Source organism: Carya illinoinensis, chromosome 14 (genome assembly GCF_018687715.1).
Source record: "Carya illinoinensis cultivar Pawnee chromosome 14, C.illinoinensisPawnee_v1, whole genome shotgun sequence".
Classification (NCBI taxonomy): Eukaryota; Viridiplantae; Streptophyta; class Magnoliopsida; order Fagales; family Juglandaceae; genus Carya; species Carya illinoinensis.
Window position 1 is genome coordinate 29,868,503 of NC_056765.1, and position 71,350 is coordinate 29,939,852.

General features: G+C 33.7%; 7 protein-coding genes and 1 long non-coding RNA gene across 12 annotated transcripts; 1 reads left to right on the forward strand and 7 right to left on the reverse strand.

Moving 5' to 3' along the window:
• Window positions 1-251: 251 nt before the first annotated feature.
• On the reverse strand, window positions 252-6,050 carry LOC122295087 (calcium-dependent protein kinase 8-like). The gene is made up of 9 exons (XM_043104122.1): window positions 5,652-6,050; window positions 4,782-5,330; window positions 3,654-3,777; window positions 3,385-3,528; window positions 2,821-2,973; window positions 2,614-2,729; window positions 1,912-2,079; window positions 1,131-1,361; window positions 252-846 (listed from the first exon to the last, which is right to left on the reverse strand). Exons 2-9 carry the CDS (start codon window positions 5,289-5,291, stop codon window positions 691-693), a joined length of 1,602 nt encoding a protein of 533 aa, XP_042960056.1. The 5' UTR covers window positions 5,292-5,330; window positions 5,652-6,050; the 3' UTR covers window positions 252-690.
• A 15,001-nt stretch (window positions 6,051-21,051) lies between these two features.
• Window positions 21,052-25,548, forward strand: LOC122294858. Its single transcript, XM_043103844.1, has 5 exons — window positions 21,052-21,214; window positions 21,891-22,205; window positions 23,190-23,391; window positions 24,772-25,000; window positions 25,103-25,548. Exons 1-5 carry the CDS (start codon window positions 21,116-21,118, stop codon window positions 25,362-25,364), a joined length of 1,107 nt encoding a protein of 368 aa, XP_042959778.1. The 5' UTR covers window positions 21,052-21,115; the 3' UTR covers window positions 25,365-25,548.
• A 1,421-nt stretch (window positions 25,549-26,969) lies between these two features.
• LOC122295012 (E3 ubiquitin-protein ligase BIG BROTHER-like) lies at window positions 26,970-29,702 on the reverse strand. 2 transcript variants are annotated; one of them, XM_043104019.1, is made up of 7 exons: window positions 29,561-29,702; window positions 29,142-29,335; window positions 28,682-28,716; window positions 28,527-28,571; window positions 28,085-28,233; window positions 27,648-27,756; window positions 26,970-27,541 (listed from the first exon to the last, which is right to left on the reverse strand). In XM_043104019.1, the coding sequence occupies exons 3-7, from the start codon at window positions 28,703-28,705 to the stop codon at window positions 27,485-27,487; spliced, it is 384 nt and encodes a 127-aa protein (XP_042959953.1). In that variant the 5' UTR covers window positions 28,706-28,716; window positions 29,142-29,335; window positions 29,561-29,702; the 3' UTR covers window positions 26,970-27,484. The 2 variants fall into 2 exon arrangements, with proteins under 2 accessions (XP_042959953.1, XP_042959952.1); XM_043104018.1 differs by lacking the exons at window positions 28,682-28,716; window positions 29,142-29,335; window positions 29,561-29,702 and having other exon boundaries at window positions 28,527-28,671.
• A 2,501-nt stretch (window positions 29,703-32,203) lies between these two features.
• On the reverse strand, window positions 32,204-37,562 carry LOC122294339 (nuclear transcription factor Y subunit A-1-like). 3 transcript variants are annotated; one of them, XM_043102978.1, is made up of 6 exons: window positions 37,249-37,558; window positions 36,314-36,635; window positions 36,003-36,118; window positions 35,787-35,858; window positions 33,579-33,743; window positions 32,204-33,060 (listed from the first exon to the last, which is right to left on the reverse strand). In XM_043102978.1, the coding sequence occupies exons 2-6, from the start codon at window positions 36,585-36,587 to the stop codon at window positions 32,647-32,649; spliced, it is 1,041 nt and encodes a 346-aa protein (XP_042958912.1). In that variant the 5' UTR covers window positions 36,588-36,635; window positions 37,249-37,558; the 3' UTR covers window positions 32,204-32,646. The 3 variants fall into 3 exon arrangements, with proteins under 3 accessions (XP_042958912.1, XP_042958913.1, XP_042958914.1); XM_043102979.1 differs by lacking the exon at window positions 37,249-37,558 and adding an exon at window positions 36,886-37,156; XM_043102980.1 differs by lacking the exon at window positions 33,579-33,743 and having other exon boundaries at window positions 37,249-37,562.
• A 13,881-nt stretch (window positions 37,563-51,443) lies between these two features.
• Window positions 51,444-52,918, reverse strand: LOC122293336. The gene is made up of 2 exons (XR_006237242.1): window positions 51,914-52,918; window positions 51,444-51,807 (listed from the first exon to the last, which is right to left on the reverse strand). It is a non-coding gene; the product is annotated as an uncharacterized LOC122293336 (long non-coding RNA).
• A 9-nt stretch (window positions 52,919-52,927) lies between these two features.
• On the reverse strand, window positions 52,928-53,302 carry LOC122293800 (cyclin-dependent protein kinase inhibitor SMR13-like). Its single transcript, XM_043102266.1, has one exon. It carries the CDS (start codon window positions 53,300-53,302, stop codon window positions 52,928-52,930), a length of 375 nt encoding a protein of 124 aa, XP_042958200.1.
• A 4,809-nt stretch (window positions 53,303-58,111) lies between these two features.
• LOC122294592 (heterogeneous nuclear ribonucleoprotein H3) lies at window positions 58,112-62,173 on the reverse strand. The gene is made up of 2 exons (XM_043103475.1): window positions 61,979-62,173; window positions 58,112-59,098 (listed from the first exon to the last, which is right to left on the reverse strand). The coding sequence occupies exons 1-2, from the start codon at window positions 61,990-61,992 to the stop codon at window positions 58,339-58,341; spliced, it is 774 nt and encodes a 257-aa protein (XP_042959409.1). The 5' UTR covers window positions 61,993-62,173; the 3' UTR covers window positions 58,112-58,338.
• Window positions 62,174-66,207: 4,034 nt separating this feature from the next.
• LOC122294836 (zinc finger CCCH domain-containing protein 56-like) lies at window positions 66,208-70,210 on the reverse strand. 2 transcript variants are annotated; one of them, XM_043103823.1, is made up of 2 exons: window positions 69,959-70,210; window positions 66,208-69,045 (listed from the first exon to the last, which is right to left on the reverse strand). In XM_043103823.1, exon 2 carries the CDS (start codon window positions 69,003-69,005, stop codon window positions 66,813-66,815), a length of 2,193 nt encoding a protein of 730 aa, XP_042959757.1. In that variant the 5' UTR covers window positions 69,006-69,045; window positions 69,959-70,210; the 3' UTR covers window positions 66,208-66,812. The 2 variants fall into 2 exon arrangements, with proteins under 2 accessions (XP_042959757.1, XP_042959758.1); XM_043103824.1 differs by lacking the exon at window positions 69,959-70,210 and adding an exon at window positions 69,300-69,949.
• Between the last annotated feature and the right edge of the window lie 1,140 nt (window positions 70,211-71,350).

Consider the following 71,350-nt stretch of genomic DNA (forward strand, 5'->3'; position numbering starts at 1 on the left):
AAAAATAAAATTAGATTAAAGTAATGCTACATACAATTATATAATATGTAAATGTTGTACAGTTATTTTGAAAAAGAATTGAATCTATTATTAAAAAATCAATTTTTTTTTTAATATAAATCTCATATTTATTATTATTTTTAAAGTGATTAATTGGCACTCTCAAAAGAAAAGGGAAAAAAAAAAAAAAAAAAAGGATACAATGATTTTCCCAAGGTAAAAGGAAAAATAATAGGATAATGCACTTCAACTGAAAACTGCAAATGGCAGTTTCTGCAATCTACAGCACATGTTAACATATAAACAACAAGAAGAGAGTACATACCTAATGAGGAGGGCCAGTGGGCCTATAATTCACATATTTACAACCACATATTTCAGGATAACATTTCATGAAACTACATCTCCCTGACTCTAATTCTCTCTCTCTCTCCTGCAACTAACTCAAAAGTCAAAGCAAACACAACCTAAACATGGCTATTTGAGAAGACATCAACCTATTTGAAGGGAAATCAAATGAAAAAATTAACAAGGATTGCATAAAACCCAACACAACAAAAGAATCTTCATTCCCAAACATCAGTTTTTCCCCCAATAACTGATGATAATCATCGGTTCATCTAACCTCAAAGAATATCTTCATTCCCAAACACCAGTTTTTATCCCCATTAATTGATGATAATAGTTGATTCATCTACCCTCATTGGCTAGCTGTAAGGACCCATCCCTCATCAATTTCAAGCTGAGGTTATTAAATCTTTCTCGTGAATATTGCCTGGACGCTTTTCTCCAATCTGTACCAGCTTTCATCATGGTAGAAAACTCCTCATAACTTATGCGCCCATCCTTCAAAATTAAATAAGAACAAGGTTGGACTCTCAATACAGCAAATTATCAATGAACACTACCAAACAAAGGCCATATAAAGTTTAAAGCATTAATATATACTTGGGATTAATGGCGAGATGAAGCACAGAACCAATGGCAAAACATTGCACAGTGTACTTAAGAGAGACAATAAAAATAAAATAAAAACCATTCTTGCAGCAAAGCTTTCAGGAGTATAATTGCTTCAGCACTGCACAGTGTTTGTTAAGGAATTCAAATACACTTCAATACTCAATACTAACCTTGTCTGTGTCCACGTCTTGCATAATAGCATTGATAACTTCCTCACTGTTATCATCCATCTCATCACTCAAAGCATCCCGCAGCTCTTCAATCTCTATGTAACCACTCTGGTTTTGATCAAAGAATGCAAAAGCTTTGTGTAAATGCTCATCATTGCCCATCTTTTTAAGGTGAACTGAAACTGCAACAAATTCTCCATAATTGAGAGTTCCATCCCCGTCAACATCAGCCTGCAGAAACCAAAGTTCAATTATTTTACAAAAACATAATTTGATCATATTTGCGACTGAATGGTGAACAGGAAGGTTTGCAGCATTGGTTTTGCACAACTTTCCATTTTTGAATAAATATGTTGAATGAAACGTGATGTAATAGAGAAACTCCTACTCCAATGGCAAACATTGATAGTAAAAACACTTACCAGAATTTTTATTTTTATTTTTTTTATAGGTACTTACCTGATTTTTTATTCACTGAAGCAAAACCCTTATAAAGAAAATATAATTGAACAACTTCTAAATTACATCAATCTCTAAAGTTCTACCAGGAGAGCCAATCCCAACTCCAACCAAATTAGCAACTCCTAAACTAAAATGGTTATCTTCTAAAGGCTAAGCATTTTTTTCTTTTTTAAAGGCTAAGGTTTATTTGCAACATAAAAAATAACTCCAAAGGAAATAAAAGGACGACTAGACTCCTTCAGCCTCAAAGAACTCCTTATGAGGAACGTAACAGATTATCAAAGGGATTAAGGAGGATAAATAGTTGTGCAAGGCTTACAGCTTCCATTAATATTTGAAGATCTGCATCAGGAATCTGTTGGCCAAGCTTTCGCAACCCGACTCGAAATTCCTCAAGGTTTATCTTGCCTCTTTTGCCAACATCCATAGTATCAAACGCCTCCTTTATGCCAGCCACTTCCTCCACTGACAAATGCTCAGCCACCACCTAAAATGAAAATGTCAAAAAGGTTCAGACTATTGTTTTTTATATGAGCAATATTGCATTAAATCAGAAAGAGAAATATAAAAGGAGTGAGATGGGGGTACCTACAAATACCCGGTACAATAAATACATCTCATAGAAATACAAAGAAAAAAGGGAAAAACTATGGGCCCCATATAATATATTCTAAGTTCAGATTACAGAATACTATATTCTATGTTCAGATTATAGAATAATATATTTGAAGTTCAGATCATAGAATAAGGGAATCGTAATATTAGATTGTCAATTTTCTGAAAAGAAAACTATTAGACCAATATTAGATTGTCAATTTTCTGAAAAGAAAACTATTAGACCTTTAAAATTATCTTACATCTGAAAGTTGCATAACAGGTGAACAAATTTTTGGAAAAGACGGAGTTAAAAGCCAAACTGAGCATCGTGAAAGAGCTAAGAACATAAGATTATTTTTACTTTTACACTGCAATATATATTAAACATTTGTATCTTCCTATATCAGTCAATCAAGATCGTTACCCGTAGAGCTCTTTTTTTAAGCTTGTTCATTACTGAAAATTGCTTGAGCCTGGCTTTCACAGTCTCGCCCAGGGGAACGTTTGGAGCCTTCTTGGCATTTTGTATCCAAGGATGATCTGCTTGTGATATCATGGGATAGCCATTTAATATTGAGCAATAAATTTCAGCACATGTGAAACAAATAAAGTTTATGAAGCAGAACAGTACCGAGCACTTGCTGAGCTGTAAGCCGCTGCTTAGGATCTGGATCAAGCATTTTCTTCACAAGGTCCTTTGCGTTACCTGAGACTTTAGGCCAAGGGTCCCTCTTAAAATCAATGACCGAACGGATGATGGCCTGTGCTACCCCTTGTTCAGTTTCTGCATGCAAAGCACAAGGGATTTCATGAGAATGTAAATCCAAAATGTAAAATACAAGAAACTACATTCTTGAGAACATGTTTGTCAAATGACCTCATTCAAATATAGAAATTATAAACTAACACAAATCCTTATTTTTTTAAAAAGGAAGCCAAACAAAACAGGTATATAAAGCCCTTTTAAACCTTTTTTTTAATGGCATGGAGCCTCACCAAGGTAGGGCCCTTAGGACCCACCCCTTGGGAGTATCCCAAATATACAACCCGCCTGTCAGAACCGTGTATTAGGTAATCCAAAGAAATTTCTAATGCAGAATCGAACCTGGGACGTCTAACCCTTCTATACAGGCAAATTAATTTATAAGAAAAAGAAAAGAAAAAGTCATTAAAATTATTGATATACAAGACTAACCTGCCCAGAATGGTGGAACACCACATAGTAAAATATACAAAATAACTCCAGCACTCCAGACATCAATCTCTGGGCCATAATTGCGCTTCAAAACTTCTGGAGCCATGTAATAGGGACTACCCACAATCTCATTGAATCTCTCACCTGTATAAAATGAAACGCTTTGTTTAGAGCAATTCTTCCATAAAAGGACATGAAAAAGATAACATGAAAAGCCACTAGGGAGGAAAAAAAGGAATAAGACAGCTAGAATGGATGTGGTGAAATACCAGGTCTGAAGAATACTGACAATCCAAAATCAATTGTCTTCAAGGGAGATGCTTCCTTCTTGTTTGCAAACAGAAAGTTCTCTGGTTTGAGATCACGATGCATCACTCCTTGCTTATGACACATCTGCAATGAAAATGCGTAGAAACATATTAGTTTGTTTCAAATGAATATTTTGAGCTGAAGCAGGAGCATACCTATTCGAAAACAGCAAGTTCATTTAAATCATTAAGCAAGAGTATGTCAGAGCCAGCAAATAACTCGATCCAACATATTTAAAAGGCAGACAGAGTAAAAGACATGGAGATATATACAGAAACAGAAAACCTGAGCTACAGCCAAATTGCTAGTATAGAAAACCAATCAGGATGCATCTATGACAGATCTCACAATAGGTCGGTAATGACATGCAACCAATCATACGGAAGTCATCAGACAAAAACAACACCATCTTAGTGAGAACCTACTTGGGAATTGTTTGGAGGAGAGGGAGGAGGGGGGGGGGGGGGGGGGGGGGGGGACCTGGGGGGTAGAGGGGTTACATATATAAAGAATACTATCGTACGAACAAATTGGATGACAATATATCTCACTCGACAATTACTTCATTAGCAAATCAACAAAGCGCCATGCAGCAGTGCCTAGAGAGAACAGCCAGCCATGAACGTGAAAACATGGATTTGAAACCAAGGATAAACAAGGGGAAGCAATTAACCACTCAAATGACCCACAATACAGACCCACAGAGACATAAAATTCAAAACAAATTGCAAGATGTAAACCACAAGTGTTTTTTTTATTGGCACCGGGTGTCCAGGAACAGCATCCCGACTAATCCCGGCTAATCCCGGCAATGCACAAGCTCTCGACAAGGAGTTTAAACCACAAACCTTGTAACAATATGGTACCAAATTTCCTTAAACAAAGTTACCAGCATCTAATAAACCTATAAAAACAATAGTTTAAATCTTATTTAGCCAACATCATACAAGCAAAACACAAATCCTAGCATGCTGATTCAGGGGAAAAAATTTAACTTGCTACATAGAAATCAACGGCCAGAACAATAAGTATAAATCAGAAACAATATCATTCCCAACCAATAACTTAAAAAGTGATCCAAATTCAACCTGAACAACTTCAACAATGGTCCTCATAACACCTGCTGCAGCCCGTTCCGTGTAATGCCCCCTTGCCACAATCCGATCAAACAGCTCACCTCCCTCGCACAATTCCATCACAATGTGAACTGCCTGGTCATCCTCAAAAGTATCCTTCAAGGTCACGATATTCGGGTGCTTAGGCAAATGCTTCATAATCTCCACCTCCCTCCTCACATCCTCAATATCCACCGCAGTCCTAAGCTTCTTCTTGGATATCGATTTGCAGGCAAACTTATCGCCTGTGGACACATCGGTAGACAAGTATGTGACCCCGAATTCTCCCCGCCCGAGCTCACGGCCGAGCTCATAATGGGCCGAGATGTCACGGCCCGTCGGATTTTTCAAGACCCAAAACTTGTTCCCACCTCCATTACCATTGATCGCAGCGTAATCAGCAGAAAAGGGATTGGGTTTTTGCTTGCGCCTCCCGTTTTGCTTCTGAGAAGACGTAACGGGGCTTGCACAGCAATTTCCCATGGATCAGAGCCTCAAAATCTCAATTTCTCCAAGCTTTTTCTGAGATTTCAAGAAGACCCAATAAATTATAACGGCAAATAAATCAGAATCTGAGCACGAAAGTACGAGAGAATAAGAACATCATATAAATCATGTGGATAATTCATAATTTCAGCCCCATTTTCCCATTTTCTCCCAAAAGTAGACTTTCCAAAGACTTGGGAAATTCTCTTCAAATTTACGAGAAAACCCATGAATCTCTGATCTTCAAGACACCCAAACAATTAAAAGAAACGATTTGTTGAAAAAAAAAACCCCGAAATCTATGGGAGATACAACAGATAGCCAAAAATAGTGGTAAATAATTGTTCTTTAAAGTACCTATAAACAAAAGGGGCAAGAGGATATTTTTGGTTCCAAGAGTCTGACAAGGCCAAGGAGAGAATAGGCCAAAATGTCAGAGAAGCAAAACCCAGCAGGGAATCTTAGGGAATTTAGGTGACTGAGCAGAAATTGTTGAGGAAGAAGTCCAAGATGTGTTTTGAGATGCGAAGAAGGGGATAACCCGATTTTTAATTATAGTAATATTAATAGGAGGCGCAGAAACGAAGGTCTGGGGAAAGTGCAGATTGTGAAAGGATCAGTTTCAAAGTGTCAATGAATCTCAGGAGGAACAGTCAAAGAAAGCTCGTTTTGTTTTGGGCTCAGACTTTTTCTTTTTCGATTAGAGGATTCAACAGTGAGAAGGAGAGAACCCTTTTCACATTTCTGCTGCTTGCTTTAGTTCTGGGGCTAAGTTTTTGGAGAAATTTGTGAATAATAATTAGATAATTTTAAATAATAAAAAAATAATTTAAATTATTATTTTTATAAAATTTTTAAAAATAAAAAAATAAAAAATTATAAATTTAAAATATGGTTAGAATATAAATTTTTAATATAATTTTTATTTTGATATTTGAAAAAGTTGAATTATTTTTTATGTTTTGTTTGAGAAGTTTGGAAAAATTATAATGATTAAATAATAATTAAATTAAAATTAAAAATTAAAAAATATTTATGTTTATGGCTCATTTGGATAATGAAATGAGATGAGATAATTTCAGATGAAAATTAAAAATTTAATAAAATATTGTTAAAATATTATTTTTTTAATATTATTATTATTTCGAGATTTAAAAATATTGAATTGGGATTTGAAAAAGTTGAATTATTTATTATATTTTATGCGAAAACTTAAAAAAGTTGTAATAATAAAATGAGATGAAACACACTCTAAATCTAAATGTCATTTGAATGTTGAGATAAGATGAGATGGTTTGAAAACTTTTTAGATCAAACTAGCTCTTAGTGCATTTACAAGTAATTTTTAAAAAATCGTCAGATCTATTTTAAAATATAAAAAAAATATTTTATAATTTAATATATCATAGAAATCACTATCAATTTATAAAAACTATCTAAATGTTTTATGGATTAAACACTTATCTTATTATTATTATTACTATTATTTTAATTGTTATTTAAGTAACTAATTAAGATATATACAGATCTACATTCAGAATTTGTAGTAAAAAAAATACAAAAAATAGAGATTTCTTATAGATGTTGATTAAATTCTAAGATTTAGAGTGAGAGAAATATAGACTTATGAACTTTATATAATTTTTGTGCATTTAACATTACTAGATAAATTCATCCACATGGTTATAAATATCTTGTGATCCATTTCGTGTCTATATTTTTTCTACTCTAAACTTTAAAATTCAATCAAAATTTCTAGAAGATTCAGATTCATGGACCCATAAATAGAGGGACCTCTTACTTCCAACCCATCACCAACCCTAATAAATTGGGTGGTTCGGGAGGTGATTAAATTCCAAGATAATCAATCTTTTGACCCCTAAGATCTAAGTACAATGACAGTTGAATTCTATGATTTTTTTTGTCTTTTATACGAGGAGAACGGTTACAGACACAAACTTTATGTAGAAAGATGTTATATAAAGTAAATTTATAAATTGAGGTGTGTTTATTAAATCTATTAGATCTATTTTATAATAAAAATAACTTTACAATTTAACATATTATATTAAATCACATCAATTTATGAGTTTATTTTTATAAAATCTTTTTATGGATAAAGTATTTTCTTTTTTTTGTTTTATATAGTATCATTTTCTTTCATGTCGAAAGTTTTCTTACTTTTTTATTTTTGAGCAGATTTTCTAGCTTTGGTGATTTGGGTATATAATTCATTCATTTGTAACTGATTTTCTTTTTCTTTTTCCTAAAAAAGGACCAAAGGGTTGCACACAAATATTGCCTTAATAGTACAAGAAAGAGGCCAATACCATTAACTAGAACTAAGAAAATATCTTTCTCATCTAATTCTTCACAGATCAAGAATTAGGTTAAGACCTCATCAAGACCATAACCATAGTTTCCATTTGGATCATTCCTCCTTTAATATCAAAATTTATATGAAGAAGTTTTGTTAAATTCATGGTCTTTGTTATCGATAAAAATAAAAAGCATTCCAGATATCTGTTTTGATTAAATATGCGATCTTATAATTGTTTAAGATGCTTATTGAGATTGTGTCACATATGATATGTCAGTCCATCTATCTATATTTGTAAGGGTAGGAGTATTTCCATTTTACAAATCCATTTAAAATAAGAGAAATGATGCTCATTTTTATTTTATTTTATTATCTTTAAACCTCATATTTTAAATGATTTTTATTGATGTAATTATCATAAAATCTGCTTAATTTTTATATAATAACTAACATAATTAGAGATGACGAATTTCGAATGGATAAAAATATTATAATTAAACAAACCCAAAAAATAGAAAATAAATAAAATTTAAAATTTACATAAAAAAACTTTTTCCTTTAATAATAGCCCTTTACTGTTGTTTCGAGGAAAATAACTGAGAAATGCGTGTAACATTACCCAAAAGAGAATACAGTGAAGTACATGACACGCAGGATCTTGTGCGCGTTGCCACGCAGCCAGAGGATCAATGCACTTTGTTCAGTGTTGACTTCCGTTCCCATGAAAATGGCATAAAACTGGTTCTTGTCCCTTTTTTTTTTATCATTAAAATTAAAATTAAATAAATAAATTTTATAAAATAAATCTATAAACTAATATAATTTAATATGATATATTAAATTATAAAATTATTTTTATTATATAATAAATTTAATAAATTATATAAAATCACATCAATTTATTAATTTATTTTTACAAAATTTATTTATGATTAGAAAATTTCTCACAAAGAAATACTGTGGTCCTTGCTCAAATACTGGTCGTATCTCTAAATTTTTAATTAAAAAAAAAAAGAAGAAAAAAAAAGGAATTTAGCTTATTCCAAGATGCAAAAAGGCCAAAAAAATAAAAAAACATAAAAAAGGCATATTCGTAGAAACATCCTAAGGAGGGTCGGTCGGATCAGCAATTTGAAGCCTCGTTGACAAAGACTAAGCCTGCAGAGAAGAATCCCCGTTCAAATTGTGATGCAGATTTAAGACCAAGAAGAAACACTATTGACCATTGACTCATTCCACGCGTTATGAGATTCAGTCTTCAATATAAAGTTTAGATCACGTATCTTATATGATATGAGATTATTGATTTGCAAGGAAACTTTAGAGAAAATTCTCTTTAAATAGAATTGCTAGGTCTATAAAGAGATCGTACTAAAAAAAATTTGCAACTGGTATGATTTAGACCTCGTTTGTTTTCAGAGATAAAATGAGATAAATTGAATAAAATATTATTAGAATATATTATTTTTGTATTGAAATTTGAAAAGTTATATTAAGATTTAAAAAAGTTGAATTATTTATTTTATTTTATATGGAGATTTTAAAAAATTATAATGATTGAGATGGGATGAGATAAGAGTTTTGTGAGAGTTTTGAATTCTAATATAATATATTAGAACTCACACATATGAAGTAAGTTTTTAATGTTAAAGAAATTTGAGCGAATACAGTAATCTAAAAAAATAAATGAGACTTTGAGGTATGTATAACACTATTTTTAAGGTGATAATTACCTCCAATTGAAAGAGTTTATTATAAGGTTACAAGCAAATTATCTCTAAGATACAATAAAATCACCAACTGCATATAGTAATTCTAAAGTTTTCTTTCAGAATTTCTTTATAAAATTGTGTAAATAATTAAAAAAAATGAAAGAATTGAATAAATGAGTATAGTACATTTCATCCTCAATTTATAGAGAATAAAGTGATACCATGAGAAAGATTACAATCTTTAACTTGTAACTTTTCAACGAGTAGTTGTTAGTTTCATGTAAAGACCAAAAGGCATGCCTAGCCAAGTGGTCAGGCGCCTCCCTTGGAGAAAGGAGGGCATCAGTTTGAGTTCCTTAATGGCATTTTCTTGTCTTTTGATTTTGAAGCATTGCGCCTATTTAAGTACTTATTCGACCCAGGCGTTGTATCTATCTAGTCCAGGCATAAGGCTGTAGTCCGCCCAAGTATCATGTCTCTTGCATAAGCATTGGTTTGCCCAAGAATTATAACTATTGGGACGAGACATGCATATAGGCCTCGCGGCTGTGCGCCCCTTGTGCCTCTAAGCCTATCACATGCTTGTTAAAATTAAGGCTCCATTTCGTTTCATAGATCATGTCAGTCCATCTCATCTCAAAATCTAAACAGCATTCAAATATAAACATTTTTTTAACTTCATAATAGTTTTTTTTAAAAACTTTTTCTCTCTTATTTCTTAAAATTCTATAAAATATCTTAACTCAAACCATTTTACTACTATTTATATATTTTTCATCTCATCTCAACTCATATGTATAATCAAATGAGGCCATAATCTTCAAAGTGAAGTCATGAAATTTAGAACTCATCCTCTTTCCATTGAAACAACACACCCTTACCACAGGTAGCTATTAACTTAAAAATAGAGCTACTTATAAGAAAATAACTTTAATGAACAAAAAAAAATCTATAGGATCTTTTACCTCCAGTCATTTATGCTTGATAACTGGAAAGTTTCAAATCTACAAAAGTGAATAGAGATTTTGTAGGGAATGGACTTCTAGCCTTTTGCCTTAGAACTTTATGGGTGGTTCTAATGGAAAACACAAGCCCCTTTATATAGGCAAGACTAGGAACCCTCATTTATTACTCCTACAACCTTTAGGCTACCTTCATTATTTCATCCATAAAAAAATAGCAAGAGTCACCACTTTATTTATGAAAGGCAATTACCTATACTTGATAAGTGAAGTGTATCATTTTAGATTAAGTGAACGACTTTAGGGAAGACAAAGGTTTTCCAGGAAAACCAAAGATCTAACATTCTCCCACTTTGTTCACTTAATAGGTAAAATCGAAATGGTCAAAATAATGTCATTAATTCTGTTAAGGTATCTTATATACAAACCATGGTGGTACTGCTCTTTATAGTGAACATTTCCCTTCTATGTGTCACAATACATAGTATCGCTTAAAAAATACTTTATGAACAACTATTAAAAGTCATCCGGGTCCAACTTAATCACCCAATGGATATGACGAATTCGTTACTTTATGCGCAAAACTGAAACTGAATTCAACTTTATTTTTTGTGAAATATACAGTAACATGAGAGATTACACTTTAGTTAGGCCCATATGATTCACATGACCCTGAAACTATTTTACCGGTAAATCTTTGGTCATTGGATTAGCTAACATTAAATCTGTACTGGTGTGCTCAATATACACCACATTATATTTGATACTCTCTCTCACACTTAAATACTTTGTGTCGATATGCTTGCTTTTGCTTCCGCTCTTATTGTTTTTTGAGAAGAACACTGCAGCGGTATTATCACAAAGAATCTTTATTGGTCTTTTAATGGAATCGACAATTTTAAGACCAGAAATAAAATTCTTCAACCATATGGTTTGTGTCGTTGCGTTATAGCACACAATAAATTCTGCCTCCATATTAGACGTAGCAACTATAAATTGCTTCGTACTCTTCTAAGATATAGCTCATTCAACAAGAAGAAAGATATATCCAAAAGTAGACTTTCTGGTGTCTACACAACTGAAAAAATCCGAATCTGAATAGCCAACCACTTGCAAAGTTTATGTATGCCTGTAGGTTAGCATGTAATTCTTGGTTTCTTGCAAATACCGCATCACCTTCTTTGCAACTATCCAATGTTGAAGTCCTGGGTTACTTTGATAGCGAACTATAATAATCCAACTACTAGACATATGTCTAGACAGGTACAAACTTGAGCATTCATCAAGCTACCCACTATAGATGCATAAGGCACACTTTTCATCTGCTCTTGTTCCAATACATTTTCAGGTAATTGTCCTTTATGAAATTTATCACATTTGATTATGGGAGCTACAGAGGCTTTACAATCTTTCATACCAAATCTCTGTAAAACTTTTTCAATGTAGGCCTTTTGAGACAATCCTAAGACTATTTGTTTCCTGTCTCTGTGAATCTCTATGCCAATGACATAAGAGGCTTCACCCACATCCTTTGTTTCAAAGTTTTGGGAGAGAAATTATTTAGTCTCATGTAACAATCCCAAATCACTGCTTGCAAGAAGAATATCGTCTACATATAGGACTAAGAAAATGTATTTGCTCCCACTGACTTTAAGGTATATACATTGATCAACAAAATTCTCAATAAAACCGTATGAGATAATAATCTTGTGAAACTTTAAATATCATTGACGGGAAGTTTGTTTTAGTCCATAAAGAGATTTCTTCAATTCACATACTTTCTGACTGTCGTCACTGAACCCCTCAGGTTGTTTCATGTATACCACTTCATCAAGATCCCCATTAAGAAAAGCCATTTTCACATCCATTTGATGTAACTCTAAATCAAAATGAGCTACTAAAGCCATGATTATCCTCAACAAATCCTTCTTAGAGACCAGAGAGAAGGTTTCATGATAATCAATGTCTTCCTTCTGAGTGAATCCTTTAGCAACAAGTCTAGCCTTATATCGTTTGATATTACCAGAAGAATCTAGTTTGGTTTTATAAACCCATTTGCAGCCAACTGTTGCCACCCCTTCTGGTAATTCGACGAGATCCCAGACTTAGTTCTTATAAATGGATTCTAACTCATTTTTCATGACATCCAACTAAAATGTAGATTTATTTCCACTCATGGCTTGTGAAAATGTAATTGGGTCTTCCAGAAGTCCAATGTCAAAATCAGACTCAGTTAAGTATACAATGTAATCATTTGGAATAGTAGGCCTACGTATTCTTGAGGATCTTCTTAGAGCCATTACTTCATCATTTGGAGATGACTTAATTGGCTCAGACTGTAAATGCGTAATAACTTCAGATTGAACCTCATTTACAGGAACATGCTGTATTTGAATTGGTATCATTACATGATCTTGTGATCTATTTTGCCTTAAGACAACCATTCTTTCTCCAAAAGAAGTCAAAGTAGCATGTTCAGGTGTTTCCTCAAAAGTGACCTCTTGAGGATTCACCCTCCCACTAGGTTCAACATCCTCAAGAAATTTTACATTTTTAGATTTGACAATTCGAGGGTTATTATTGGGATAATAAAATCTATATCCTTTGGAGTTATTTGAATATCCAATAAAGAAACCGCTAGTTGTCCTTGGATCTAACTTCTTTATGTTAGAATTATAAATTCTAACTTCAGCAAGACAACCCTATATGTGTATATGATTTAAGCTAGGTTTCCACCCTTTCCACAACTCGAAAGGTGTCTTAGAGACAAATTTGGATGGAACCCTATTTAATATATACCTGCAGTTTTAAGAGCTTCACTCCACAAAGAAAGTTGCATATTAGATTTACTAATCATGCTCCTTACCATATCCATTAGCGTACGATTCCTTTTTTCTGCAACACCATTTTGTGATGGTGTGCCAGGTATTGAATATTGGGTAACAATGCCTTCTTCTTGAAGGAAATTTGCAAATGGACCTTTAATTTGTCTATGTTCTGTGTACCTACCATAATATTCCTCTCCTCTATCAGATCTTACGATCTTGATTTTCTTTTCACTTTGATTCTCTACTTCTACTTTATAGGCTTTGAAAACATCTAGTGCTTGAGCCTTCTCATTCAGAAGATAAAGATACATATATCTAGAATAGTCATCAATAAATGAGATAAAATATCTCTAACCATTCAGGCAAGGGGTAGAAAATGGTCCACAGATATCTGCGTGTATAATCTCAAGAACACTTGAGCTCCTTCTTGAACCTTTAAAATTATTGATGGTTTGCTTACCCTTTATGCAGTCCACACAATTCTTGAAGTTAGTAAAATCAAGATCCTGTAGGACCCCTTCTTTTACTAATTGTCTTATCCTCTCTATAGAGATGTGTCCCAATCTCTTATGCCATAATAGATAAGATTTTTCGTTCAAAAAGTTTCTCTTAATACCAACTAAATGCAGGGAGAGATAATTCTCTTCAAAATCGGGATTAATATATAATTTAAATAAGTTATCAACTAAAGTTCCAGAACTAACAGGAATTTTATTCTTAAAAACAGTCATAACATTCTCAAAAAGGAAACTAACAAGTTTGGTAACAGAAATTAAATTTCTATAAAATTCTGGAATATAAAAAACATTATTTAAATCTAAAACATGTCCCGATTTGAGAATCACTCTAAAAATTCCAACTGCAACAACTTGTGAACGCCTTTTTATTTCCGGTGAAAACCCAAAGTTCACTCGTTGTCGGTTTCCTTCTGGTGAGAAAATCCTGTAATGTATTCACAATATGAATTGAAGAACCGGAGTCAATCCACCATGAATTTTTAGGAGCATCAATGAAAAAAGATTCATGACACACAAGAGATATAGAGCTATTTTTCTTTTCAAGCCATTCTTTATACTTGATGCAGCTCTTCTTTACATGTCCATTTTTCTTACAAAAGACGCAGGTCACCTTTTTGCCATTAGATCCATTGGATTTTGATGGCACATTATGTCTCCTTTTCTTTTGAGGTCCACTTTGACCCTTCTCGGTCTTAACTTTATCATTCACAACCATATTTGCACTTTTAGGACGATCATGCTTCATCATTTCCTCTTCTTGCACACACATGGTCAGAAGATCCGTAACTGACCAGTTTTCCTTATGTGTGTTATAAGAGATCTTGAAAGGTTCATACTTAGATGGCAATGAGTCAAGGATGAAATAGACCAAGAATGACTTAGATATCTCTATCTTTAAGCCCTTAAGTTGAGAAACAATGTCTCTCATTTCTGTAATGTATTCACGCATACCCTTAGAACTGTCAAAGGCTTTAGTAATGAATTGCCTGATAAGAGTGCTAGCTAAAGCCTTGTCAGAGCGAATAAACTGTTCCTCAATTGCCTGTATTAATTTCTTAATTGTAGCGCAATCACCAATAGAACCTTTAATGCTCTTACTCATGCGAGACTTTATGAGCATTAGACTTAGGCGATTAGATCGCTCCCACCATTGGCGATTTTCAATAGCTTCCTGTGCATCCGTATCCATGGCAGCAGGTGGTTGCTCCACACGAAGTGCATAGTTAAGGTCCATATACCCAAGATAAATTGAACCGAATCTTTCCAGTCAGAAAAATTAGTGTCATTAAGCATTGGAATAAAATAAACACCATCAGCTAAAGATTGTGGTACAACAGCTTCAAAACCAAGAAAAACTTTAATATTATGAATTCAAGTAAATTTTAACCTTCCTATGGGAAAAATGTTGCATAACAGCATAAATTTACTTATCTTTATTTATAAGACAAATAATTCCAAATATTAACAAATAAAACTATCCACACCTGTAGGCAAAAGATATATTTAACCGTCAATATCGAAAATCATTTTCCTATACTAATTAAATCACAAAAATTAAATATTTCCCTGTAGGGATAAATCCTTAAAACCTATGATTTAATTACAATGAGATTCCATTTTTTTTATGTATTCTTTTAAATAATAAGGATGCCGTGACATTACTTTCATTATTAAAAGAAATACAACTGGACATCTCCTTAAAAATATTAACTATAAATTAGCCCAAAGGCCCAACAATATGAATAAAACTTGAAATTGAGCCCACAAATGTTTGAAATCATGACCCGGCTTTTCTCTCACGACATAGATTATGACAAAATTCATTGATCATGCCAAGAGAATAAAACAAAGAACAAAACTAGATTTCAAAAGTCCATTATATGAACAAAATGAAATACTAATAATTCAAATACAAAGTTGAAAGGCAACTGCTCTGATACCAAATGTAAGAAAATAACTTTAATGAATAAAAAAAATCTATATGATCTTTTACCTCCAGCCATTTGTGCTTGGTAACTGGAAAATTTCAAATTTACAAAAGAGAGTAGAGATTTTGTAGGGAAGGGACTTCTAGCCTTTTGCCTTAGAACTTTATGAGTAGTTCTAATGAAAAATACAAGCCCCTTTATATAGGTAAGAGTAGAGACCCTCATTTATTACTCCTACAACCTTTAGGCTACCCTCATTATTTCATCCATAAAAAAATAGAAAAGATCACCACTTTATTTATGAAGGGTAATTACCTATGCTTGATAGATGAAATGTATCATCTTAGATGAAATAAACCATTTTAGGGAAGACAAATGTTTTTTAAGAAAACCAAAAGGTCTAACACTACTCACATTGCTGTTAATCTGAGTTAACTTTGCCCCCATTGGAAAACTTTATTATCCTCATTCATATAGACTTGGCTAACATTTGCGCACACATATGAATTTTCCAATTTATTTACCAGGCTGAAATCTTGTTATAACAAAACATCTATTTAGAAGTCTTATTTTTAATACACACGGCATACTGTTGATGTGGAAGCTTTTCATATCAATTATGCTAATGATTGGTTTTTTGATTTTTTCTTATAGTTATAATAAGTCTCGCTATAAGTAATGTGCTAATATACCGACTTTTGTGTAACAAAATTTCTTATTTATAAACGTTCTATTTCATTCAAATAAAATTTAATTTTAGAAAGGTATCCTTAATTTAATATAAAGTTGTATGACAATGGTAAGTTATATATTTTTCATAATTTATATTTAGTTGGGAGTTCACAACACCCGTTGATTGTAGAATAATCTAAAATGAGAAAAAAAAAATTTAAATGATTCATACTTTAAAAAGTTAAAATTTATTTAATATTTGCTAAGGACTGGTGTGGTTGTTAGAGTGAATTGAGTTTATCTCAATTCAGTCTAATTTTAAATTGAGTCTAATATTTAAATACCTAACTTTAAAAATTATTAAATTCATCTCAACTAAAAATCTCTTTATATGTAAAACACACAATACTTTTCAACTTAACATCTCTTTATATGTGAGACCCATAACTTTTTTCAATTTTTTTTATAAATATCTTTAAACTCATCTTAATATCAAAACATATCTAAATTCATCCCACAAAACTTACTTTACTATCTCAACTCACTACTATTCATAAAGAACTTAACTCAGCTCAACATCCAAACGTAACCTAAGAGTTATTCTATTATCAAGTCGGTGTATAGTATACACTATATTTATAATTTAAATGATAAAATTTGATTCGTAAGATTCAAGTTTTAAACTGTTAGTGACATGTTTCATGCACATTTAGGCCGGATCCTTAGTGATTCGGGCCTTCAATTTTTACTTACACACATGAAACAATTCTCGAGTCTAGCAACCATGTGGGTGGCTAGACGGAGCCTCCAATATTTAAGTTAGCTAATGGTCAACGAAGAGAGGAAGTTGTTTGAGAGTTCAAGATAACTCGAACCAGTCGCTTGTTGCCTAAAGGGCTGCCTTTATACCTGTGTTCAAGGTCAGCGACCCATACCCTACGATTGAGTAGAGGTATACCCCTTGGTAGAACTCATTTAACGTGATGTGACATTCTAGAACTTCTTGGGTGGACCGTCAAGAGGTCAAACGGGCTTCAGCCTTGTTCCGGACAATGTGTTACTACATTTGGGTTGGGCTTGTGCCTTTGGAAAAAATCCCGGCAACATAAAACTTTATCTTTTAAATCAAATAATATCATGTAAGTATTTTATTATTTATGTTATTCACACTAATTTATAAATAGAATTTTCATTTATTAATACATGGTTTAAACTATTTTAAGTTTCAAATGCTTAAATTATCTCGAGAATTATATATCTTGTGTGACGCCCCCAAATCCCCACGCCCGAACACGGGGAAATTGAGGCGTCCGGATGGTGACAACCCGGGTCACCATCCCATCGACGGGTGCCAAGTGTGTGCAAGGCAACAGATGTGTACAGAGAAACACGCAGCGGATAACGAAAGTCATAACTAAGTACCAGAATTTTTCTTAACGTAATACAAGCTGTTTAAAACATACATAAATAAAATATTACAAAAAACCCAAATACAGTTTTAAACAAATATAAAAGATAGCATCAGCAACCCGGCGGAGCCGCATCCTCGGGCTCAGCCTCCTCCTCTTCATCCTCTAACTCTGCACCAAAAGCTACGGAACCACGAATGGTACCGCAGGTAAGTAAAACCCAAACACTACCAGATAAAAACACATAAAACTCAAACAAGATGCATGAACCATGCCCAATGCACAAAGCCCATAGAACACAAGTTTTCCACACACGCCAAAAACCCATTTGGCCCAAAAACACATCCTTTCCGAAAAACACGCCAAAAGTCACATTTGGCCGCCAAAAGTCTATTTGGCCCAATATCTCGCCAGAAGTCCATCCGGCCCAATATCTCGCCAGAAGTCCATCTGGCCCACGCCAAAAGTCCCATTTGGCCTCATAAACCATTATCCAATTTTAACCGTATGCACCATGACCTCCCCTAGGAGTCATCCGCACACCCTGGCTCCAGTGTCACACCGTAGAGTACCACCACGCATGTGACACCTAACGAGCGATGCCCAGTTCCGCGCCTCCCGCGCGTGCGTAGCCAAGCATCCTCTAGCCCTCGCCAGCGAAGGGCCACGGAGTCGGTGAGTAGGGCGATGCCCGGTTCCACGCCCGGCGCGTTCGTAGCCAAGCATCCCCTAGCCCCGCTCCCGTCATCTCTCTCGACAACTCAGGGGACATCACTTAGTTTATTCCGCTCCCGAGTGACCAGAGGAGCTCCACTGAGATAATAACCCATCCCGGCTTGGGCTCGTGATACACACGCACCCGCAACACACTTACGCCAAAACACTGGCTTTTCACATAAATCCACAAACACCCGTGCATGCACCATGTAATGCCATAACAATGCATAATAAAATAATCAAACAACATAAAACAAATAAACAGGCAACTCCGTCCTCCATCCATCCGACCCCCGAAACTCCTCGGACTCAGTCCGGAATCAACAACCAACAACAATAAATAATTGAATGAGCAATATATATTAAAATCTGAAAATAGGGTTTGGAAAATACTTACAGCGCTATACGGCAATTTTAGAAAACAAGCGGCGTTGCAAACGGCGGAGGAAAAGCAACGTAACAGTGTAATTTACACTGTTGCCGTGGGTAATAAATTACCCACTTTTAAACGGAGACAAACTAGGACACGAGATTGATAGGGTATGGTCTAGGGATGGTTGTGAAGCTATTGGAAGTGACGAACGGCTGTGGGTGGCGGCGGAATGGCCGGAAATGGCCGGATTACCCAAAACGGAAACTAAGCTCGTAGGAGTTGTTCCGGTGATCGTTGGAGGCCGGAAATGGGTGGGTTAGGACGGCAAGGAGTCGGTGATGAAGTGGTGAAGAAGTGGTGGCCGGAGGTGGAGCGACGACGGCGGATCGGAGCCAAAACCGTGCGGCTTTCTTGGAGCTTTTCCGGCCAAACGGCCGGCTGGTTGGGGGTGGGTTTTGGAGGGGTGGTGCACCGGAGGGAGAGGAAGAGAATGTGACCGGTGGGGGGCCGAACGGTGGCCGGACGGCGGCGGTATGGGCTGGAGAAGGTGACGCCGGCGTGAGGGAGAGGGAGGAGAGAGAGAGCACGGGGGGGTCCGGATCGGGGAGAGAGAAAGAAAGAAAGAAAAAAAAAAAGAAAAAGAAGAAAAAGAAAAAGAAAGGAAAAAGAAAAGAAGGGAAAAAGAAAAAAGGAAAAAGCGAAAAAAAGGAAAAGATGTGAAAAGAGATGAGGTCCAGTCCTCACTCCGGGAAAACGAAACAAACCGCCAAAAATATTAAAACCACAAAACAACTAAAAGAAATAAAACACAACCACAAATAAATTAAAAACCAATTTAAAACACAATAATTTAAAATAAATAAACCAATATATTAATTAAATTAAAAACAATCATTCAGTGAAAATACACGTAAAAGCGAGTCATCACATCTTGTTTATCAAGATGTTAAAAAAAGAGTATTGTTGTGGATCATCTTACACTTACTACTACATATTCCTCTTGATGTGTCACCAATACGTAGTGCCACATGGTTTATTAAAAACAAGAAAACAAAAAAAATTTATCAATTTTGTTACATAATAGTCACTTTTGTGTACTCCTTACACATTCTATTAATGTGACGAAATTCAGCATTTATTTATATTGGAAAAAGTGACGTAGTTAATCATATTAGTGGAGTGCGTAAAAAATACATAAAAGTAACTGCATATAGAATTTTTAAAAAATTATATTAAAACCAAATGGTGTTCGAAAATACAAAATAGGGAAGACTGGAATTCTAAATTTCCATTTTTTTGTGTTTATATTTTTATTTTTTTTAATAAATCATGTGACATAATTGTTCGAATAATTTCAAAATATGGGTTTTATTTAATTGCATATTTTGTGTTTTATATAAACGGGTTAGATATATAGCTTATAATGGTACTTTGGTTAAATCCAATATGTTAAGTGATCATTTGGGTTTTTGACACTTTAGTAGTATATGATTATATCTTATTTAATATGATAAATTACGTATGTAAGCTTGAAAGCTTAAAGATTTTATTCCAGAAATTTTCTAAACATTATTGGGATTTGAGTCTTTAATAGGAAAACTTCATAAGTTTTCTATATATATGAGGATAGATCTCTTCTCCTCTCATCTCCTCTCCATTCGTCAGATTTGAATACTAATATTTATGAAGTATCAAAGATTTGCTTTCAAGATGTTTTTTACAAGTATTTTTTTAAACTGTAATTTGATGATTGTGATTCTTATTCCTAATATGATTTATAATATTTGTAATAATAATATAATGACGTCACATCAAGATGGTCATATGAGTCGTAAATTTTAAGATGAACAAGTTGTTTTAGGTTGTTTGGGTGTTTAGAAATGTTGAGATATATTATAAATAATAATGAAAATGTAAGTGAAAAATAATAATAGAATATTAAATAGTAATAAAAAATAATTAATAATAGTAAAAAGTATGTAAAAAGTAATAATAATATAATAAGAGTAATGCTACTCATCATCCTAATTCTCATTATCCTCACATCATCTTATGATGTGTCATTAGATAATTGGATACTATTTATTATATTTTATTCGTGAACTTATCATCTAATAATATATCATAAAATGATGAGAAGATGATAAGAATTGAAATAATGAATTTTTTTTAAATAATAAATAATAATAAAGTATGTTAAGAAGATATCAACACACAAACACTTAAAAAAAAAAAAAAAAAAGACAAAGGGTTAAACTTAGAAGAATTATCGATGATGAGGCTTTGTTTTTACGGTACGGAAAGCGTGTCAGCAAAATTAGACCCACAATGTAACGGCCTTTTGCCTTCACGCGACACACAGACAGAAACAGACATACAGAGATGAAGAAATCCGGAGGCGCAGAGAAGAAGAGGGCGCGAAGATCTTCAGGAGCTATCCAGAACGGCTCCAGAGATCCCAACTTCGATACTCCTCCTAGGGTGTGCTCTCTCTCTCTCTCTCTCTCCCTCTCTCTCTCTCTCTCTCTCTAGCTGTGATCTAGGGTTTTATTTGTTGAGCTAGGTGATTGTGATCGGACAATCTTATTGTTTTTGAGTGGGCTTATATAATAGTTACAAATGTATCTGTGAAATTGTGAATGTAAAGGCTCAGCTAGATTTATCTCTGAAATTCGTTATACATGCATACATGTTGTATATATGTGTATATAAGCACTCATCCATGTATATACAGTTGTGTACCAGTACATGAGTCTCAGGGTCTAGACTTGTCGGTTTGTGCACCATAAAAAGGAAAGGTCTATGATTTCTGTACACTCAGTTGGTTTGCAGTTTAGTGGACAGAGGTTGGGATTGCTTAGGATGTAGCGACACCTCTTATTAATTGGTTTTCATGGGTCATATTTCGGTATATTTTAAGTTTTTTTTCGATGACCTGTTGATGGTGCATTGTTAACCGTTATATTATATAATTGCGGTCTTTTATACATTCTTCTAGGCTTGATGCGAATCTCTATCTAGTTATATATTCAGAGTTTTTTGCCACAAAAGGCGTGCTTTGCTGACCAAAATTTACTTCTGGTAATAATTTTATGGACTTATCCGTGTTGTTACCCTTGTTTTGTTCTGATTGCGATGCTATTATTTTTCTTTTCAGGGACAACCGGTCAAGCAGGATGCCTTTCAGTTGTTTGCTGAGAAGGTGAGAGACAATAAGGATCTGGTGTCTAGGTGGGCTGTTCTACAGGAGACACGTGTGGAGTACTTCAGAGGAAAAGATTTTGTTAGCTTCTTGAGAAATCATCCGGAGCTCAAAGATATTCTGGAAACGGATAAGAACTTAGATACTGATGACATAGCTAATGCTCTTTTAAGAAAGAATCTTTTAGTGCGTTGTGACCGTGTGGTGAAAACTGTTCGTCCTGGGAAGAAAAAGTTGTCTACTTGGCCAGCACACTTGGAGATTTTCCCTGTACGTAGTTCTTGTATTTAACATTCAAATGTTTTGTTGAGCCAAATGCTTTACAGTTAGACCTACGAGCTGCTTAAATTTTTTATCTTGCCTCATGCGTCACAGCTAGCTGCTTGCTTTATATATTGTGGGCACAAAACCATTATCTTCCCGATACTACGAAGCCACCACCACTTTTGGCCTGGTTAGTTGACTTCTTAGAGCCCGAACCTGTTTTACACACCAAGGCTTAGTAGTTCTATTATGTCTCTTTGTTTGCAATCACATAAAGTGACTAGTCAAGGCTTCAGTATATGGGGCCTGCATATTTTTTTTTTTTTTTCCCAAAGTTACATGATCTTGCACATTATTATCTGCCTATTTGCTGGCACAACATTTGGCATTGTGTTTGCTTGCTTTCATTTTGTATATTCTGATGGAATATTGCTTCCTTCCACAAGATTCTCGCTTGTGGTATCTAATTTGTTTTCTCGTGATCCCTAGGGGTTGGCTCAAGTGTTAAGGGGGCCTTGATCTCGGTGATATGTTCCCTCATGGTCAAGGTTCAAACCCTTGGGTGCAAACAATTTCTAGGGGCTGCATCCTATCCGTGAAAAGTTGATGATTTAACTGATCCGTGTGATGGGGATGTGTTAGATGCCCAGAGTTTATCTGGATGAAAGACATGTTGCATTTGCATGGTCTCTGGGATTCCTTGTCATCAGAAAATATGTTGTCTTGTAATGAATCTGCATTATCATAATAACCTTGTTAGTTTATAAAGATGGGAGCTTATGGGTGCAAATTGGACATTTGAGATGAATGTCAGAGAATAAAGGATTTTAGAAGGCCTTCCAAACATTTTTAATGTTCCTTTTTGAGTTTTGAGTGATATGGATATCATTTTGAAGCGTATCGCATCATGATTGTTGTCTGCTTTACTTTTTCTTGGAAGTTTGGAGCATGTTTCATGATCATGTATCAATTTTTTATTCTATTTTGCAGGAGCAAGTGTTTTCTGAAAATGATGCCTTTTTTGCATGGACATTTGTGAAACGCCGTCCGCTTTGGCAGACTCTTCTCTCATTTTTCTGGCCCGTGTTGACTCTTGCAATTTGCTTATTTCCTGTGTATCCCCATCAGTGCAAGCTGCTAATACTCTACTCATGTGCAGGAGTCTTGCTACTTATCCTATCACTACTTTCGCGTAAGTTCTTCTCTGTTAATATATCTTACATTTTTGTCCATGTAGCTTGGGTTGTTCCTAGAACATTGTTGAAGTGTTGCCTACTATTGTGAAGTGAACCATTTATCATTTTATATTGAACCAACCTTTCACTATGGCTGCTGCTAATGCTGCTGATTGAGTATTATGCATATCTGTCATCTTTAGACAACCAGCATACATATTGTATTTTTTAGTATATTTTTATCTTTATTTTAATAATCCTGTAATTATAAAAAAACACATAAATTGGGATGGAGGAAGTTATGTTTTGTTAAATGCTGACTTCATTAAGGCGCTTGTTATGCTCATAAACTTCAACCTGTTTTAACCTTTGGAAGCTTAATTACTTGAATTAAAGGTGCTTTAGGTGCAAGTAGCTGTCCTGGAAGAATGTTTTCAACAATATGGTGATGATGTGGGAGGTATCTGGATAGGTTTATGGGTCATGCGGTAAACTCTTTTTGAGATGATTTGGATTGTGAATAGGAATTGCTTTATGGTGTTGATTGCACTTTTCCAATTTGTATCATCATCACTTAATGCTGAATTGGTTCCACTTGCTACCTTTCTATTTGAATTTGTGTATGTCTTAGACTATTTTCTATCTATAAAAAAAAAGTATGTCTTAGACTATTTTCTATCATCTTGTGGGTTTCCTTTTTCTCCTCTGTCTCTCTCACTCCCCCTAGGAGATTAATTCAGCTTTTCTGTGGTAGATGATGCTTTCCACCCGTCTATCTACAAGCAGTGCAGTCACCTCGTTACAGGCTTTAAGAGTTGCGTAATATGTGCCTTTTTCCTGAATTCAGAGACAAACCCTAATGCATCATCTACTTTTCTACCTGGAATTGCAAACACTATAAAAGAGATGTTATGTCGTAGGGACACCTTTTATTTTCAAAGATGTCTTGAAATCTAAGAAAGCATTTTCCAAGTATTTTCACATCAATTTGCGTCGAATCTAAGGAGTATTGCAACTAATCTTATGAGTGAACTTTGAGCTTTATATTATGTTATTTTGGTTTTCTACACCCTTATGTAGCATCCTTACGAAATGGGGAACCTCTTAGGACAGGCCTAAACAGGTCTGTAAAGAGCCTACAAATTAGGGCTGATGTGGGAAAACTGCTGGCACTCCCTCAAGATATAAGCCATAGTTTGACCTCATCCCCACCGGCAGTGTAGTGGTATTAAGTTGGTGGTCAGAGCGAAATCTTTTCTCATTTGCTGGACTCTAGGGTGATTTTGAGTAACTTTTTTCTGTTTTGTTTACTCGGTATGCTGTTTGATTACTGTGGAGCTTGACAGTTTGTTGTGCTTTTCTACTGGATATCATCGAGATTTCTTTCTAATTTGCAGTGAGAGCAACTATGTTTGGTGCTCTTTATATTGTAATTGGAAAGCGTGTTTGGTTCTTCCCTAACATCCTTGCCGAGGAAGCGACATTGAGGGAATTATTTCGTTTCTGGCCGAAGAAAGATGAGGAAGAGCGACCCAAATGGACGACAAGGCTTTTCTATGCAATTGTAGCTGTGCTGGTCATATTGCTGCTGAGGCATCATGCTCCTGATGAGGCTGCTAGAGCAAGGTTAGTTCTGAATATCAAAACCTAGTTTGCATTGATAGAAAACTACTCCTCTGCCTTGCTTCTTTGCATTGGTGTGAAGTATCAATTCAACCGATCTTTCAGGTATCAAAAGCGGGTATCTAACATAATTGATGATGTTCTCGAGTGGTCTCCGAGATTGGCCCTCTCTGGAATGATGGATAAGCAGCAAACCGTTATGAATGCCACAGAACCAAATGATAGTTCCCCAGATGCCAGCCAAAGTACAGAGGAAATGTCTCCATCCGACATCATAAGTGAAGAAACCACCTCAGACCAAAATGAGGCAGAAGCTTTTGAACACCTAGACGATGCTGATCAACATAAACGAGATGATCATAAATGATGTAGATCGTGTAGTGCTTAGTGACCTAAATATCGCATTGCCTGGTTTTTGTTCTTCCCTTTTTGGATTTTGTTTTATGATTTTGAGTGTAAAACCCTTTGTATCAAACAATCCCAATAAAACAGCTTGTTTCATAGTCACTTTTTAATGGCATTATAGAAAATCGTAATGCTCTTATATTTTAGTAGCTTGTACGATTTGTTCTAATGATATTGCTAAATGCTCTGGAACAAGACCACTTTGTACATCAATCTTGGATCTGTATGCACGGAACACACACACACACACACACACACACACACACACACACACTACACTACACTAGAGTGATGAAGTCATGCCCTTGGCCATGTTGAAGAGTCCATGAATTGTTTGCTTTATTTAATGATCGAAGTGCTCTTTAAACATCGTGAAATCTGGAACAATTAATGGTTGTTTCTGAATTGAAAGTGATTTTGGTTATAAAGTAATGGCTTCTGGTCACATGGTTTCTTAATTGATATGTTGATACATGCTTATGTGCTACGAAAGCCAAAGAGACAAGTAAAGGAAAATCAATAGTCGCTAAAAGATGAAAAATCTTTTTTTGTCTTCTCTCTCTATTGAATTAGTCATAAAAGGTATGAATCATTTCATCTTCAAATATTTCTTTTTTGTCTACATCTTAGGGTTGTGATCTTAATTTGATTGGATATTTGGATATATGCCCCCTTCTTCGCATTTGGTTGAGTTGTAAGAGAAGGGCCTCCCTTGTCCCTTGGTGGGTAGATCTCCTTCAATGCATAGTGGGACGTACTGCATTTGAATGAGTTTTTCTGCATGAAAAAGAAGATTCTTCCTTATATATGGGTGGGTGGAGATTACATTTTGTGCATTTAAACTAAAAATGATCAATACAATCCATGAAAATTGGATAGTCTGGCATTCAGCTAGTACATGTGCTCTTCGAATGACCATACAAACTCCTCACTGTCTTGGCATATGAGGCCATAATCAAAGAATGCTTTGTGTATCCTGGTGGTAGAGATGCCCATGGAACGAGAGGTCGAAACGCAAATCCAAGTCAAGCGTGTGGAAAGAGCTGATCTTGCAACAAGCTCAGAGCGAGCTCAAATTATCATTCCAATCTACAACACTGCTAACCTTCTGATAGTACTTCTCAAAGATCTCTCCCTTCACATGCTTCTCGGATTTACCTTTCGACTTCAGGTTCCATAGACAACTTTAGCATGATGCACAAACATTCTTTGATCGCGACAACATAAGTGATTGTGGATTGAATTATGTTGTGTAGAGAGACTTTGGATTGCAAGGTAAGGGTTTTAATGATTGAACTCAGGTTGAGCTCTCCCAATACTCGTTTGAATTTTTTTCCCATTACTCTTATTTGTTTCCTTGCTAATGACGACAAACCTCACAAATTTCTTTTGAGTGGAGAGATACCAAAACCTCTTTATATATAGAGTACTGCCAGAGTGACTCTGCCATTTAGAGTCATAACTTATTGACTCTTCAACTTCCTCTAAAATTTCACATCCATTATGAATTCAATGGTTTTGAAACCAAAAAAGCATGATTTGAAAAGAAAACCTAAAAAGACACCCATTAGGAATGCAAAGGCTCGACTGAGTTTGTGCCTTCATAAAAAATAAAAATATAAGTTGTATTGATACCCCTATTGCTTGCTCAGTATGTACAAATATGCCTACACTTTTCTAAAGCATTGGCTTGAACTCTGATGAAATCATCAATTTCAAAAACGCCAATGATAGTTTTGTTCAACTGATGTCGTTAATTTGCTTTCCTTGTTGTAAAGAATCCCTTAATTACTCTGAGCTATGCACTAAACCAGTCGACAAAGTTGAATATATGATCATAAGGCTAGCTAGGACAAAAAATGGGCATCAGCATAGGAGGAATCATTCAAACTAGCTATAATCATCTGGTATATCATTTACAACCCCAAAAATTCTCTTGTTATATAAGCTGTGCTGCTAGAAGAAGCGGAAGAATGTTTTTCTAATTTGTTTGGAAAATTAGGATCTGCAGAAGATTGACATAAAAGGTGGTTTGGAAAAATGCTCGGTACTTCTTCAAGCCCCCTCTGTACTTCCCAGTGATCATGCCTTGTCTTTTGACACATCAAAGAACACCTTAGTCTGACATAGGGGACACGCCTGAGAAAATAAAGAAGATCTGTCGTGTTAAAATTCGAGTTTGCAGCTAAAATAAAAGAGTGCTAAATGTTTTCTTGTTTTCATCTTGAAAATCTGAGCAGCATACCTTATTGATGTTGAGCCATTTGGTTCCACAAGTAGCATGGTAGACATGTTTGCATGGAAGTGTCATCTGTTGTTCACCTCTTTTATATTCCATCTGGCAAATCACACATCTATACAGGAGCCGAAATGAACCAAATTACGAGTCTGCAGACATGCATGCAATTGATGATTCTATGACATTTAATGATGCAAAGCTCACTCGAGGCCACTGGTAATGCTTTGTTCCAAACTGTACCGCATGAACTAGTGGCTTAGGACATTTCAACAATGACCAAAATGCCAAGTTTCATTAAAAAAATGACCAAAAATAATCATATCTTATAACGTGAAATGGCAAGAATCGAGATTTCCAAAAGCTGAAAAGATTTCAGTTGGTTACAAGGAGACAGATATCACAAGCGCTGCATAAAAAATACAGCTCACAAGCCCAGTTGTTACCTCTCATCTCCAGACTCCTTTCCTAACATGAAATCACATTGAAATTGGGAGCAAAGAAATCTTTCTTGAGAAAGACCTCGACTTTGAGTTTCATCTTCCCTTGCATAAAGATCTCGACTTTGAGTATCAACTTCACCTGTTTCCAGAAGCTGAAAATCTCAAATATATACAAGTCAATAGTTTTCAATTATCATCCATGTTAATGGTAATAGTTTCAATTCTTATACATTTGTTGCAAATCTAAAGCTTTGAACATGTTAATTGCCAGTTTTTAGCATCTTAGAACTCCCAAAAAGTAGAAGCTACTCGACTTTGTCTCACTTTATATGAAGTAAGAACCGAAATAGACACATATACTCATAAACAAATATTAAAGTGGATATTCAAACCATCAAGACGTGCAGCAATGCTAACAGAAAAAGTGAGACTCTCATGTACTAACCGTATTGAGCATAGAATCAAGAGTGGGGTTTTCTTGACGAAGGACCTGTAAATTTCCAGGGGAAACTTGAAGAAATGTATCAGAGTCTGTTCGTATAATTACAGAGTTAATTAGTTTCATATTTTTTTTGCATTTAAATTATAAAAGCAACAAACCTGATTAATAGGAGAAGCAAGCATTCTCTGTGGTCCTACAAAACAAGGGAAGAGAGAAATAAGTTGGTGAATTCCAAATAAATACTATGGCAGTAGAAGAAAATAACATCAGCCGAAAGAAAGGATCATGAAAACATCCAAGCAACCACTGCATAAATCCGTGAAGGTTTGAACCAATCGAAATGATAACATGTGAAGTGTGCACAAGAAATATAGCAATGTATACTATCAAGCAGTGAAGTATCTGTGGTGCAGTTCTTAAGAATTTTGACAAGCTTGTTTATTTCAATTCAATTGACTTTTGTGTTCTTTGGTTTAGAAGGGGAAAGACAGTGGATGATGATTCTCTGTTGATTAGGCCATATGAAAGGAAACAATTAAATTGCTTTAGACACAAGAATGATTATTGCAGGATGTAGCTCAAGTGGTATTTTCTCAGTTTCTTTTATTCTCTTCCTACCTCTTCAGCCAGTAAGAACAACTATGCAGTAATTGTTATGGCTGATTCTCACTCTCTATGTGCAAGCGCATTGTAATAGTGACTGCATTTTCTTCCATTTCTGCATCTACTTCAGCTCTCTGCCGGTTCATCATTGATGTAGAAGACCTCATATTTTCGCTGACTAGTACTCTACATTCCTCATCATCATTGTCCTGCACATGCACATCCGAACAAATTTAGTCTCACAAACTGAAATAGCTTGATGCAATACATCAATCGTGTTATATCTAGTCTCATGATCAGAGTACCTGATCATCTGAAGAACAAATAGAAACAGATTCAAGTAGAAAAAGTCGAACTCTATCAAGCTGATGATGAGGTTGTCTATTAGCATCATGCTAACTAGTAAACACCAAATCCTTCCACAAAAATTTTACCTTTCTGCTGAAATATTGTGCTTCTTTCCATCTGACCACACGCTGCTATATATATTTAGATCTCTGTGCTTTTTGGCAGACTATGTTTCAATCCATTACGTAAAGGGGGGAGGGGGGGAGATGTATTTATCCGTAGCAGAGTTCTATTTTGGTAGGAAACATAAGGCAATCATTCTTCAAGATGTATTATACTGTATGGAGACATGAATAATTCTAGATACATTTCTAGGATGTGCAATTCAGTACAAACTCAATTTACTCTCTTTTAAAAAAAGTAAGATTCATCATTAGAAAATGAATATTTTATGTTATCCAAATTTACCTACTTTTTAAAAATGGAATATGCGAGATTTGCATAATAGAATCGTGCTTCTTCTATCCTAATTTATCGTATTTTAAACAAATAAAAATCCCCTTCTTATAAAAAACTATTAGATCATATTATCAATTTATAAGCTAATTGACCCTACTCTGCACGGTATTTACACACTTCACGACTGTATGTAGCATTACTCAAAACAAATTACACTAAAAAAATAATTAAAAAAAACAAATTCCAATGTGTTTTCACTAAAGGTAAAATATAAATCTGTAAAATTAAATTTAAGAAATCTTATTGAATTAATAAAAAAATAAAATTAATTCAATAAGATTTAATAAAATGTTTGAATTTGTTTCACAAACTAAGGAATTGATCGTAACAATAAAAGGTTTGAATTTCAAGACTGAGCCTTATAAATTTTCAAAATTCATATCAATACCTATAAAAGTTAATTTTAGAAATGTTGTATTTGTGATAAACTATACGAATTTGATTATAAAATAAATTAGTTATAGTTGTAACCGACAAATATAACAGTAGGAACATAATTATATCTTATATTTTCAAATATTTTAGATATTTTCACTGTAAAGTTAAAAAAATAAAAATAATAAATACAAAGTTATACTAATTTAGATAAATAATAAATTAGAAGTTATACCGAGTTTTTATGAATTTATACAGATCCTGAGGTTTGTAGGAGTTGAGCTCAATCTAATTCATGGATAGCGATAGCTTTGGGACCATCAATTAGGGGTGTAAAAATTGAAAAATGCGATCAAACTGGAATGAACCGGTAGATTTGGTCCAGTTTATAATCGGTTCGGTTCAAAATGAGTTTATAGTTGGTCTAGTTTGATAGATTTGGTATTGATTTTTATATTTTAAAAATCGGTTTGAACTCAACCGGAACGGTATATATATATATAAATTTTTTTATATTATATTATATGTTAAAAAGTAATTCTATATACAACCATGAAGTATGTGAATGTTGCGTAATTATTTTGAAAAATAATTGGATTCACTATTAAAAATTAATTATTATTATTTTTTCCATGTAGTTTCCATATTTTATTCATTTTTTTTAAATGATTATGCAGTGATATCCATGACCAGATATATACAAGGATATCTCCATATCACTCATTTGGAGCTCTAGCAGTATACTATTGGACTGATTTGGATTTCATTGTTGTTGATACTTTTTACAAATAAATATCTAAGAGATAACATTCTGTCTAAGCAACGATTCAACCTCTCCCTTCATAGAAAGTGAGGATTCAATTTCAACAGATACAACCGTTTAAGAGATAAAATCATTTTTTATTTTTACTATACAAAAAAGAAAACAAGAACGAAAAATGATGGATTACAACTTAGACCAACTCCGATAGGCTTTGGCAGCACGTGAAGGCAACAAACTTGTTTTTTTTCAACTGCAAAAGTAAGATCTGAAAGATCTGGTAGTGGCAATTCTGGTGATTCGATGTGTGGTTAGAAGAGGTGGCACGTGAGGACCACGTGCGGTGATTTAGCAAAACTACCACTATCCTCCAAACGATTTGCAGTCTGAGATTCTTGTGCTGCCTATGTTTCTAGAGAGTTGCCGGAAAACTATAGATCTAACTTTTTCAACCTTGAATAAAGATAAATAAACTAAAAAATGAGGGAAGAAGTAAAATTAATGTCACTAATAAGTTATACACTACTTATACTATACTTGTATAATTATATATTAATGAATTAGTAATTGTTAATAATAAGTATTAAATTCTAATAATTAAATTTAGTACTTAAAAAATTATAATACTAAACTTATGTAGTGTGACAAAATGTAAAGCGGAAAAACTAAATTGTACTGAAATTGAAAAAAATCAAAAGTTTCTATTTAAATAATGTATTGGTTTATATCGATTCTTAAATTTTCAAAACTGTTGTGTTTCGAATCGGTTATAGACTGTCTAAAATTAAACCAAACTGTTTATACCCCTACTAACAATGACAGCAAATAGATTTTATACTAGAAACAGGTGATCAAAAAAAATTAATGTCAAATACACTTTTCATATTTATTTTACAATTTGCATCAAAATACCTAGCTTGTTTGACAACCAAAGGTGTCCTTTCACAAAACCTAATATCAAACAAATTCTTAAAATTTTCAAATATTTTTCAAACATAACTGTAGAAAATATCAGCAAATGAGCAAATTAAAGTCCAGTTTAATTCGTACCACATTACCTACTAAACTACAGTCACCAACTGAAACACAGCCGCCACTCCTGAGGCAAAAAATGTTGGCTTCGAAAGACAAAATATAGTGTTGGATCAACAATTTCATCCACAAGTCAATCAAAATCAATGTTTGAAAAGCTTAATGTTTCGCACAGTTCAAATCCTATGAAATGATCAACATCAACAACACAAAGATCATCAAGCCTCCTATCTAATTAACAACATGGTTTGTACATTAACCCAGAGTTTAAAAGGCAAACTTTGAGTCGGCTAATTAATCTCTACCTTTGTACAAAGAGCAAAAATGGAAGAAGGGGCTGAAATAAACTGGAAACCTTTTAAGCGTTCAACTTCTCCACTCTTCATCCATGTCACATGCACAATATTAAAGCCAAGAATGATTTGCCGCCTGGCATACAAATTGCCAAGAATGCTCTCCGTAAACAGATTCACAGGGACTTCATCCCGTTCCATCAGGGTGGGGTCCATCCACAATTCTGGAACCCAACTCCATCCCCACAGGAGTTCATTGTATTGCAAGACGCCTCTGTGAGGCCTGGTTAGAAGAGATGCTTCCCCATTGCTGGCCTGAACAGTCTCCTTCCTCACCTCTTCCGCCCGTATGCAGATATGATGAGCCAGGTAAGACCTCATGATTTTGGTAGTGGTTGCCACCATTTACATAATTCTGAGCTTCAGATGCATCTTGCCTCCCTTCCGGTTGCCCATGAGAGGAATTCCATGTTTCAGCAGAGTCAGTCAGCAAGGGTTCAGAACCAGACGAACTTGCAGACTGTGATGAGAGAGCTGGCCCAGAAGCAGTGCCCTTTTCGTTGGCTTCATGGTTCGCAGCATCATCATTACTTTTCTTAGCAAAACGTCCTCCACTTCCCCTGGCCCTTCTCATAGCATGCTGGTGTCGAGACTCATGAAGATAAGGCTGTAGAAGATTGGGAAATTAAACAAGGTACCATATAGATGGAGCTCAAATTCTGCACATCCTAATACATTTTACTCCATAACCATGGAAACTCCAATTGCACAGAGCAATACATGTAGTCGCCAACAGTCTTAACGGTTTCAAGTTAAACTTAATTGTCTCAATAAAAAATTTATCATACATATGTACTTACAAAAACCAAAGCATGCATCTTATATTGAAAGTCCGGTAATATGAAAGATGTACTTCCCTTTTCATCCCTCCATTTGAAATGTGTGCCCATATGGAAAGTTCAAAGCACCAATAATACAAGAAGGATTTTGGGAGAACATATCAAAAGACATGTTATCAGAGAAAAAGAAATGCCCCTCCTTATGTAGCATATTTATTTCTTGTTATTTAAGATACTTATTACGAGATGGAAGTAATATCAACTAAAGAAGTATAACATCAAATATTTCAAGCTGAAGCAGAAATTTTATACCTAACAACTAAATTAAGGCACTGATTCATTCTACCTTTCTAACTTTTATCAACTTCTTTTCAAGCTCGGCCTTCGCACGTGCCTGTCTCCGCCTCAGAATACCTTGGTATTGTTTGGCATTCACATAGACAGGCTCTTGTGCCATCTCGAGAGGTAAAGGCATTCTGGCATGAGGCATTCCAAGAAAAGGAGGATAGCCCTGACCATGACAAGTACATGTCAGACCATTCCATATTCTAGCAAATTAGTCATGAGAAATATTTGTTTCATGTAAAACAAGAGTCATTTCTGTGAAGTTTGTAACCCCACCAAAAGGAAAGCTACATCAATTGACTAAAAACAAACAACCTTCTAGCACATAAAATTATTTCTATTATCATTATCACTGTTGTTACAGCACAAGCATAATGAAAAATTGCTCCTCAATAAAAAGGAAACAAAAATCATGGAAGGCCAGAAATGAGAAATACTTTGCATATACTTTCTCATTGCTGCTAAGCCAACCATAGATTGGCAGACAAATAAAGTGACAAAGAAAACCACCAATGAAGACATCTAGTGCTTCGGGCAGGCTGAGTATCTAAATTAGTGCCAAATTCTTGGATGATGGCAGGTTATCATCTAGGAATTTACCCAGGTTGAGTATCATGACAAACTAACAGAAAATTTCATCGAACACTGATGACACCAGGATAATTGGCTCCCCTTGGGCCCAAATAAGATCATGATCACCGTCTCCATTGCATTTTCCCCAACCGAAGGCATTGAACAGTGTACTTCATGATCTGCCACCATTCCATCCCAGGCCCAGTTTTTTTAATTTTTTTTATAACATAGTTCTGTTCATACCGACTCTGCCTAAGTCCAGATGACTTGACTTTTTATTCAAGAAAAGAGGACTCACAACAATCAGAAACTTTAAAATCCTGTGAATGGTTAAAATGCAAGGCCTTCAATTTGTAACCAAGTATGCAGGTGTGAATAAAAAATGACCATTTCCAACCCAATTAATCCCAGCCCCCGCTCCCCCAATATATTTATATAAGAAACCTTTTTTCTTTTTTTTTTAAAAAAAAAAGGTCAAAAAGGCAATGAAAAGAAGTACTGTAAATTGGTAAAACAACAATTTAAACTCATGCATCCCACATGATCAAACAGAAAAGTGTTATGCTTGGATTGAATGTATGTTCGAAGTTCACTTACAGATCCACCCAGTGGATATGTGGCCAAAGATTTTAGACAAATGACTTACTGATCATGAAGTTCCAGCACAGTAAATATCATAAGCCGTGGATCAAAGAATTACGTGTCAAAATTCTTATCCCAAGAGACAATCCATGGCCCTGTTAGGTCAATATTCCGTAAGAAGATACTACTGGATCACATAATTAGCTTTTGCTCCGACTATCGACCTTCTACAGTTGCCCAATGCATGGAAAGAACAAGATGTGGTATTTTCTTATCAATTCTAATTCCAATAGATGAAAGTATATCTTCTAAATTCCCCAACCCAACCCCAAGGGGTTAGCCCAAGTGGTGAAGGCCTTGGTCTTGGGGTCTCATTCCCTTCAAGGTCCAAGGTTCAACACCTCATGGGTGCAAACAATCCTTTGGGGCCACACCCCCTGGTGAAAAGCCAGCGATTTAACCAGTTCTGTGTAGGGAAACTTCTGAGGGTGCGGTGTACGGGACCGGGGTTTATTCTGCAGGTGTGGGTCCAAAGGGCCCTGCCTTGGAGAGGTTCCCTGACATCAAAAAAAAAAAAAAAAAAAAATTCCCCAACCCAAAGTATTAGCCAAAGGATCCTCAGTCAGAATCATACTCTGACCTCAGTTCACGTATGATAAAAAGTCAGAACACCATCTTACATTCTAACCACTATCTATCTTAATTCCGATTACACACCCAAAGCTTAAAACCTGACACTAAAGTAGAGACAACAACAAGAAAAGAACCAGAGGATACCTCTTTATTGCAGTTTGATTGGATGCCATAAAGTCTGAGAGATGAAAATTACTCCCATATTTGAAGCACTTTAGCAAGAAGATAAGTATCGAGTTTTCAAAAATCAAACCATTGAATGTAAAATAACTTAAATAGCAGTCAACTTTAGAAGAAATATTTAGTCCTTGCAACATAAGATACCTCTTGAGAGCATCATCTCATAAAAGCAAAAATTAAAAGGACGGTTGACAACCATGAAGACAACAGCCAATCACGTATAATCACAAGAGTAACTTACATAAGGCTGATGCCCATACGCTGTCAACATTCCCCCATGATATGGATCCTGATATGGATTTGATGCACATGCCTGCAAAAGAATTGAAACAAAGTTAGGAATCCCTTCATCTCCAATATCGCACAAGTTTGAGCTGTCTAGTTTTATACGTTAAACAGGAACTTAAGCCCAAAAGGAATCTTTTTGGCGGGTGGGTTCAAAAGGAAACACGCTTACAATTGAGTGGCCAACAAGTTCAAGCTGCGCAGGTTGTGTGAGGCATTCATTACGCATAGATGGCGCAGTTGATGCAACATGCTGCATATTTTGGTAGTGTTGTCCATAATTTCTGGCTAAAAATAGGAAATAAAGCTGTTGTTTAATATCTTGAAGAACTTGTATACTCCAAGGAGGGCAGGAATTGGAGATCTCAATAAGTGTCAAGCTCATACATAAGCGAGAAAATCATTTTTGTTTATTAAAAACATTCGTTAATATAAATTCTGTCTTACAATATTAAACTTTCTTAGTGTCACAATTTGAAGCACCTGATCGTGAAGATGCAGTATTTTGTGATTCTTTGGTGGCATCGCCACCTTCCTCATTCGGTTCATTATTTGACAGTGATTGACCATCGTTAGAATCTGAACCAGCATCTGGGCATTCCAACGAAGACGAATTGGATACATTCCCCCCTGTCACAGAAGGGGAGATGGGATTGTATCCAATATTACGCCACCAAGGTTCAGTATAGACAGCTGGTGGCTGAGTGGCATGTGAACGAGGGTCTAGTTGATTTGGCTTTTCAGACTTCTGCTGCATTCCTTCTAATTCCTTATAAAAGTGTAGGTGCCTTTATTCCCAGTACAACTGTAGATAGAAAATAGTCCCAAGTCAGTAAAATGGGTCCGGAGGGAGTTTTTACATCAACAAGCACACGAAACCAATATACAGAAAACGGGATCTTAATTAATCTATATGGCCATCCAGTAAAAAAGAAAACTCCTTTAGCAAAGACCCTAAAATTTTTTTCCCTGTACCCTTTAAAAAAGACTTCTGATATATATAAATATATATAATTTTACCAAATCCTAACACAAAAACAGCACCACGAATCAACCTCACACATCAAGTTCAATTTCTTCGATTCCCAGTCACATGAACTCGTGTTGGTTCCCAGAAAAAATACGCTTCAAATTCTCAAATCCCCCCATTTCCAAAAACAGAGCAAAGCCCAAAGTCCCACATGCAAACAACCTCTAGCTTTCAATTTGATACTTCCATTCCAAATTCCTCAAAAACCCATCATAAATTCCTCAAAAAGAAACAAAATCAGATGAAAAAAAATGAAAATTCTCAATTAAAATCTCAGATTCTTGAAACCCTAAAAACCAAACCCCTAATAGAAGAACTCAATTGCATAAAATAAGGAGTCAAGAAATTAAAATCCCTAACTAATTAGAGGGAGAATTGGAGAACTTACTTGCTCCTAAACCCTAGAATTTAGGTCCCGGAGAAAATCCGAAAGGGGTCAATCTAATTTCTATGCACCCTGCCTCCCTCACACTGAAGCAGCTTTACAAGGGCACTGATTGCGTCACCAACGCGGTCCCACGTCGGGTAAAACTGCTTATAGTTCCGCCACGTGGAGGAATAGTGACACGGTGCTTACCGATCCGGTTTTCCGTTTCGTCTGCGGGTCGCGACTGGCGTGGAATTGAGGAGAAACGGTGAGAGCTGGTTACCGGTTGAAATCAAGGGCGCAGGAAAGTTCGAGCCCTCATGGGTGAAGTTAGCAGAGGCTTTTGGAAGCAGTAAAAAACACTAGCGCCAGAAAATAATAACAATAATAAATATTAAATTTGAGACCCCACGTGATACGCACTTGACGGGCTAAGCCCGGTAAACGCGTGGCTCTTCTGTGGGACCACTCCAGTAGGGACATGACAGCAGGATAATACACGTGTCTCATTGCATTTTGTTTTTCGTTTTTTTTTCCCAAAAAATTTTACCTCATTCTTCGAATCTTCTTACCCGCAGGTGAGGTTAAACCTTAAAAATAAAAAAAATAATTAAAAAAAAAAAAAAAAAATGGATAGATCAACGCATCTTCAATAGCTCGTAGGAAGCTGGGGAATGCTGCTGAATTTATAGAAGTTATGGCTGTGTTAAGAGGTTTATAGATTTGCTCTTGGTGGAAAATTTTCAAGCTAATAATGGAAACCGATTCTCTTAGTGAAAGTTTTGAGCTCTTCTTCTGATTTCTTTACCCATTTTGCTTATATTCATGATGATATTAGAAGATTGATTCAGAACTTTCAGGATGTGACCTTCTTGCATGTTAATAGGTAGGAAAACAAGGTTGCTCATATTTTAGCAAGATTTGCATGACATGTAGAGGATATTGTTATGTGGTGGGATTGTTGTCATTCTTTTATTTCTCAAGCAGTTTGGCTTAAAAGACAATTTCTTGTAAGGACTTGATTTAATGAATGAGATTTGGTTATAAAAAAAAAAAAAATAGCCAAAACTAAAGGATATTTTTTATGAATTTGAATTTTGGTTATTCTATTCATATAAGTCCCCATATTGGAATAATTATTTTTTTCTTTATATAATAATGAAATAATATAAGATGAATTTAATTTTGACTATTCACATCAGATTCCCACATTAGATTATCTATTTATTCATTACATAGTAATGAATAATTAATAATTAAAAAAATGAAATTAATAATTAAAAAACTCTTGATATGACTAACAAAGTCATATTAGGCATTCATTTTATTTTCTCTTTATATCCATTTCTTTCTGAAAAGGATGGTATTACGACTGATCATTTTGGCTAGAAAATCAGGTTTAAATTTGTTTCAAAATTTGAAATTGATACTAACAAAAGTTTGAAATCTTTACTTTCTGCAAAAATCAAGCATTTGAATTTCCTTCAACAGGAAATCAGATTCAAAAAGATTTTTGAACAATTGTCCAGTAAATTACTTCAATAAAAAATTGAAGGTTTTAACAATAGATTAATTGTTGATATTTGTTTTAATCTTTCAAATGCCTTTTGGCATAATAAGAAATATGTTGTTTTTTTACCTTATATTAAAGACTTTTCTGAAAGAAATATTCCAACTAAAGTTCGACCTATTCAAATGAATAGTGAGACTTTAGAATTTTGCAAAAACGAAATTAATGATTTATTTTCCAAAAATATTATCAGGCATAGTAAGTCTTTCTGGTCTTGCGCTGTTTTTTATATTAAAAAAATGTAAAAATTGATAGAGGGACATCCTGTCTAGTTATTAATTACAAACTATTGAATAAAGTCTTGGAGTGAATTAGGTATCCTATTCCTAACAAAAATCACTTGATTCATAGGTTGTGTAATGCAGTAGTTTTTTTTCAAGTTTGACCTAAAATCCAGATTTTGGTAGATCCAAATTAGTGAGTCCAATAGATATAAGACTACCTTTACTACCCCCTTTGGTCACTACAAGTGGAATGAGATGACTTTTGGCCTAAAAAATGCCTTAGTGAATTCCAAAATATTATGAATCATATTTTCAATTCATTTACCAATTTCACCATTGTTTACATTGATGATATTCTTATATTTTCAAAATCTATTGATAAGCAATGGAAACATTTGTCTTCGCTTCTAGATATCATTAAATAAAATGGTCTTGTTGTTTTAGCCAAAAAGATTAAACTATTTCAAACCAATATTAGATTCCTTAGTTATGATATTTCTGAAAGCAAAATTCAATCCATCAATAGGGTTATCGAATTTGCTGACAAATTTTCAGATATTATTCTTGACAAAAATTAATTGCAAAGATTTCTTGATTTCCTCAACTATGTTGCTGAATTCTACGAGTATATGCGAAAGCAATGTTGTCCACTTTTTGAACGACTGCATTCCAATCATCTACCTTGGATAGATATTCATACTAATCTTAGTAAACAAATCAAGACACATGTCAAAATTCTTCCGTGTCTTGGAATTTCTACTTCTGATTCTTTCAAAATAGTTTAAACAGATACCTCTGACATTGGTTATGGTGGCATTTTGAAACAGAAATTTCACCAGACTCGTCTGAATAAATTGTTCGATTCTATTTTAGAGTCTAGAATGGTGCACAACTTAATTATAGTAATATTAAGAAATAAATCTTATTTATAGTATTATGTATTTCACAATTTCAAAGTGATTTGTTAAACAAAAAATTCTTACTACGGATTGATTGCAAGAGTTTTAAATACGTTTTAGAAAAAGATGTTGAAAGCATTGCATCAAAGCATATTTTTATTCGATGACAAGCTGTATTAATTGTTTTTTACTTCAATATTAAATATATTAAAGCTTCTGATAATTCAATTCCTAATTTCCTTACTTGTGAATTCTTGCAGCAACCATGAGCAAAAAGAAAAATAAAGAAAAAAAATTGCTATACCTTCACCAATTCCAGATCTCAAGCTCATAAAAAATGAGCATGCTTCCCCACTAGAGATTGCTAATAGGTTTACTACCTTTGGGAGTATCCCTACTGTTAAACCTATTTTATTTGTTTCTACTATTTCTACCCCTTATGATCCATATGCTAAACCGGTTTTTTGTTTAGAAGTCTCTGGTTCTTAATGAACCATCGTCTTCTTAAGCTTGTGAAGATATTATCTTTTAAGCTCCGGTTTATAATTTGATAAATCAAAGTTAATAGAAGATTTTCTTGTTCCTCAAATTTGGACAACACATTAATTGTTTTAACCAAAGGTTTGCAAGAAGAATCATTACAACTAAACTTAATATTAGGAGAATTAAATAAATCTGTTTCTGAGCAATATTTTGAATCATTAGAACTAAATTCATTGTTGTCAGATGATGCAGAGGATTTTGATTCGGGGAGACGAATCAGATCTTCTTGATCATTGGCATTAATATTCAACTGGTTAAGCTTATTTTTGAACTTATTAGGCTTCTGAGGACATTTATCATCAAAATGTCCATATTTGCAACAATTAAAACACTTTCCTTTTAAATGGGTTTTAAAACTCTTTTCTTTATAAAAGGGTTTCTTCTTGTGAAATTTTGAAGGATTTTTATAAAAATTATCACGGTTCTTTCTCCTTTTTTCTCCATGATTTTTGAAATACTTTGTTGAAATATTCTTCTATCTTGATGGAGCAATAGGAGGAAGGCCAAATTATTCACATAAATTTTCCATTTCATACTTGGCTTTCTTACTATTTTTCATCCGTTGACGAAACATTATTTGTTTATTACACATACTAATATGAAATTTCTTAATTGTACTGATAATATCACCATAAGTGTAATTATCATAATTAAGGAGTCGCGAGATATCAGTAAGTTCACCCTTAATTTTGTGAGCAAATAAGTGAGGTAAACCATCAATAAATTTTTCTTTCCATTATGGCCTATCACTATCGTCTCTAATCATAACTCTAGATATAAAAATGTCTTGATACCATCTATAATCAGACATTTGACAGCATCTTAAATTATTCAAATAATCACTAATACGATTAGTAATGTTGGAAGGGGTTCCAACAAAATGTTTAATAATGGTATAAATCAAAGTATTGACACCATTAGGAATTTCTATTCCTATGGTTTCATCAAAAATAGGTAACCATTCGTTATTATGCTTGATAACATTTTGAATGGTTTCCTTTGCTTCTATAGTGAGATGTTTGTCCCACCAATGTCGAAGCATACCCAAAAAATTAGTAGTTAAAATATTAACAATCTCAGGTTGTTTGTGATCATTGTTAGTATAAGTATTTGTAACCACAGACCTTTTACTCATGGTATTGAGGATCTCTTGTTCGGATAGTCCATCAATATTCCATTCGTAAAATTTGTCTGCTGAAACAGAAAATTGGTTTGAAAAATCTTGTCTTCAAACTGTAAATCAGGAAGAGTTGGTCTAGTATACCAATTTTTCATCAGACTCATTGGTTTGGGTCATTTCGAAGAAAATCTAGCAATTTCGGGTTTACTTTATAAATCAATATCTTGAAAATTATTTTTAATTAAAGCAAGATCTTTAATAGTAGAAGAATCACTATCAAACGATTCATCCGTAGTATGAAGTGAGAAATTACCATTTCCATTACTATTTAAAGCACTGGTAAAGGGTTTTTCTTTTTTAATATCATTAATCATTTGATCAATTTTATCAAGAGTTTTGACCTGCTTAATTTAATAAATTAATTTTATTAATTTATTTTATTTGATCATATTCTATCATTCTACCCATTATATGTTAATTAGTAATCATATTCTAATTTATTTAATTGGTTAATGGATATGTACTGCATAGCTCATCAAATTATGGGCATTTGATGTAGAATAGTGTGCTATGTACAAAAGCAACGGCAAATGGAGATACTTAGAACATAGAGAGTTATAAAGAAATAATAAAATAAAGATTTGGTAGTGTTGCAGTATACATCAAATTTGGTTTTAGTTTTAGAATTACTATAACTAAAAGTTACTATAGCTGCACTTTGCCTAATCCAATGTGGATAATTTATTGCTCTGATAGCTAAAAAGTACAATTTTCTTTTTTACATTTGGATAATTCGTTGAGGGTTCTTTTAGTGGTCATAGTTGTAAACCTAGATGGTAATATATATCTTAACAATAGCAATATCGTACTTGCTAATATTAATGTTTGTAATTTTACAATCTATTTTTCTTAATTTTATAAGACTAATGCTACATATATATATATATATATATATATATTCTTTTTACATACTTTTTATACACTCTACTGATATGATTGATTCTGTTAATTTTTTTTAATATGTTACTAATTATACAAGTAAAGTATACAAAAGAGTATACAAAAATAGCTGCACATCTTGAAAGTGATTCACTGATTATTATGGAAGCCATTTATCTTACCAAGAGACTTTTTCTTGTTATGGCCGCCCTTTGGTACAAGAGATCAAATCTTTACTATCTTATTTATGTTCCTTTGAGATTGTTCATGTTGATCGGCAAGGCAACAAGGTTGCACATCTTGTGACATGTCATGCACATTCGGTGACTGATTCTTTACAATGGTGGCATGATCCTCCGAATTTTCTTGTTAGCCGACCAATTGTAAATAATGTTGTAGTTTCCAGTGTACGTTTAATAATTTCTAGTTTGTAAAGTTTGGTCTTTCTGATTTATTTGTTTGGGATTCTATTACATGTATGACACTTTGTATATTATAATGATAATGATGATATTTATTTGAAAAAGATGTTGATATAATGATAAGCATATTATAATATATATATATATATATATATATATATATATATATATATATAAAAGCTCCAATAATAGTTCTTCAATATGGCAAATATTTTTCATCATACTTTAGAGATGCTCACATGAGAAGTACTTTTGTATTGTTTTCTTCCAATTTGCATAGATATGATTCCTTCGAAGGTGTCCAATATCGCACTCTAATTGGGAGGAGCATGAGTACTTAGATCAGATTGGCAAAAATTCCATTTCAAATCATGATTTTCTTAAATTTAAAAGTTTTAAATGAGAGAAAAATATACATATCGATCGAGTTAAACTAGTTAACTATAATTTATTTGAACTTAATTTAGTGGGTGTTGCATTGGTCTAAATATCCAATACACATTCCAACGAGTCATGCTACACCGACCGGGTGTGTAACACGACAAATTCTCTCAAGAAGACTAAATATATAACACCTTCTTTTTTTTCATAATTTTTTTCTATCCTAAGATTTTTTAAAAAAATCACAACATTAATCAAAAACATTTCCCTAATAAGTAATCACTAAGTAAAAAAAAAAAAAACTGTATCAAGACCCATTATCGGTAGGAATCCTCATGATACAAAGCATTTCCCTTCCCATCTTATGTGTGTGCGCGCGGGGGCATGTTTCTATCTAGCTAGCTTACATTCAAACTCCAATTACCAAATGATCTTGCCATAAGATCACCCCTTTACCCTCAAGTTAAGTAGTAATATCATTCACACACTCAAAATAACTAATTAAATGATCATTACTATTGTAGGTTATAAAACGCTTAATTATTTCGAGTTCATGCAGCAGTGGCATCGATCGGGCCTAGTTTGATCTTCCTAATTTAAAACGTGCGTGCGCACGTACGTTAGTTCCAAATTACTTAACTAGATGGAATGACTCCCTCATATCAAGGAGTAGTAGTCATGAGTAACCCACATGATTATAATAATGTATCCATGCATGCATGAAACTGACGAAACATAAAGCAAAAGAGAAAAAAGGATAATAATTGGGCTGCACCATAATCAATATATATATACATGATACTGCATGCATGCAGGTCTAGAAAACCGATATGGTTATTTGAGAATTTTTATGCACGTTTGGATAATGAGATAATCTCAGGCCATATGTGAATAGCTAGTTTATATATATTAACAAGGTTTTGTGGGTACTTATGTCATCATGAATACATCAGACTGATCATGGAGCCTCTGTTTGGGTCAAAGCTATAATAATTAGGCTAAATCATTCCTATTAGTATGCATACAAATGTTTACTCATGATCTAAAAATAAACAAAAAATATACATAAATATATATATATATATATAATACGCCACATAATGTATAACGAAAATGTGTACGTAAAATATAATACAGAATACATGATATTATTCTCAGTTGTTGGGTTTGTTCGAGAATATATATATATATATAATAGTAAAATCTTATTAAAAAAAATCACCCAAATTTTAAAAATGAATATTTTTGGTCATCCATATTCATATATAAGCTAGCCCGCCTCGTATATAGATGGAGTAAGGGCATCTTAATTGGATAATAAGATGATATGAGAATTTAATAACTATATAATATTGTAAATAGTAGTGAAATGGTTTAAATGAAATGTTTTATTGGGTTTTAAGAAATAAGAGAGAAAAAGTTAAATAAAAGTATTATAAAGTTAAACTATTTTAAATATAATTTTTATTTTAAAACTTGAAAAAATTGTATTGTTTTATGTGTTTTGTTTGAAAGTTTAGAAAAGTTAAAACAATTATCACTACAACAAAAATCATTTTTTGGGACGAAATTGCTTTGGGACGAATTGGAAATCGTCCCAAAAAGTGAGATTTTGGAACGAAATTTGAATTTCGTTCCAAAATAACGACGGAATGCCAGACCGTTCGAACGCGTTCGAACGCTATTCTTAGGGACGAAATTTTTTGTCCCAAATAAGTTAACCGTTCGACCGTTAATGATTAACCATTCGAACGTTCAATTGTTACCGTTTGAACGTAATATTGGCGCGATAGGCAAAATTATTTTGGAGGGAAATTGACAAACCGTTCGAACGGTAAATTATAAACGTTCGAATGATACATATTCACCGTTCAAACGTTATTTGAAGCGTTTATAATATATTAAATGCAATATATTTAATTAAATATATTAATTAATTATTATATTATTAATTAAATATAATAATTAATTCAATTATAATATATTTTAACTGTTAAATATATTAAATGCAATATATTTAATGCGCTTATATATTATTAAACACTATATATTATATTTATAATTTTTTATATATATAGTATATATTATATTATATTTAATTAAAATATATTATACTATTGAATATTATATAGTATATAGTATATAGTATAAGTTATATTATATAGTATAATTAATATAATATAGACTACTATATACATGAAACTATGTTCATGTATTTATATAACATATATATTATATGTGATATTAACTAATATATATATATATAATAGTATATGTATTACATGACTTGTTTAATATATTTTTCATATTATATTGCAGTTATAGGCTAATTAGATGACACTCTCTATTCTAGCACTATAAATGACACTATATATACTCAATTTTAGTTTTTGTATCATTATAATACACTCTAATTGCTAGTAGTATAGATGACACTATATATAATAGTAGATATCCTATTATTAAATAATATTATAATAATAATATAATATAATAAACACTATATATATATGCATGTGATACATATAACCCTATGCTATGATACCATATATATGTTATATATAATAGGTTAATATATGTACTTGACTATAATACTAGATGTAATATGATATTTTATACTATATATGTTACTAAACTATATAATATATGTTTGATTATATATTATATAGTTATATTACTCTATCTCTAAACTATAGTATATTTACAAGTTATTATATTTAAAGGTATAGTGTAAAAAAAATACAATAAGCAACATTTTAATTTGACGTTTGAACGGTTTAAAATAACCGTTCAAACGTATAAGAAAACGTGAAAATTAGAGGGGGAAAATTTTCCCGCTAATCTATTTGACGTTCGAACGTTCATTAAATAACCGTTCGAACGTCAATGTTCTACATTTACACGACAGAACCTCACAATCTCGCACTCGTTCCAGTCGACTTCCAATCTCTCCCACGCTCATTTTCTTCCAACCAACGCCATTATTCTTCAATCCAGCCCTCAAATATTACTAACTTCTATCAATCTCTTATATTTTCGGATTAAGAGGTTGTTTTTACCGTTTGGTGAAGAGTATTTAAGTTTTGGGCATTGGGTACGGGTGGATTTTCCGGTTTATCTCTCCAAATCAGGTATTCTCCTTAAATATATTCTCATTTTAGATTTTATATAAGTGTTTTCGTTTGCTATAATGAGTTCGTCATATAGTTTGCTGTCTTTTGATGTAATTTGGACTGTAAATGTTGAGGTTTTCGGAGGTTGAAGACGACTGTAATCTGGAATTAATCCGTTCGAACGGTACTCGTTTGCCGTTCGAACGTATGTCCTTAGATCGAACGGTGACTAGCACCGTTTGAACGTTATGTTGGTCAGTATTAAAATAATTAATACTTTAAATGCAGGAATTGAAATAAAAATTAATTATTTATAATCTACATTTAATAATACTTAAATACTTAAAAGATTAAAGTAATCAAATGAGAATGAATTCAATTACAAATCATCTAAAATTTAATAATACTTAAATATTTAATAGTTGAATTATTCAACTATAGGTTAATACAAATAGTTTTGTTTTAATAACACAAAAATACTTAATCTTTGAATTAATAAAATGAATTTTAAATAAAATACAAATAATCTAGATTTAATAATACTTAAATACTTAAAAGTTAAAAGTGATCAAATGAATTTGAATTAAAATATAAATTCCGAATTATAATTAATAAAATGAATGTTAATTACAATACAAATAGTTATAATTATTAACTAGAATGTTAATTACAATACAAATAGTTATAATTATTAACTAAAATGTTAATTAAAATACAAATAGTTATAATTAATAAAATATTTTGAAAGATATAAAACAACTATCTAATTATTTAATAATATAAATACTTAATTAACATATCTTGCATTGTTTGTTTGATACATGTTCTATTGAAGAATTGGTTGCAAAACAACAAGAGTTAGAGGCTCAATTGGCGAGACAAGGAGACATGGAAATGCGCCTCAAAAAACATGAAGAAGAACAAGCAGAGTTCAGGAGAGATATGCAATTCCAAATGCAACAGTACAGGCCTCCAACCAACTGATGGTTTTTTACGTCTAGCTTATGACATTATCTAATTATGTATGAACAATGCTAATATCATGGTTATTTATTTCTTCGCACTTATTATAAAACTTTTGTGAGTAATTAAACAGTTCCTAATTTATGTTTTTCAAATATTATGGATGTCTATTTAATTTTTTTTTATAATTATTGATTTTAATAAAAATAATATCCGTTCGAACGACCGTGTCACGTTTGAACATTAATGGGTAGGGCGTTTAAACGATAATGTACCGTTCAAACATTAATGACCAAACCGTTCGAACGATACCAGATGCTCAAAAAAACATTCAAACGCAGGTCATTACCATAACGTTCGAACGTTGATCAGCACCGTTCGATCTGTTCCTTTAACGTTCGAACGTAATTCTATTGATCGTTTGAACGTATCTTGATAACCGTTCAAAAGATACATTAACGTTCGAACGGTAACTGAGAAGCATTCGAACGCCATTCTGGAACGAATTTTAACCGTGACAAAAAAAGTCATCGTTCGAACGGTATCGAACGGTCAATTTCAAAATCGTTCCAAAAGATATATTTTGGGACGAAATTGTAATTTTCGTCCCAATATATCTTCTGGGACAGTGATGTTGGGACGACCTTGGGACGAAATTTTTTCGTCCCAAAAAATCTTTCGGGACGAAATCTATATATTTTGGGACGAAAATTTTCGTCCCAAAAAATATTTTTTGTTGTAGTGATATATATGAAAAAGTTAAAAATTAAAAATTAAAAATTATTATTTGTGTTTGAGTGACATGCATTTAGGAATGAAATTATGATAAGTTTTGATATGAAATCTCCCAAACAAGTCCTAAATGTTTATGAATATTATTCTTAGACAAATATAACTGAATGTACATGTACATACACCGTGTATATGTATTTTCGCTGCATACTTTGTTCAAATCTCTTATATTATATATTTTTGTTGTAAATTTTCATTGCGAAAGCTCAACTTTGTTGTAGTGATATTGATTGGCGACATATTATACATAGGGTGTGCATGAATTATATTGAATTGAAACTTTGGTACAAAGAAGGAAGTAATTACACTATTTTGGTCTAAAGTGTGATCACACGGCAATTTCTTTTCGTAAATTAAACTGCATGAAGCCTATGCTAATTTGCGTTGATTTGCTTTAATTGTACGTACGTGAATTAATCGGCAAAGTTAAACAAATATAGTATAAAGGCTGGCACACATTTTACGAACGATCTTTGGGTCTACTTCTGCATGGCTTTGCTTTCTTTTAAAACAGACAACCCGACGCCTTTCCAAACAAAAATTAAAGAGTAATTTTTCTTTGTTCAAAAACATGAAAAAAACCACAGCCTAAGGGGAGATCGATGCTTAGGAGTTAAGGTCTTTATAAAAATAGTAGAATTACAAAGAGATTTTACAAAAATAAATTCATAAATTGACATAATTTATATTATATGTTAAATCTATTTTACAATAAAATTAATTTTATAATCTGACGTATCACATCATGTCATGTATGTTAATATGTGAGTTTATTTTTGTGGTTAAAATATTTCTCTAAAAGAATATACATAAATCGATCATGGGATGACTACAAAACTGTAACCCCAGTTTATTCATGAACTCTCAATTATGGCGGATGTACTATATCTTATACAAAGGGGAGTACGGGGTGTTACATAAGAAAATTCTAGAAACATGATTATGAAATTTAATAAAAGCTAATCCAAACTAAATATACAAGCAAACCATGATTTAAAAATATGAAATGTTAATGAAGAAATGAGGGAATACTTACACAATCCATAGAGAAAAGATAAATCATCTGCTTAAGAAGCTCGATGAGAGAAGAAAAACTGACCATATTACTCATAAAACCAAGAGAAGCAAGGCTTTCGGTCAAGACATTACCTTCTCTCATATAGATATTAAAGATACTAAAAGACCAATCATGTACACGGCTATAATCACTATAAGAAAACTGTTAAGTTGTAGCAAGTTATTTTCTGCGAAATGATTATTTTTTATTAAAATAAATATGTTTTTATTACAAATAGTCATTCTCGTCGTATATAATTCGTCACAATTGATCATTTTTCTTGTAGTGAATTTTAGGATAGTGCTACTATGTCGCCTAGATTTGACTGCTGAGCATGACCCCTAGCCTTTTTTTTTTTTTTTTTTTGCTTTTTCTTTTAAATATTTTTTAAACATTTTTAAAAAATAAAAAAATAATATGATAATAGTCAATTTCTTAACCATTTAGTAAAAAATATAAAAAAAAAAAAATATGAGTGGTTAAATTGAGAGGATAAATTTAGACAGCATAGTGCTATCATTAATTTTTTATAATTTTAACAAGTGATATTATCAACAAACTCAATATCTATAACCGATCGAAAGGGGTACATTTTGATCATATGTATATATGTATTTAAAAATATTCTAGAAGCATGCCTAGAAAAATAGAGAATTACTAAACCATGCAGTTCTAAAAAATAAAAAATAAAAGTATAAACCTTTAAAAAAAAAAAAAAAAAAGACAAAAAGACTAATTAAAGGCTGCATGCACCAAAATGACAGTGGGTGTAAGTAGTTTGACCCAAAAGCTAAACAAGTCGATGTACGTACCCATTGTGAAAGAACTAAGAAGTGGGCAACCTCGTATTCTAGAAAAGTTAGCACTGTTCATATTAATTTATCCACTTTAGCAAATCGAATTAAGTAAAGTCCATGTTTGATAAGATGTTACATCAATATGAAAATTGAATAACATTAAAAAAAAAAATTACATATAGTACTTGTAGAGTATGTAAATATCATATAGTCATTTAAAAAAAATAAAGTTTATTATTATTATTATTATTATTATTATTTTTTATATAGATCTCGTATTTATTTATTTTTAAAATAATTATACAGCACTTACAGGACTGCAACTATTATTTTTCTTAAAAAAAAAAAAATCCCTCTTTTTCCTCAAGAGACACATCAATCCACATATATGCTGTTAATTTATTATACTAAATATAGACGTCATTTATTTTATCCACCTCCTTCCATGCATGCATGTTTCCTTCCCTACCATTCTTTTATTTGATCATGATTTCTCAGTCTCACACATTTGGGTATATATATATACACACACACTCACAAACTTCTAAAAACCTTCCTATTCTCAATTAAATTAATCACATATATAGACAAACATTTTCATATAGATCATCCCCATGCTAACTCCTTCTGCCATCCCAAATGAAGTTAATATTAAATAATTGCAATATTAGTTATTTTTTCCTTAGAAAAATAAAGTTAAAATCAGTAATGGCAGAGATATATACTCTTTTTAATTTAAATGGATCAGAAGGTATTTTTTTTAATTAAAAGAATTAGTTGTAAAGTAGTACGTTATTATAGGCTATAGCATCAGTATCATTATTTTATAAAAATGTCCTCATGAAGTTAAACAAAGTTGTAAATATATTCTATTTCTATCATTTTCCATATAAATTAGTTTTGACACCACAACTTATTCGACCTATCGATTGGGATAAAAACTTTTAGAGATACCACAAGAAAACTGTTCAATTATGACTAGTTATTTATTATAAAAATGATTTTTTTTTTTTTATCAAAATGTGTCTGTTTTGATTGTAAATAGTTCTTTTCAACTTGTAATTTACTAATTTCTTGAATTTTAATAAAATCGGGTATCATTCTCTTTAAAAAAAATGATAAATTTTTAAACAATGATATTTTATATATAAATATTTTAATTATAATAAAAAAGGCACATTAATAATCAAAAACTAACAAGGTAGAATAAAACTGAAAGGTAATCCTTAGTTTATATAATTTAAGAGAAATGTTTTAGTAGATATGGTTTGATATGATACATCAAATTATAAAATTATTTTTATTATAAAGTGTATCTAACATATCATATCAAGATTTATTTTTGTAGAATCTTTTCATGACTGTATAACTTTTCTATATAATTTAAGATAAATAATTTATATAAATTTTAAATAGACAACTCTTACATTTAAAAAAGAAAAGAAAAGAAAACTACCTAAGACTTATGCATTTAGAAGTCCGACATTACTCCTAAATTAGATATAATTGGTGGTATCCAATGTCCCACAAGTCAAAACAACTAAGGAGTGCTCAAATCAATATTTTCACAAGAGGAAGTACAAAAGTGCCAAAGTCGGTATATAAAAATTGAGGAGAAATTCCTCGAGATTCTCTAAAGTGAGAGAATGATCAGAAGCCGCACGGAGTTCCTTCATTGGATTCTCTTGGAGATGCTCTACAAAGCTTGGACACTCAGACACCCACAGATCAATTCCAGATCTGACAACATGATCTCACACCTAAACCAATATACACACAAACAAACAAACAAAACACACTACAGTTCTCCTTTTGTGTTCCCACATCCAAAGTAAAAGTTAGGGGAACTACTCTCATGAACTTAACCTGCAGTATCTTTGCTGTTGCACTCGAGGCTTTGTCTCTTGGCCAAAATCCCAAGAAAGTCTTATCTGCAAAACTACTGCAAGTTGCCAGCCTCGAAATTACATTATTCTTTCACTCCAAAAACAAAAACAGGAAATGGAATGGTGACAGACCTTTTCTGGAAATCTTTTATGGAATCGTACCACTGCTACAAGACTAGAGAACATGCATTTTCATTCAATTTCACATCATAATGTGGGGTTAGATCAACTGTTTAAGGGTCCCTCGCTTTGACAATCAATACAAGCTACTAATTGAGTACTGTCATTAATTCCGGCTATGTGATTAGTGGGGTTTTTACAGGTCACTTTCACATCATAAAATTGCCAAAAATTCAACTCGAGCTTGAGATCATCATCCCTGCTCACGAAAATGACGCATTAAACCACATACAGAAGGATATCTAAATTGTACAAACATTCCCTTGTTGCTGAAGGAATCATATAAGTACACAATCATCAAGTACTGCAACTGAACAAGAGAGAGTGAGATAAGAAGACAGGAGGGACGTTTTATACACGAGCAGATCGTATAATATGCCTTCACTATCTCAGGCTGATTTAGCAAACAAAAGCTGATATATATAATTGCAAGCTAAACAGATTCACAAACCTCAAATCCAACCATTACATTGCACTCACCAAACTAGAGGTCAGCAAAAGGGATGAGTTAAAAAACTAAATGGGAAAGTAGGTATAAAGGCTAAATTTAGTGGGACAACACCACCTAAATTTAGTGATTAGCATACCCTACAAATTTGAAACCCGACTAAAACAGTAGCAAAGGGGGAAACAAAGCTAACAAGTGCTGTCCTAAGATCACCCAATCAAAATCCCAACTTCTCACACTATACTTCAATGATCAGAAGAGAAAACACAAATTAAAACTAAAAGAACTTCATTCGGAAAGACCATTTTTTTTTTTAAATTAGTGAAATGATCCTTACATATTCTATGAAGCACTGATCGTGTACCGTCAAACCGAAATATCTCGAAGTGCAAAGAAGAAGAAGAGTTCTAAGTCTGGAGGAGCGAAGAAGGCAATCGGTGTTCTTTGCAAGGAGCAATTCGAAACTACTCTTTGCTTCTTGGGTGCTGGTGGGCATGTTGAAATCTCTGGTATCCGGAATCTCTGAGCTTTTGGAGTGGAGCAGCCGCTTGAGGGGACTTCAACGCCCTCGAAATCTATGTCTCTGACCTTTGGAAAATCACTGGAGCTTGTGGTGGAAGAGTTAGGAGGTAAACTTCTTGATGCTTCTTGATTCTTGGAGTGTACAATCCGCTTCTTGGAATGGTTTCTTCTTCTTGCCTTTCTGGTTGGCCTTGCTTTTGTTTGACCAGAAGGAGCCATTTGAAAGAGAACGAGAAAAGCTTCTCTGCTTGATTTAGTAGTAGAGAAGTGGATCAGAGAGTATAATCACAGTGTACTGAATCCGGCCGGCAAGAGTAAGGTATAAGAACCTTTTACTAAAGTTTAGAGAGAAGGAAGATTTCTAAAACAGAAACCAACACTGGAAAACCCTATTGGAGAACGTCAATTAAAGCTACTAAATTTGACTGAAAAGTGGTAAAAAAGCGTAGTAATTAACCTGCAACCATCCTTTAGAAAAGAACACTTTCAAGTTTCAACCACAACCCATTTCAGGAAACACCCACTATAAATATATATATAGAGAGAGAGAGAGAGACTGCACTTTCGAATTCCCAAAGCCCAAAATGAGGTTTTCTAGAAGGAGATTAACCCAAAAAATTTTGGGAGCAAACCCACGGCAGATCAAGAACACGTGGTTTATTTTTTCTACCCTAACCAACAAGCTGCTGGAGAAGTACCAGGACCAGCAGCAATAACTGTAACCTAAGATCATCAAAACCCTGCATAAACCTTCAGAAAATAATGACTAATGGCAGTCTCTAATTTATGAAACCTAACAAAAAAATCCTAGAGAGTTTAAAGGAAAAGAACATAACTTTACCTATAGCCTAAATAACCTATATATCATGAGGCAATGACCCACTTCAGCGTAAGGTCCCGGAAAAACCCTAATTCAATCCTATAATTAAGGAGAGAGAAAGAGGGAGAGAGTGATTGATTTAACAGTTGAGCGCTTGTTATGCCTTTTATTAATGGGGATAATTAGGGCAGGTCTGCCCGCTGCCCTAAGCAAGTAATTAAGCAAATGCCCACAGAGAGAGAGAGAGAGAGATGTCAGTTCAGACTTCTATGGATCCTAGGGATTATAATTAGTTAGGAATAATTAGGCCATGGCCTTTGCCCGCTACCCGTTGAACAGCTAAAAGTAATTAAGATATAGAAAAATATAATTACAAGTATAGTTATGCACTAATCTGTGTACCAATGTGATGTGATTGGTCAAAAAGTAGATTTGATTGAAAATAATATTAATTTAAATTTTAAGTATGAATAAAACAGTATTAATATACAAATTAGTGCACAACTGTACTTGTATGTAGCAAAACTCTTAAGATATTTCATCTCATCGATTACCCTTTCCTCTTAAAAAAAATGTAATAATGCTTAGCACTTTTGCGATAAAAAAAAAAAATATATATATATATATATATATATATTTCGCACTTTTGGGTAATTAAGACATAGGTATTAATAATTTTGTCAGATCTTCATGTATTGCTAAGGAAGATGAAAATAATTTAAATAAAGATAATCGACTAAGCATAATTTTAGAAAGACATGCATAAGAAGTGATCGCTAATTTATTAGGTCTGAGTTTTAAATAGATAAGTCTCGCGCTTGTTTTTTTTTATAAAAATAAATAGATTCTATTAAAAAATAATAGATTTTTTTAATTCTTTCATGGTAGATCTACTTTTTTTTATATAAAAAAAAAACTTTACATGCAAGGTTTATTTATTTAAGACTTATACAAATCACTTTTTTTTTTAAATAAAGACTTGTACAAATCATTAAGTATTGAGAAATATTACTTATCATCCTCACACCATACACCAATACGTGATTTGTCATTTTTGTCATTTTTTTAAACATATATATATATATATATATCGGCACATCAATATGTGTGCGTTTAAATAAAACGATAAATATGACAAATCATGTGTTTGTGTGTGGTGTAGGGGATGATAAGTTGGATTTTTCATATATATATATATATATATATATATATATCTCTTATAAGGCTTAAAAGTAATATTACTCATTATCTTAATTTTTATCATTCCCTCATCATCACATGATGTGGCATTAGATGTATTAGGGAGTTTTTTCCCCCAAGCCCAAGGCTTACAATCTGAGTCCAATATCATGAGAGACCCAAGTCAACCGGACAACCCACCGGCCTAGTTAAAGGGTTTCAAGCCCCTAGCAAAAGTCAGTCTACAGCCTTGAAAGTGAGGGAAATCCATGCTGGCGTAAAGGAAGGAAGAGCATGCCACGTCACCGGAATTGAATCCTAAGCAACCTTGAGCAGACAGGTGGGCGTAGATTACAGGAAGCCCTTGATCTTCTAATGGGAGGAGAAGGAAGAGTCTGACAGTACTCATCCCCTCGCAGAAGTAGGCAGAGAGCCACACCGCATTAAATACACTTCTCCAGAGAGTCATGCTGCATTAAATAAGCATGGCGAAAGAAACCGCAGTGAGGGATACCACCCCCTGATACAGAGAATGGGTGTCTAACCTTGAAAATCATATATATAAGCTAATCCCCAGGTATTAGGACTCTCTTTGGACACTCTGAACTCTCTATTCTCTTTCATTCTACACTAAGATGATACTGACTTTGGCATCGAGACTTCCTAGCAACCACCATGACCCCCCATCTTAAGGTGTTTTCTTTGTCTTCGCAGGCTCAAGACAGAATATTTGAGTTGCTAAGAGACAGGCTCAAAGGCATGTGAAACAAGACTTTGATAAGATGATTTGAAACTATTTATTATATTTTATTTATGAGTTTATTATCAAATATCACATTATGAGGTGATAAGAAGATGATAAAAAAAAATAGATAATGAATAAATTTTTTTATATATGTTATAGGGTTAGGAATTAAGTAGGGCATGAGGAATATATGCCATGTAGTTGTCCGAGGAACGTCGGTTAATATTTAGTTAAGATTCTAATAAATTTATTTATAAATAATTCTTTTTTTATAATAATTATCAAAATTAAGAAGCTAAAAAAATGAAGAAGAGAGACAAAAGTCATGCATGCCAAGTGTCCGTGTCAAAATATTTATATTTGATCTTAGGATAAAACATTATTAATTAATTAATTTGATGGGTTTGGTCTGATCCCTTCCCTCGTTTTCCCCTTTCTTCTAGCCTGTTGTTAGAAAAATGCAGACGCTCTTCATGGGATTCCGAAAGTTTCACTATTCATGCACGTGGTTCTGTGATCCAAAAGTTGACAAAAACGACACTCTCCGTCCTATAAATTCAAAATAGGTCAATGCAAGTACTTGCCTACTTGCATCATCATGTTCTTTTTTATTTTTTATTTTTTATTTTTTGTGTCAATTGATTCGATGACAATATCAGTTCAATGCATCTAATTATGTTTAAATTAGCAAAAAAAAATATAGCTAAATACTTTGGAGATTCTATAATGACCAGACTTACTCGCCCTTAAGATAGTAGTTACGGTTCAAACTAGATATTTTACAAGAAAAAAAATTCCTATAATCACTCCTAGAGAAAGTTGCTATATTGGTTGCTCCGCTCCCTTCTTAAAAAAGAAAAATACAGTTATTAATTAAATCTGAATCTTCCTCATTTATCCTTTAATTATAAACAGAAAATATAATCAATTTAACTCCCTACTTGTTGCTTCTGATCATCCAAAATGTCATATAAATTACCATTCCTCCAGTCTTTTTGGACCTCATATTGCATGAATTCATGAATTTTATCTTGTATAATTTATTATTTAAATATAATATTTGTTGTGAGATTATAATAATATTGGAGAATAAATAAATAAATAAAAAAGAGACCCTACGTTTGCTGCACCTGAACGAGTGTGACATTGACGGGTTTGGTCACCAACTTGTCAAAGGAGTCTCTTTCTGAACTTGCACTGAAAGTTCAGCACAAAGTTGACCCTTTAGATTGGAATGGTAGATGATAAAAGTGTTATTTTTTTTAAAATAACTGCACGGAACTTATACACTTAACACTATAAATATCATTTCTAAAGTTATAAACAGCTTACCACAAAATGAACAAGACAAAAATAAAGAACTGCTCAACAGCTGGGCTCACCAAAATGCATTTGAAATGAGGAATATACTTCAAAAATATAAGCAGTTGCTAAACAGCTGAGTTCAACAAAACACATTTTAAACGAGGAATAATATAATAAATCCATCCATCTATAAGGGGCCCTTTCATGGATATAGAACTAGAATGACACCCATTGGAGCACTGAAAATTGGCTCTTGAGGTTCTCAAAACAGAATTTGAATTCAAAATTTTAAAAACAGCCATCAGAATTCCCTAAACAATATTTCAAATTGACGAGGATTGTATCCTAAATAGTAACAACCATGATGACATCAGGATTGTCCATACCTGTGATATCATAAGATAAACTACTAATAGACTACTTCTCGCAAGCCATGAAACTATAACTAAGCCCTCCAAGTTATGCATGTGAGAATTGCTACAGACACAGAGATTACACAAAGTAAGCTCATAAATTGATGTGATTTCATGAAATCCATTAAATCTATTTTATAATAAAAGTAATTTTATAATTTCACGTACCACATCAAGCCATATCAATTTGTAAGTTTACTTTTGTGTAATCCCTTTGTGGCTAAAGTATTTTCCTATGCATAATAAGAACGTATTAACGGTGCAAAAATGAATTCTTGAACAAAATATGCAAGCTGGGCCTTGAAGGAACAGAACTACAAATAGCAAAACATCTCATGCCTAAACCAACTGGTAGACATATATGCCAAGAAGGTATAGCCAAGTTGCCAAAACAAATGGTCCATGCTAAACACTATGGAACGCTAGAATAATATGACTATTAAATCCCACCATAAAGATGATCATACCAAACTTTAGGGTTATTTCATCTATAGCCTATTTCAAGCAATAATCCACCCACTTGTAAAGCCAAGGTCAAATACTAATTAACAAGCAAAATTGAAATATATAGCACAATCTAAGAATGCACGCATGCATAATAGCTTCTAATATTCAATTCCATACACGAATTGAAAGTACTGTCATCAAAAAACGATGTGAAGGTATCTTCTGACTTCAAAAGGTGACAGCAATGCAATGTTAAAGTTCAGATCATAAAAATACACACGTCCAGTAACGAGTTTTGAGAGGCTTCTCTCAAAATAGGAAATTAAAGAAAAGTTCCAATACAAAGTCACCTCCCTCTGGAAACTGCTTCCTCCAATTCCCCCTGTGAGGATGGGAACAATTCTATATATCGACTCCCAAGAGTCATCCTATCTTTAACCATTGCTGCTTTTGAATCTTCTGCATTTCCAAACTCCACAAATGCTTCCCCAGTAGGCCTTCCCTCCGAGTTCATTGTAATATGTATTGCTTCTTCTGACAAAACAAAGTCTTTAAAGAACTCCATTATATCATCCTTACCAGCAGAAAATGGCAGTCCCCGCAACCTCAATACACCTGTGTGTTCAGCTGAGTCCTTCCCCTCATCATAAGATTTAGCCCTTTGGACCCTTCGATGTGGTGAACCCCGAGTATCTGAAACTTCCTTTGCTATTGCCTTATAGTATTCCTGCCTCTTACTCCTGAAAACCTCAACATACCTCCTGCCCAAGTTCTGCCTATTCCTTTGAAGCGCAAAATCAACTTGAAGAGGATACCCCAAGACACAAAAAGCTTCCCCAGTAAACTTGCCACTATTGTGGACAAAGAGAATATCAACTATGTCCAAACCATGGAAGAACTCAGCCACATCAGTTTCTGTGCAATCAAATGGAAGACCGCGAATTCGGACAACAGGGAAGGGTGGAGATGGATTGACATAGGGATAAGGAGATGCATTGTACATAAAACTTGGACCAGGGGAAGTCCCATAGAAAGAAGGTCCCTGATCAACTACCCGCTGACGTTTTGCACCCATTTCACGCCCGTCCCCACCATCAGCAAATTTACTGCCAGTTACAATATCCATGTAGACAGCAGAAAAGAAAACTTGTCAATGATTCATTCACAAACTACAAAGAAATCAAAATTACTTAGTTCTACCGTGTTTCCAATGAACTATGCTACAAATGGCACTCCCCTCCCTAAAATGGGGGTGTTGAGTGAAAGGCTGCAGCACCCAATCCCATGGGATGTGATTTACAAGGTACAAATGCATATCAGGAATGCAAACTTCAACTAGGAATATTAGAAGATTCATTTGTTGTTACGTACATTCTGAGATACAAATGTATCATATGTAATGGGAACTTCAAAAAAAATTACATTGGACACCAGGATTGATGATAGAAAGTTCAAATGTAGGATTTCATAAGAAGCCACCATGTCAATTTTTCACAAGCATGTGTTCTAAGCCAATTCAATGATGATGATAGCTAGATACATAAATTCAACATCATGAGAAAATCTGAAAATCTTGTAAGAGAGCCCAAGTTGCGCCCTGGAAAATGGGGTTAGTTTTGTTCTTGGGGCGTGGGGCAGATGAAAATGAAAATACTTACACAAGTATTCTATTATTTTTATGCTTTGCTCAATAAAATCCATCTTCAAGCATTTCCATTCTTTTGCCTCATCTTCCTGAGAACCAGGCGATAATGTTTAACCTTATCCATTCCCATAACCATAAGCTGTTAATGTTGGGAATTTGGACTTTCCCGCACATCAACCAATTACTAGCTCACCCTACATAGATTAAATGGCTCAACAAATTATTTGAGTGTTTGTGCGGGAATCTGCATGCTGACCTAGTTCTCGGATTAATTATCACCATTCTCTTTTAGGCGATTTAAGGTCTAAGCAAGCATATGCTCGGGTCAGGTGCATGGTGTCCCAGGAGGACACTTTTCAATTAACATTCTAAACCTTAACGGCTTACATTTCCAGTAGCTAGGTTCAGTCCCTTGCTTATTTCTACTATATTTTGGTATCTTCCTTCACCATGAAAAGCAGTCCCAACATATTATTGCTGTCAAAAAGCTAATTAGGTTGAGAGAGGACTCTAAACATTATCAAAGCCTGCTTTCATGCCTGAAAGTACATTCCATGTATCTATGATTAGCGTGCACTCGAAATATAAGGTTTTTTTTTTTTTTTTTCAAACTTTATTTTTAGGTTGGGGAACCTCTCCAAGGCAGGGCCCTTCGTACCCACTCCTGCAGAGTAAACCTAGATCCAGTGCACCGCACCTTCGAAAGTTTCCTTACACAGAACTTGTTAAATCGTTGGCTTTTCACCAAAGGGTGTGGCACCAAATGATTGTTTGCACCCATTAGGTGTTTAACCTTAGACCTTGAAGGGAGTGATACCCCAAGACCAAGGCCTTCACCACTTGGGCCAACCCCTTGGGGTTCCAGAAATATAAGTTACAGTAGCTCACCAATGCTCAATAAAGAAAATAATTGTTTTTAGTTACATGTATTCGAAATGTTTGAAAAAAGACATTGCAATACTCCACCACATATTTCCAAGTTAAGTTTTTCTAGAACCCCACACAAATGGATGGATAACAATTCACTACTCCTAAAGCATGGTGCTGCCCCCAGGGGGTGTGCAAAAAGCTTGGTCCCTCATGCATTTAACGTCCTATCATCCCCTTCTAACAAAAAAATCCGAGATAATATAAAGGATTATGACCTTAGACTAGCATATGGTACACCGAAGCCAATATCGAAAAATGTGCTGACATCCGTGTTGTGGTAGATGAGAAATTCGCTCATTGAAGATTCATGATCAGTTTCACATGGCTTGTAGGGTTCTTTTTTCTCTTTTGGGTATAAGTATTATTATCTGAACTATTACCCAAAAAAGGAAAAAATAAAAGTATCAGTACCTATTTCAAAGAACACTGAGATAGCATGTGACCATTGCTTTCCTGAATCTAACTTTATTTTTTTAACGAGATAATGATATGGCATCCTTAGAATATATAAGTCACACCCTCACATTCCAAAGGAAGATCTGTCATTTGATTTAGAAACCATTGGCTTCCCCACTAAGTTGTTTTAGAACATAAACACGGCCTCAAAGGGGCAACTCCTGAAAATCTAGAAAAGGGAGATGACTGCATCATATCTTGCTGAACTTCAAGTATTTAAAATAAACACATTTATCTATGCGCTGAACTTGGAAGTATTTAAAATAAATACATTTATCTATGCTGAACTGCGAACATTAGAACCATGGAGAACAATTACAAACATACAAATTGTGCATACACTTAACAATGTACCTCCTTCCTGTCCAAATTTTAAGTAAATAAAAGTAAAGTTAATTTATAGAGTATATAAAACAATGACGTTTTAAACAATAAAAAAGCATCATCTTCAGCACATTTTGGCTGTTAAACAGGATTTTAAAAAAGAAAATTAAAATAAAAAAAATCCCCCTTTTTTTATCGTTTTCATCATTTCCATCTTAAGAATAAAATAGTAGTGATCAATTCAGCTACTACATGTTTATCATCTCAACCTATCACCTCGCGCACACAAATTTTTCCGTATTTAAATAGTTAATCATAACACCTCACTCGTAATACATCATGCGCTTGACGGATTATCTATATCCCAAATGAATTAGCGGCGGGTTATGCTGCAAAACTAGGTGAAAGCTGGAAACAAATACCCAGTTCTACAAGTTCTTCAGTTAAAAACAAATCCCTATAAAGGCAAAAAAAAAACCAATTCAAGCTATGGATATACATAATTAAGAAGGATAAATAGAAACACAAAAATTAATTAAGGAGACTCGTTAAAAACCCCAACTCACATAGGAAATCAGAGTTTGTGTGTACCAAAAATCTAAATCTAAAGCTAATCGAAGAAGTGCCTTACCCTCTGTAGAACATGTTGGTCGATATGCGCCGGAGAGAAAGCCCAGTTGGATCTTTTTCCCCCCTATTAGAACGCTCCAATTCTAATCCGTGTGTCTTAGAGTTTTGGAGATTCGGCAAATATGGGGGCTGCGATTATACATAAAGAGGAAGAAGACCGCGTCGTTTCTTTGATATCTCAGGGAAATTATATTTCACCCCAACCACAATTCTTTTGAAAATTCAAAATTTGACCTTCAAACTTCCAAAAATATCCTTATGCTCTACTCCCAATCCGCACTTTAAAACATGGGCCCTTTTATTTGTTTGGGCTAAGAATGCACATTGGGCCTCTTAAACATGTAGCATTACATAAATATTAATCTAGATTTTAACCGTTAGATTAAAATCGTTATTAGATCAAAAGATGATTAGATAAAAATTACCGTTAAAATAAATGATATTAAAGAAAAAAAATGTTTAGATAAAATTACAAATATGACTATTGGATTTTTAAAATATGACTGTTGGATATGCTAAATAAAGAAATAATAGTAAATTATTAAAATATTATTTTAATGACTTGGCCAAATGTGTAAATAATCTAATATGTGATGTGTAAGAAGTGAATTACATAAACCTCTAAAGCAAGTTGGTAGGTTTTTTTTTTCTTGCTCAAAATATTCAGATAACTTACAGCTGAAAGGAAAGCACATGATGCACTAAACCGAGTTGGCAAGATGGTTGCATAAGCAAAGAAACAGATGGAGTTCTCATCTAAAACCATCTCACCTACTACCCAACCATGCCACAACAACGAAGATGTCAAGGTGGTGGCTCTTGTACAACAATCTAAGCCACCACCCTAATCAAGTTGGGATAATTTTGTGCATGTATTTTAGCCATAATTAAGGCTATGGGTATCATATCTCAATTCGGAAAAACTCTTTTCAGCACACATATCTTAGTCATCACACTAAGCCTAGTGGTCATGGTCATCATCATGAAAAATTACCTTGGTGAGAAATTACATATTGGGCCTTTTAGAGCAATGAAAATCGGTCATGCAAATTGCCTTGCATGGGATTACTCAAATGTTGGCCAACTTATTACATTATGAGTTTTGCTACGTACAAGCAAATTCGTGTATCAATTTTCGTATCAATGCTATTGCTTTTATATTTAAAATTTAAATTGATATAATTTTCATTAGAGTCTGACTTTCTGACCAATCACACTGAATTGGTGCACGTATTGATACGCAGAATCGCTTACAATCAAATTTTTCCTTACATTACACTGTTAGATATTAATCTAGACTTTAACCGTCAGATTAAAATCGTTGTTAGATCAAATGATTATCAGATAAAAACTACTAATAAAAAAATGTTCATATAAGTTTACATTATATTGTATGTTAAAAATATGACTGTTGGATATGCTATTATGCTCAATAAGGAAATAAAAATAAATTATTAAAATATTATTTTAATGATTTAGCCAAATGTGTACATAATCTAATATGTGATGTATAGGATGTGCATGACATAAACTAGCTAAAAGGTATATTAAACCAAATGATGTCATTTTTTATTAATTTTTTTTTTCTAAAACATAAGTGTAAAACGACGCCATTTAACTAATTTCAGTCAAACATCATTTTATATAAGAATAAAATATTATATATATTGATCGATTCACTAGTTTGAACACGGTTCAAATCGGAACCAAACCAATTGATATCGGTTTCTATTAATTTTGACCACCGACTGATCAATTCTCCACTAATTTTGGCTAGTTTTGGTTTATTCTAGTGGTTCCTTTTATAAGAGTACATATTGTGTGCTACAAATTGTATTTCAAATTTGATTTCAGTGATAACCTGATAATTTGTGGATGATTTTGTAAAAGAAATGATAAAATGAGAATAAACTGTACTTTTCTTTAAGAGTACACATTCTTTTGAAAATGATGCAAAAAAATTTAATTATTATCAGAGTTGATGTAAGGGATTATTGTTTACTCTTTATGTTGACATAATGATGTGTGTACAACCTAAATATGATGTATTATTTCTAAGAAATATAATTATGTTTGTTCAACCAAAATGATTAATTACTCAATCATTTTGATTCATGTATTAACTTTAAGAACTATCTACAATATTCTCTGGCTTAGAGGTTTCTTTGATCATGTTCAAACAAAAGAGTTACCATGTCATTATCAATGACTTCAACTATTTAAGAAATAATTATATTATGAGTAGTGTTATATACAATCATGAAGTGTATAAATACCATGTAATTGCTTTTAAAAAGAGTGGGATGTACAGTTAAAAAATTAATTTTTTTTTTTTAATATTGGTCTAGTATTTATTCAGTTTTCTCAAAATAATTGCACGGCGCTTTGTGCATTCACTGTTTACGAGTCAATGTATTAACCAAAATGGGATTTGATTGATGGTTTCTCTTCTCATCATGGAATGGAATCAAACACAATCGTTGGAGTCAAGATGGGTTAAGGGTATGTAGCAAAATGCATTTAAGATGGGAAGTTGAAGTTGATTATCAACTTATTGTCAACTGGTGGCGTAGGGCAAGAGAAGTGCATTGGGCAATAATCAGATTTCCAAAAAGAAACCAGCCCACCATTCTTGGCAGTCAGTGTTCTTTGTCATTTACCTCACTTGTTGAATAAGTTCGTTAATATAGGTGGAACATAAGTAATAAGATAATTTCTACTTACTAAAAACATCTAAAAATAGAAATAAAAATGAAAAGATCCCTTAGCCCTAATTTGGTAATTTTCCTTGAGTTAATGGACTCTCGAGTTGTAACAAAAAATACCAACTCGATTAAGGGATTATTTGGAATTATTTTAGGAATCTTAAAAAGTATTTATATAGTCTTAAAAACTCTCTGGTGGAAAAATTAAACTGTTTGGATGTTACATACTTTAATATCAAATAAAGTATGTTTAATATCAAATAAAGTACTTTTTAATATCAAATAAGTTAAAAAATATGTTTAAGGAAAAAGACTGTTAATAGGTGAAAATAACCATACAATTTTTAAGTAATTATATTCCCACACCACACACTTTACCTATTTTAATATTAATGTTTATTTTATTTTTATTAAACTAATTGAGTTGTTCTACTTGTCATCCATATATCACATATTTGTTATAGGAAAAATGAAAAACAAATTAAAATAAATATAATATGTGGTATGCGGGAATGATAAGTAGAATTATCCTTTAAAGATATGATCATAATCTTTAAAAAATCAAACGGTCGTCATTTCTATATCAGAAGACACTTTTAATTTCTTTTTAAACAAATATAACATATTTAAAAGTATTTTAAACATCTAGTTATTAAACAGTAAATAACTTTTTAATAATTTATTAAATAAGCTATAGGTTAAAAACCCTAAAGTTGTAAGCTATATTTCTCACTACAATCCTAAGCATGCACTAAGTCAGCATCAAATCATATTCGTATAAGTTCACCCTAATTTGAATCCTTTAATTAAAGGGATAAGACTATTAGACCCTCTTGCTAATTTCCTATTGGATTCATATCGAATTTCCAAATCGTGTTAAAACTTGTTGATTCCAATCCTAGTCTACTTTGTAAATTCAAATTGCTAGAAGTCTCCTAATACAAATCCTTATTAAGTGGTTTCAACTCCATGCATGTATGTAACCCACCATGATCGTAGTGCAGAGAAAATAATTCAATTGCATTCTACCTCAACTTTGAACTTCTCAACTATGGAATGTTTCACCCTCAAGACACATATACATATACATATACATACATGCATGCATACATATATATTGTGACACAGACACACTTGCTCCATAAACAGCAATACCATCCAAAAAAGCAGAAAGGCTTTTCATCCACTCCAATAACGACCCAACAACTAGAGGAATTAGTGGGGTGGCATCATATCAGGTACTAGGTACCTTGAAGCCCCCATGGCCACAAAAGTAGGTTCCCAATCACATCTCATCTTCATAGGATTATAAATTCCCCATCCTCACACCTGATCTTCTCGAAAAAGATTGGAAAGAATCCAAATAAAAATTGTTTCCACCTCCCCAATCAAGCATCCAAACCCACCAACCCACCATTGGGATCCACCTCATAGCAGATTCCCATGCTTTCAAATACAATAACAAACAAATAAAAAGAAGAGAATAAAGGTAAAAGCAGTGGCAATCGAAGATAGCACAGAAAAATAAAAGAAAAATACGATATTGAGACTACAATTTTGACAATAATAAGTGATAATATAAGTTTACATCATCAAAGAACCAAATGCCCTACATCCTGTCACTATCTTCTCCCAAAATAATTCATCCATATACGGACCACATCAGCAACACTATTTTTTGTTCTTCCTTGTATTTTTTTCGTCTCCCAATAGACCTAGATACAGCATAAAAAATCTCATGCAAAGAAAAAAAAAATACCTTTCCCCTCAAACCCATTACAAAATACAGTATGAAAAAAGGAATAAAAGAAAAGGGGGGACACCAATCCCAATGCTTCACTTACCAATGAAAGGAAAAAAAAAAAAAAAGACCTAGGTTATGATAAATATGGGGAGAGAATTACTTCACCGGGGCTTGGTCTTTGCAAAATAACCCAGATTAAGGATTCTCATCCTTCATGGCTTCTGTAATCACAATAAATGGTGAGCAAATAATATTTATACCGACTTTGTCTTTCCATTTCCTTCAATTGTTGCTATAACCTGCTTACCTCCCACGTTACCAACCAACTAAAAGAATTAATGATTTGAGTTTTAACTACCTCAAGCTCAGTGAAAATGAAATCATTTTCACTGAGCAGCAATCTGATCAATTTGCAACTGCTCGAGCCATGGTCCCGAAACAGCCTGATCACTGGATTCAGTCTGGTGCTTAGAATCAGAACCCTCAACAGACAGTGCTGTGCCAGAAACCAGGGCGGCTGCATTTTCTGTGTTTTCAGATGGTAATTCTTTAACCAGAGATTGAACCCATGATCCAACAGGCTCCTCTCTGTTACGTCTAATTGAACATGACTTGCGTAACCCTGCTAATTCATCTCCTTGAACAGACCAATCTACTTTCCCATTGTGGGACTCCCATTTTGCCCAAGAATGCCTGGGGGAGCCAACAAGGCTGTTAGATCCCAGATCACATGGTAGGTTGGATCCAAGATCCCGTGAGCTGAAGCTGCGCAATTGTTGCTGATGCTTCTCGAGATGAGAAAATGCAGATACCCGAGAGCCCATTGGGGACAGAGGCTCAATGCTCCAAGGTGAAATCATCCCTGGAGAGGAAACACCAAATGAAGCCTGCAAGTGAGGATGATCAAAATTCTGGGCAGGGATCACATTAGTTTTAATTGGAGATAACATGCTGTTCTGCTGCTGAAATTGATTAAGTGCCAATTTATGTGATGGAGAGAAAACAGCTGAAGCCGCATGTTGATCAGAATATCGTGGAGATGAGACCTCTGCGGAGAAGAGCTCATCTAGATTTGAGGGGCTCAAGGTTTTTGAATGGAAAGAAAGATTACTGGGAGAAATACTGATATGAGCTTGAGATGGACGGGAGAAATCATTCAGGTGCGGCTGTTGCTGCATTTCAAAATCCTGCGAAAACCTTAACTCAGTGGAGATGTCTCTTGCATTGAGAGAAGATCTCAGACGACTCATTTGCAGATTGCTGCCTGGAAGATGCAAGGTGGGGATGTTCTGCTGGGGCCAGGCCATGGACATGTGTGAAACACCATTACCAGAAGGAGACAGAGACGGAGAAAAAGGAGAAAGTGACATGGCAGACCCCACAGAGGGGGAGTTAGGAAACATGTTCAAGGCTGCTGCCATATCCATGACAGTGGCTGCAGAGGTAGCTGATTGAGGAGAAGGTAGTGCAGATCCAGAAGATGCATAGAGCAGTCGCAGTTCCTCATGCTTGTGGGCGAAGAAGCAAACCCTTCGCATGCAGCTCATGCCATCCTTGCAAAGTCGAGTTCTATATTGTGCTGGGTGCAGCCAACACTCAAACACTCCATGAGCGTATTCGCACAAATCTCCTCGTCTACAAGTTCCCTTCCGAAACTCTGGACATGGCACACAACTGTAATGATACTTCTTTGGGTCTCTCCTCCTGGCATTCTCACCCGGATGAACAAAAGGACACTCAGTCCAGTCATGGGAATAAGCTCGAGAACAAGGTCGGATTTTGAACGAGAACATTCGAAACTCATCAGTAGCATAAATGCTACTCTTGAGGTCAGGAAAAGATGGGTCAATCGGGTATTCTTTCTTCTCTGGCAAAGAACCGACATTTGAGCTATTAGGCTTACAATTTACAGGAGACAATATGGAATTTGAGACAAAGAAGGAACCCTTTTCTGGGGATGCCGGGAGGGGTGTAGAATTGGATCTCAACTCAACATTAGAAACATGTGGATCCTGCTGACAAGCAGGATAATCAATTCTTAAAAGCTCTTCAAGGGCAACCTTCAAATTGGATAGATTCGGTGGAGCAACAATAACATCACATGGGCGACGCCCATAGGCATCAGTAACATTAGGCTCAGCACCAGCACATAAAAGCAACTTCACAACAACCACAGCACCAATAGATCCACCAGAAGCAGCACAGTGAAGTGCAGTGCTTTTATCTGCACTGCTGGAGAGATTTACATCTGCTTCGGGAAGAGCAAGAATTAATTTCACAACATCAACGCTACCATATTTAGCAGCAACCATTAATGGGGTTCTATGCTCAAGAACCATGCTCTTTAAAAACTCCTGACGACCATACCATAGTCCAGTCTTGGTGATCACAGAATCATTACAGATAGATTTCTTGAAACCCTCTGCATCATTATCTGCTGCAAGCTCAAGTAAAATGGAGAAAGAAAGCTTAGATTTAACTGTTCCGGTTGGATTATTCATAGCTTTAGTCAAAGATCTGCTTTCTGAGGAAGAAGGCGGAGCCAGTTGGAGATTTAAATGCTCCCGACCAGCACACATGCTTTAATTAGCACCCAAAAAAATCCAAAAGACGCCCAATCTACAAAGAATCAAATTCTAATTTATAAGAATAAACGTAGGGAAAACAACTAAGAATCATATACTAATATAAACCACGATTTCTGGCATCAATCCTCCAGGGAAAAAACAAAGATAAGTTAAATTAAAAGATACCCACTTCAAACGATGAACTGTGTAGCCCAAACCAGGCATATAAAGTAATAAATTGAAAACAAAGAAAAGCAAGGAAACAACCCAACCACCATTTGAAAGGACGTGAATAGAGAGACTTACCAAAACATTGGAAAGCGATGGGAATGGACTGAACGAAATACAAGGGTCAAGGAAGATAATGGGCTTAGAGGGTATATATCCCTTAGATACGATAAAAAGGGGCAGATTACAAACTTGGTAAAGAAAAATTATCCCAAAATCTTGATGTATCGACATGGAAAGTGATAACCCGGATTCAGACTCCAAATGCATTTATCTTCCGGATCGGACCTCGAGACAACCCTCATTGCGATATTAAATTTCACTTAAAATAAGGAGGAAAAATATTAAAAAAATGCATAAAGTCTGGTTGAAAAGAAGTAAATACGATATGAAACATTTCTTTTGAACCCTACAAAAGGGAATGCACATGGCATTTAAAAAATCTTGAAGGCGAAAAATGCAGAACTCTGCTCCTTTTGTTCGAGGAGAAAATATAGGAAAGGAAAGAGAGAAAGAAAAGGTATGTTGGACATATTTTGTTTGAGTCAAACAAATTCAAAACTTTTGAAAATCTTCAACTTTGCTCGCACTTTCTCAGCAACCAAACGACGAAAACAATAAATAACAACGAACCAGGTCAAAACCAGAAACATAAACCCAAAAGAGAATAGCATAAAAAATCAAGACAGTATTAAAATGCTTGCACAATAAGCAAAAGATACGAAGAGAAAACTTACAGATATGAAGGTTATGAGTTGGGAATGAGTTCAAAAGATCAAAAGTCCTGAGCAAACAGTACGGAAAAACGATGCGAGGAGAAGAAACGGAGAGCAAAGGCAAAGGCCGTTGACGCCTTCAAAAGTGGACGACGAGAAGCAGAGGAAACAGAAGAGAAAGCGCGCGACGACGACGACGAGTAAAGTAGCTCGATCGCCATGGCCACTAATGCGCAGAGAGAGAGAGAAGAAGGGGGGGGGGGGGGGGGGGGTGGCGGAACTGAAATAAATTTGAAATGAAATTCGGAGTAAAATGGGAGAGAAACAGAATCTGAGGTGAACTTTATGGAGAAGAAGCCACACAGAGAGGTGAAAGAGTGTTGAACTTTGGCGTGGGGAACCGGCTGAGGGGAGAGAGTTCAGTGTGGGGTAGGTGAGGTGAAGTAGGTGTTTGGTGACCGGACGAAGCGGTGGACCATGTGGTGTTTGAGCTCTCAGCCTCTCACTAGTATTTTCATTTATAAATTTCTTAAAAAAATAATGTATGAAAAATAAAATTATAAAATGAATAACATCACATATAATGTAATGTGTAAATATTATATAGTTATTTAAAAAAATAAAGTTTATTATTTAAAAATTAATTTTATTTTTATATAAATATAATATTTATTTATTATTTTTTAAAATAATTACGCGATACTTACATATTCATAATTATAAATATTATTTTTCTTTAAAATATCATTACGATTGTTTGTTAAAAAAGCAAACAGTATGATTGTTTATAGACCAACACAAGTCGTAACAATATGATTGTTTGGTTTCCAATCATTTAAATTTATACGAGTAAAGTGGATTTGATTACGGATAATAATAGAGTTTTGTTATATATAAATAGGTGTATTAACACATCATTTATAATACGATCTATTATAATTTTTAAAAAATCAAAGCATCAATTATTTTTAATATAGTTAATATGAAAAACTTTCACACTAGCTATTGATGGATGCGTAAAAAAATAAGATTTATAAATAGATATTCTTTTCAGATAAATGAAAGTTACAGTTGTGACTGTGCCTACACCGTTCAATTACTTTAAAAAAAGTAAATAAATACGTAACTCGTATGAAAATAAATTAATTTTTTAATAATAGATCTCATTCTTTTTCAAAATAACTTCACTCCACTTGTGTATTTCATAATTGTATATAACATTACCATTCTTTTCATCATTATCGTTACTGCGATGCTCTCCCACATTCTTTTCATGTAAGGAACGTGTGTGCTCAACAATATTGCCGGTGGGAATGAGTACTGACTCGTTGAACGCTCTACTTCGAGCCTTTTTTGAACGAATAGAGCTCTCATGAGTCATGAAAGAGAGACCTTCATTTCTTTTAATTCTGT

What these genes read in the sequence shown, in the direction of transcription:
- LOC122295087 (XM_043104122.1), bottom strand. Translation starts at nt 5,291, where the DNA reads ATGGGAAATTGCTGTGCAAGCCCCGTTACGTCTTCTCAGAAGCAAAAC. An exon ending in TGTTCCACCATTCTGGGCAG is followed by an intron (nt 2,974 to 3,384) that starts GTTAGTCTTGTA and finishes CTTTGCATGCAG; the next exon opens with AAACTGAACAAGGGGTAGCA. An exon ending in TACAGCTCAGCAAGTGCTCG is followed by an intron (nt 2,730 to 2,820) that starts GTACTGTTCTGC and finishes TATCACAAGCAG; the next exon opens with ATCATCCTTGGATACAAAAT.
- LOC122294858 (XM_043103844.1), top strand. Translation starts at nt 21,116, where the DNA reads ATGAAGAAATCCGGAGGCGCAGAGAAGAAGAGGGCGCGAAGATCTTCA. An exon ending in ACTTCGATACTCCTCCTAGG is followed by an intron (nt 21,215 to 21,890) that starts GTGTGCTCTCTC and finishes TTTTCTTTTCAG; the next exon opens with GGACAACCGGTCAAGCAGGA. An exon ending in TATCCTATCACTACTTTCGC is followed by an intron (nt 23,392 to 24,771) that starts GTAAGTTCTTCT and finishes TCTAATTTGCAG; the next exon opens with TGAGAGCAACTATGTTTGGT.
- LOC122295012 (XM_043104018.1), bottom strand. Translation starts at nt 28,646, where the DNA reads ATGAAACTAATTAACTCTGTAATTATACGAACAGACTCTGATACATTT. An exon ending in TTGATTCTATGCTCAATACG is followed by an intron (nt 28,234 to 28,526) that starts GTTAGTACATGA and finishes TGAGATTTTCAG; the next exon opens with CTTCTGGAAACAGGTGAAGT. An exon ending in AATGGCTCAACATCAATAAG is followed by an intron (nt 27,542 to 27,647) that starts GTATGCTGCTCA and finishes TTATTTTCTCAG; the next exon opens with GCGTGTCCCCTATGTCAGAC.
- LOC122294339 (XM_043102978.1), bottom strand. Translation starts at nt 36,587, where the DNA reads ATGCAGCAGAAGTCTGAAAAGCCAAATCAACTAGACCCTCGTTCACAT. An exon ending in CGTATGGGCATCAGCCTTAT is followed by an intron (nt 33,744 to 35,786) that starts GTAAGTTACTCT and finishes TGTCATGGTCAG; the next exon opens with GGCTATCCTCCTTTTCTTGG. An exon ending in AGTTGATAAAAGTTAGAAAG is followed by an intron (nt 33,061 to 33,578) that starts GTAGAATGAATC and finishes AATCTTCTACAG; the next exon opens with CCTTATCTTCATGAGTCTCG.
- LOC122293800 (XM_043102266.1), bottom strand. Translation starts at nt 53,302, where the DNA reads ATGGCTCCTTCTGGTCAAACAAAAGCAAGGCCAACCAGAAAGGCAAGA.
- LOC122294836 (XM_043103823.1), bottom strand. Translation starts at nt 69,005, where the DNA reads ATGTGTGCTGGTCGGGAGCATTTAAATCTCCAACTGGCTCCGCCTTCT.